Here is a 56,418-nt window from a genome sequence, read left to right as displayed (position 1 = left end):
ACATATTCATGGTTCCAAACACATTTCCAAATCGATAATACTTTTTTTTACATAACACAGTCATAATTGTAACTTTGTGAACCCCTTGGAATTATTAGGTTTTCTGCATTAGTTGGTCATGACATGTACTCAGTCACTAAACAAATACAATATGCTGAAGCTAGTAGCGCAAATGGAGTGTCCCTGGCCAAGCTATTCACATCAGACATCCTAAAAATATGGCTCAATTGAAGAAACAATGGGTTAAAATACCACATGGGCACTGTGCATATCTGATTCACAGCTATGAGGAGCACTTGGTTGAGACTACTCCTGTCAAACGAAGCTTAAACAGTAATTGATTCCAAGGGGTCACTTATTTTTGGATGTTTTCAATAAACACGAGACAGACAAGAATTTGCTTTGCACAGTTAGCATCAGCACTTTGTTTTTAGTCATACCGGTGAGTTAGATGAAGATCAGATCACATTTAGTGAAGTTATACAAAAAAACGAATGATTTCATGGGGTTCACAAACTTTCAATTTTGACTGTGCTAGATTACATTGCACCAAAAAATATATGCAAAACATGCGCAAACAAAAGGTCCAACATGGCGCCGCTCACTAAAATACGGCAGTATGTCTCAATCACTATCAGACGTTAGGGAATCCTGTCATAAATGCTGCAAAACCTATCGAGAAATATCCACTATTTAATGTAAAGACATTATTATTGTAACTAAGAAATGTCTCTGAGGTGATGTAAAAGCTATCTGTCTGCCACCTAATTTTAGAAACCATGTTATCAACTTCCCGTTCGAAGCACACCTACCAAGCAACAATCGCCAACGCCAAGTGATCAAATTGCCTTTGTTGGGAAAAACGGTCTGTCTAGTTACTGGACCAGATGAAATGAGACGGAGAGGTAATAAAGTCTATCGGCACGAGGACCTTGGATTTATTAAGTAAAGTGGCAACGGTTATACAGAGTCATAAGCGTGAGAAATCGAATATGTCTAAGTCCCTAATCAGCGCTGATGGTTCGTCCGGAGCTTCGCCTCCGTGGAAGGTCTGCTTCGGAAGAAGGTGAAGAGTCTCAGAGTGATACAGTCTTATGCTGTATCTCCTCGTGATGAGGTGTGTGCGTTTGAGATGTGTGTGGTTCTGTGTGTTTTTACTTGACCTTGGTTCCCAGGCACTAGTGTATGCATGTATATCTTCTTGTGTTCCTCCTTACGGGGGAGAGCTTCAGAGCATCACCTGTTGTGGTCCTCCCGTCCTTGAGGATGACTGGTGCATTGTCTGAGTGTCTACCATCTGCCGGGAGGAGATATGGGGCCCTGGCTCTGGCCCTGACCTGACTATATTCTCATGTATGTGTTATGTGTTAAAAGTTGACTATATTATAAGGTGACTGCCATGTGATGTGCTCATTAAGCTAGGGTAGGAGTTAGCTATATTTATAATGTACATGTGATGTGCTCAGCAGGTTATTTTGCCCCAACATATCCCCCTCAAGTCGTCGCAAGACGACTTTTACTCATTAGGGGTACGAGGGATAGGACTCCAGCGCGGGACTACCATCATAACATTATTAAACAATAACAATATAAATGCAACAATCACACAAATACACTAACGATCACAGGAAAGAAATGTAACCACGAAACGTGTCCCTAAATAATAGCGAAGATATGAGGCAGATAACGAATGGCAATCCCCCTCAACCCATCCCTAGAGGACCACACACTAAGGATGTGAGGAGGAGTTGACTGGTCGTGTTACAACAAGTAATCACACGCATGGGGCATCCAGGGTAGGCCCGGGGCACGGGAACAACTGAAACCATGGAATAGTCCTGAGCGTCATCATGGGCAGGTGGCCGCAAGGCGCCACCTGAGCATTAGACCCTTTTATTCAACTGCGCTCAGGACCTCATCTGATAAACGGGCAATCAAGGCCCCTGGAATCTCGCCCGTGTGAATCCCCGAGCTCCATCTAGTGGGACAGCGATATAAACAACAACATTTACGTTCCCGGCGTCGGTTGCGTAGACGCGGGCATAGATATGGGAGCGGCTAAAAACAGTGAAGCGTACAGAAGCGAATACAGCCAGGGGTGCCCTCAAGCCTTAAGGGAGCGGGCCGCAGCCCCTGGTACCGAAACGCAGATCCCTGGTCCGGGCGTCGTGGGTGCTTCAGGTGGGAGGGGGGTGATGCCGTTGGCGGGGACGGGAATGGGGCAGCCCACCTGGAGAGGTTACTAGCACGTCACAGGCGGGGGGGGGGAAGAGGGAAGGGGTGTTGCGGTGGGGTGTCAGCCGACGGTGATGGAAACAGGACGCCGGGGCCGTGCATCTGGAGAGGCCACTCGCACTCACGGGTAGATGTCCGGCTCGGCGGGGACACAGTCGTCGGCGGGGGCTGGGAGTGTCTCTTCGGAGGCGTAGGTTGGGAGTGTGTAGGGGAGCTCGTCCTGAGTGCATCCTCGTGCGATCCAGCAGCTCTTCTCATAAGGACCGGCGTGTTCTTGCATTTCGCCAAGGTATATCAGGAAGTCGCTCATGCTCCTCGGGTATGGCTCCCCGTCCAGGGGGTCCATCAGGGAAAGGACCAGTGGCGGTGCGTAGCCCCCCGCCTTCTTGGCGGCGGCATCGGCGGCGTTGTTACCGCGGGTGATCAGGGAGTCTCCTTTTGTGTGGCCCTGGCACTTGAGGATGGCCACAGACTCTGGTAGCTGGATGGCGAGGAGTAGGCGGACGACGAGGTCCCTGTGCTTCAGGTGCGCCCCTGTAGAGGTCAGCATACCCCGCCTTTCTGCTTGGCTAGCGTTCAGGTGGCAGAGCTCGTACACGTAGTTGCTGTCGGTGTAAAGGTCGAGGCGTAGGCCCTTCGCGGCTTCGAGGGCTACGACTATGGCTGTGAGTTCAGCCCTCTGGGCCGAGGGATACTCCGGGAGTATTCCCGAGTGTCTGGTGTGGGGGTGGTCGGGGTCGTGGACGCCTTTGCACTGGAGGCCGGGTGCGGGGAGGTTTGTCTTTTTATCTTTATTATTCACCGGGATAATTCTTCTAGCAGGGGGTGATCGAGAGTCGGGGTTGGATTGGTATTGATGTTGTCCAGTGGGGGGCGCTGTAGTTGGGGAAGGGTAGAGTTGGAGTTGTCCAGCAGGGGGCAGTCTAGTTGGGGAAGGGTAAGGTTGGAGTGGTCCAGCAGGGGGCAGTCTAGTTGGGGAAGGGTAAAGTTGGAGTGGTCCAGCAGGGGGCGCTGTAGTTGGGGAAGGGTAGAGTTGGAGTTGTCCAGTGGGGGGCGCTGTGGCTTGGGAAGGGTAAGGTTGGAGTGGTCCAGTAGGGGGGCGCTGTGGCTGGGGAAGGGTAAGGTTGGAGTTGTCCAGTGGGGGGCGCTGTAGTTGGGGAAGGGTAGAGTTGGAGTTGTCCAGTGGGGGGCACGGTGGTTGGGGAAGGGTAAAGTTGGAGTGGTCCAGCAGGGGGCGCTATGGCTGGGGAAGGGTAAGGTTGGAGTGGTCCAGTAGGGGGCAGTCTAGTTGGGGAAGGGTAAGGTTGGAGTGGTCCAGTAGGGGGCAGTCTAGTTGGGGAAGGGTAAAGTTGGAGTGGTCCAGTAGGGGGCAGTCTAGTTGGGGAAGGGTAAGGTTTGAGTGGTCCAGTAGGGGGCAGTCTAGTTGGGGAAGGGTAAGGTTGGAGTGGTCCAGTAGGGGGCAGTCTAGTTGGGGAAGGGTAAGGTTGGAGTGGCTAAACTTTTGGCGGAGGGGGAGGTGTGGCTTCGGACTGAGCGAGAGAACTCAAAAAATGGCGGCCCTGATGCTATAACTCTGTGTGGCCTGTCTAACACACAAGAGCGGATGAGAGACTAGGGGGTAACTTTTGTCACTCTTGGAGGAGGAGAACGAGAAAAAGGAGGAAAAAACAGGGGGGAGGGAAGCAAAAAACAACAACAGGGCCTATAGACGTTATTCAATACATCCAGATATTCTTTATAGCCAATAATCGTTATCTATCTTTATTGATTAATCTGCGTCAATCAGACTAAACCGTCAACCAACGCGGCAAAGAGATGTTGTTTAGTATTGTGGTTTATCTATGCGACAGGTCCGGCAGTAATTCAAAGAAACACAGTAAAAGAGATATCATTTATCCTTGTCAACTTGTCTAGGTCTAGTTTTAACGGTTCAAACAGTAAATTGAAGCGACACAGTAAAAAAGGTTATTTATCATTGTCAATTTATCTATTTCCGCTGGTTACGCCATAGAGCAACGCAATACGTCAGAGAGACATTTATTCATTATTATCAATCTATCTATTCCTACATTTACCCGTTTTAACGGACAAAGATAGAGCGGATCACGCATACACACCCACTGATTCACTCACAGATTCCCTCTTTCTCGCAGACGCACCCAGAAACATATCGACAGACTTCTCATTCTGTGTCCCGCACCCACAATCATCAGACACAGCAGAATAGCGTTAAGCATAGCAAAGCAAGCAAGCGTTGCACACATATTTCCATATTTTAGCCGGCCCAAAAATACGCTCGCTCTCTTTCTTTCTCTCTCTCTGGGCCTCTTACACACACACACACACACACACACAGCCACTCCGTCTCTCTCTCTCTTATTCTCGCGCATACACACACTGCCTCTCGTTCACTCGCGCATACACACGCTGTTTCCTTTGCAAAGGGACTTTAACCCTGATAAAGGACTCTAAACTTCTCACCACATAGAATTATTTAATACACAGATTATTCCATCTGGGTTCCGAACCCGGCCCAGGCATCCCTCTGAGTCCACTCAATGGCTCAGGCATTTATTCCATCTGGGTTCCGAACCCGGCCCAGGCATCCCTCTGAGTCCACTCAATGGCTCAGGCATTAATTCCATCTGGGTTCCGAACCCGGCCCAGGCATCCCTCTGAGTCCACTCAATGGCTCAGGCATTAATTCCATCTGGGTTCCGAACCCGGCCCAGGCATCCCTCTGAGTCCACTCAATGGCTCAGGCATGTATTATTTTGGCCATCGGTAGTCTTGTATCACTGACCGATTCTTATAGGCCCTATGGTCTCGAGGGTATTCTTTCACCATGCAACGAGCCGATATTCGATGTGTCACGCATTCGGGGTCAATCGGGTTTTACGGGGAAATGCTGGGGTGCAGTCCTATTAGTCCCCACGAGATATCCCGTAGCGAACCGTTCTCACAGTCTCATCTCCTAATGTGGTTCCTATATAACTATGCAGAGTTTGGATTTTATCAACAGGTTCTGCCTACCTTTTGTTGGGCGATCGCGAGGTGAGACTGCAGGAATCGGTCCGGTTCTCCGGGGTCCCGAGGCCGTGCCGCTCTCCGTCTCTCGTTTCCCAGTTGCGGTCCAATTCAGAAAAAATCACGTCGGGGTCACCAAATTGTTGGGAAAAACGGTCTGTCTAGTTACTGGACCAGATGAAATGAGACGGAGAGGTAATAAAGTCTATCGGCACGAGGACCTTGGATTTATTAAGTAAAGTGGCAACGGTTATACAGAGTCATAAGCGTGAGAAATCGAATATGTCTAAGTCCCTAATCAGCGCTGATGGTTCGTCCGGAGCTTCGCCTCCGTGGAAGGTCTGCTTCGGAAGAAGGTGAAGAGTCTCAGAGTGATACAGTCTTATGCTGTATCTCCTCGTGATGAGGTGTGTGCGTTTGAGATGTGTGTGGTTCTGTGTGTTTTTACTTGACCTTGGTTCCCAGGCACTAGTGTATGCATGTATATCTTCTTGTGTTCCTCCTTACGGGGGAGAGCTTCAGAGCATCACCTGTTGTGGTCCTCCCGTCCTTGAGGATGACTGGTGCATTGTCTGAGTGTCTACCATCTGCCGGGAGGAGATATGGGGCCCTGGCTCTGGCCCTGACCTGACTATATTCTCATGTATGTGTTATGTGTTAAAAGTTGACTATATTATAAGGTGACTGCCATGTGATGTGCTCATTAAGCTAGGGTAGGAGTTAGCTATATTTATAATGTACATGTGATGTGCTCAGCAGGTTATTTTGCCCCAACACCTTCTCGCCTGTACCAAGTCTGACCTAGGGGTAATGTATTTCCAATGTATAGAAATTCATTGATTTTCAATGTATATATATCAATGGGGCTGAAACAGGTAGTGCAACCCAAAATGTTCAATGTTAACATGTTAACATTCACATTCATGTTCAGCATGGTCAGACCTTTAAAAAAAATTGGTTTCGTCGGGAGGTGGTTGCATGGTAAGGCCCCGTAACACACAGCCTATTTAAGTGGTAGCTTAGTACTAAGCTACCATGTCAACATGTCACTATAGCTAGCTATAGTGACATGTTAAAATGGTGTATTAACTTACAATCTCTTCCCCTTAACCAAGACACTGACACCAATCTTAACCAGGAGTTTCCTCGATTTCTCAGACAGTATTCTATTGGCCTCGTTATCAGCCAGCATAGTGGGTCCTTTCCTCTCCAGTACTGCTTTCATAGTTTCAACTTCAACATCATTCTGTTGATGGGGTAATGTCTTTAGATGTGGGCTCAATGGCCATGCTATATCTCAGTACATTCTGACATGAACCATTTCTAATGTTATCAGTGTTAATTAAATGTATATAACAGGGTTAATACAGAAGTATTCATTGCACATACCTGCTGACTACTAGGACCATCTACATTCTGATGTTCAACCTTAAAAAAAAACGACTACCGCCACACACACACACACACACACACACACACACACACACACACACACACACACACACACACACACACACACACACACACACAATGTATATAACAGGGTTAATACAGAAGTATTCATTGCACATACCTGCTGACTACTAGGACCATCTACATTCTGATGTTCAACCTTAAAAAAAAACTACTGCCGCCACACACACACACACACACACACACACACACACACACACACACACACACACACACACACACACAGAAAGATCCACTCAACAAAAACCGAAGACACAATCACACACGTGTCTGTCTGATCAAAACATACCTCACATCCTTGGCAGGGAGCAATAGCCATTTAAATATATACTACTGTGTGTGTGTGTAGCCTACGCAAGGGTGCCCATTGGCTGCTTCTGAATAAAGCACGCCTCCCAAGTTTCATTTTTTGAAACATCACTGCGTAAGAGGACCTGAAAACGTTTACCACTTCACGTCGATTGTGTTTTCAGTCCGTAAGCAAATTAACTTGATTTTCCGTCATATTTTCACAGTTTGCTTGTTGTTACGCGTTTGTAAGTACATAGCCTACGTAGACGTCTACATTGAGGTTATACTTGTAACATGGTTATCATATTTGTATCTACAGATGGAATTGCAGACGGAACTATTCAAAATGAACCCATTGGATGAACTTGACTATTTACATCTTCTACGGTTTTTCGGGCGCAATAAGAGAAAAATGTCCTGCATGGATAGGCCGCAAACATTTTTAAACCAGCTGCGGGATCACCAGCTCATTCTTGAGGAGAAATATCAGGTGAGACTAAATGTATCTCGGATCAAATAGCCATGAGTGTCTGACGCAACATATTTGAATAATGCGCGCAAATATAATGGGCTAAGAGAACGGAAATCCTTTAGTTGCCGCCTTGTGCGGCAACTGGCTAGAGGGCTCATTTGCCTTACATTTAAGCAGCACGCACCAGGAAATGAACTTTACTTTATGAAGTTGAACTTTGTCTGCACGTTTGATTAAAAGTTAAGAAGCATTGCACTCTGCTGACACTGTTAAGTGTCTAGTTTTAGTTATGAATCTTATGATCCTCTCTAATGCGCCTCCACACGACGCGTCACGCGAGTATGTTTTTTAGTTACATCAGTGTAGGCCAGGCCACACGCTTTAGAAAAGAAATGCATGTGCGAGTGCACTGCGCGCGTTCATCATGAATGAGCGTTCATGTTTTCGTCCCTGGTGAGCTCGGCCAGGAACCGCTACTGATAAATGCAGAGGTGGGAATGTAGAAATGGACTATTCCAATAGGCATCAATGCCCTTTATTATGGTCCTCATACTATAGTTTGTGACTCGCTCCACTCTCAAACGTCCACGAAAATCTGTTACCTCATTCATACCCCTCGATGTTAATGAAAAACTTTTCTTCCTCCCATCTCCAGGAGACGATAAACAGCAGCGAAGAAATGCAGCAGAAAGTATATGAACTTCTGTGCTGGATCGAGAAAGAGCGACATCCGGACATCAAGATGTTCTGGACCTGCGTCTTCAAGGAATTCATGATGACCCAGTACCCCACTCTGAAGCAGCTACGAGACAGTCTCTTCGATGGTTCGGGGGTTGCAAGTGAAGGTGAATAGAATAATACACGGAGTCGGGCTGTGTCTCTTAGTAACATGTATTAACGAGCTGGCACATAACAGGACTGACGCGTGTTGACTGCCCGAGTCCATACACACACAAGCCCACCAGAGGGAGCTGTCGGCGTGAGAAATCCCTCCCTGATAATCCCTAATTAAATCTTACCCCCGACGTTGTAAACCGATTTCCGATTAGTTATTGCACGTTTTAATGGTAGCCTACTAGCTCCAGTAACAACATCTTTGCCTAGTGTTTATTTCTAAGCTTTATTTTACCCAGTGTGCGAAATACCCGTCAATATTCAGGGGTCCCCATCTCCTGATTGTTGCGCAATACCGATATACATTTTGCAGTAGGCCTTTAACATTACAATATTTCATTGATGCAAGCCAAGACAATCAGTATTTAGCCTACATGACAACACACATAGGCTACTAACAATTTTTGATGATCCGATATGCTATATATTTTAAAGCAACACTGACATAGGAGGCTGCATTGGCTAAAGTTGTTTGGATGCCCGTTGATTCATTACAAGGAGAGGCAAAGTTGTGCATTACAATGCAAACACGACAATAATTGGCACCACTTAGATGAGCAATCAACTGAATAAATGGCAGGTATAGCCTATTGGACACTGTGGCATCCCGCCGCTGAACCTCGGACCGGGCGGGTCCGAGGACACGCAGTAGACCTGGTTTACCGTCCCCACCCTCCAGCCGGCAAAGGAGGGCACCACGTCTCTCCCCCCAATCAGCGCAATCGGGGACACCTGGCCGGAGGAAGGGAAAGGACCAGGAGCCGGGCTTAAAAGGAGCCCCAGACCGGGCAAACGAGAGAGTGACACGGGGGGAGTAAGCACCAGACCGGGCGAACGGCAAGGGACGCGGAGGGAGTACGCACCAGGGCGAAGCGACACGGAGGGATTCCACACAGCGCCGGGCAAGTGACACGGCGGGAGTACTCGCTAGACCGGGAGAAGGGCGAAGCGACACGGAGGGATTCCGCACCACGCCGGCGATCTAGAGGCTCACTGAGACCCTAGCACGAGTATACAGACTACTTATTCTGTTGAAATAAACGCAGACTGCGACTTTAACCCCTGCTTTCCGTGTAATTCCTACCGGGTATCTGACACTTGGGGAGACGGGTTGCCACATATGGTGGAGAATGCAGGCAACTCGACCGCGCTACGGGCCGGTTTTGTGAGGGAACCCCCTTCAGCCGGCATGCAGAACCCGGATGGGACCGCGGCGACGCCCGCCCAGCAGCAGCAGCGGGAGACCACGGAGAGTCTGGCCCTGCTCTACGAGGCCGTACTACGGCTCACCGAACTAACCGCCGCCGCAGCCGCCGCCGCGACCGCCGCCCCGATGCAGCCGGAGACGACGCCGCCAGAGACGACGGGGCCCGAGATGAGGCCGCGGGAGACGAGGCCGCGGGAGACGGGGCCCCGAGGCGAGCCACGCTGGCAGCAGACGCAGCCATGCATGCTAGCGACCTGCTGGGCACAGGGGAAAACAGGAAGCCCGACCATACCGGCGCGGGTAATGAACCGGGGCACGCAGGCCCTCGTGGATACCGGCAGCGTGGTCACTCTCCTCCGCCCCGACTTGGCGGGCGGGAAGGAGGGCGCGCCCATAGAGGTGACCTGCATACACGGGGACACCCGGACGTTCGAGACCTGCCACGTCGTCATCCGGACCCCGCACGGGGTATTCACGACGCGGGCAGGGATCGTACCCCACCTCCCGGTGCCGCTGCTAATCGGGAAGGACTGCCCGATCTTCCACCGGCTACAGGACCCGGCGCGTGAACTCCGGAGCCGGAGAGAACCACCCCGCAGAGGGGTGAGGGGAGCTCAACAGGCCTACGGGGCCACCAGGCCTCCGTCGCCCCCCGGAGGGCGAACAGGGGAGGCTGAGCCCGCGGCCTCACCGGAACCAGAGGCCGTGGCGCTGCTCGAGGCCGACTCGGAGCCAGAGCTCGAGGCCGATCCAGAGACCGACATCGACACCGAGCCCACGACAGAGGCCTCAATCCAGGCCGATGAGACGTCGGTCGTGACCCAGCCTGTGGTGGAGACGGAGCCCGAGGCGGAGGCTGAGCCCGCGGCCTCACCGGAACCAGAGGCCGTGGCGCTGCTCGAGGCCGACTTGGAGTCAGAGCTCGAGGCCGAGCCAGAGGCCGACGTCGACACCGAGCCGGAGGCAGAGGCAGAGACGGAAGCGGCAGAGACGTCAGTCGAAGCAAGGGACTCCGCTAAAGAAGCTGAGGACGACCACCTGCCCGTGTCTATCCCCAATGAAGCCGCCATCACGCTGGACGTGGATGGGGACGACCTCCCGGAGACAGGTAAACCTGTGAAGCTTCCAGATCCCGACAAGAGCTCGGACGACCACCGGGTCCCCTCTGGACCCACGGGCCACGACGACGATGACGACGACGACCTGATGGAGGAGGTGACCAAGGACCCCGGCTCCAAGAAGGCGTCGACCGCCAAGCCGCTGCAGCGAATCACAGTGGACCACGAGTGTGCCTATCAAGCCCAGAGCCGGTGGAGGGCGGAGGGAGGTCATCCTGGTCACCGACCACGCCCCCCTGAAGCGGATGGCCGGAGCCAGGGACACCAACGCACGAGTGACGCGGTGGTTCCGGGCCCTCCGAAACATCAGGTATTATCTCCTAGGGAGGGAGGTCATCCTGGTCACCAACCACGCCCCCGGAAGTGGATGGCCGGAGCCAAGAACGCCGACGCCCTGTCACGCCGGGATGCCTGCCTGAGCGGGTTCACCGACGACCAGAGGCCTGAGCAAGCGGTGGAGGAGTGTGGCATCCCGCCGCTGAACCTCGGACCGGGCGGGTCCGAGGACACGCAGTAGACCTGGTTTACCGTCCCCACCCTCCAGCCGGCGACAGAGAGCACCACGTCTCTCCCCCCAATCAGCGCAATCGGGGACACCTGGCCGGAGGAAGGGAAAGGACCAGGAGCCGGGCTTAAAAGGCGCACCAGACCGGGCGAACGGGAGAGTGACACGGAGGGAGTAAGCACCAGACCGGGCGAACGGCAAGGGACGCGGAGGGAGTACGCACCAGGGCGAAGCGACACGGAGGGATTCCGCACAGCGCCGGGCAAGTGACACGGCGGGAGTACTCGCTAGACCGGGAGAAGGGCGAAGCGACACGGAGGGATTCCGCACCACGCCGGCGATCTAGAGGCTCACTGAGACCCTAGCACGAGTATACAGACTACTTATTCTGTTGAAATAAACGCCGACTGCGGCTTTAACCCCTGCTTTCCGTGTAATTCCTACCGGGTATCTGACACTTGGGGAGACGGGTTGCCACAACACGCAATCAGTGCACTTGCAAATGAGTGCTTGCAAGTATGACCGATCGTGGTGTCAGACAGCCCACAACAAGCCAAACATCACCACGGCGGGTGCGCTCTCTCTCTCTCACTCTCGCACGCCCGTACACAATCACTCCAACGTATCCAACTCCAAGGCTAGGCTGCCGCACTAAGACCACAACTAACCACAAGGCCTTCATAATCATGCAGTATGCAGAAGCCAGAAAGGACACACGCACAGTCGCACACACTCATCTTATGCAAAACAATCCGTTTTATCGTCAACATTCAGTCATTGCAAAGATTTAAAGAATAGCCTCTTACCATAAGTTAGAATGGACCCAATGTGTTTTCTCAGGATTCATGCTTGGCTGTTTGTCCTCCTTCTGCTCGTTTGTTCTCATGTCTAGGCTAAGAAATTGATGCTCCCCTGTAGCTCAAACACCGGTTTGTTGCGGTTATTCTGCTTCATTTATTTGACATTTTACTTGTAAAGGTTAGGTATTTTTACCGCATTTATCTATTAAGTGACTGAACAGGTGAGGCTGAGATCAATCAATATGACCAGAGATGATAATGAACATTTGCATGAGCTTTTTTTCTATTGTCAGTTCCAGCTATCTCTGACAGCGAAGAAGAGTTGGAGGAAGAGGAGGGGGAGGAGGAGGGGCTGCAGGCCAACCCGGATGAAGACGAGGTTAGCATTGAGGACGAAGTGGAACTGCAGGGGAATGACTGCTCTACCCAGAGCTCCGATACAGGTACATGAGACAGTGCTACATATGGACACATTAAAATGTATTACCACTATTGTAGTATTAATTTATATTAAAAGGATTATTAGCTATTACAGGCTAAAATCCAATATCTGAATTTTAAGCCTTCAAATGTGTTTTGAGGAGTTTTTGGGAAGAGGGTGGAGTGTTATCCACATGGTTACGACCCATGCCAATTTAAGTGGCCAATTCCACCGAGCGGTGTGGTTAGGCAGTGATGTGCCTGAACGCGTTCATTGAACGATAGTTCATGAACTCGTTCATATTTTGGGCAAACGTGAACTGAACGTACTGTATTACTGCCTGATGAACATTACTGTGAACTCGTTCATTCTGGTGTCTGTGAATGGCACGCTCACTCGGTTTAACTTCGTTCAATAGGGGGATTATTTTTCTATCTACACGGCGGATGCGCGCACAGAATGATCGCAAAAAGAAGATTGTTTGACCAGTTGCCATGGTTATCTCCGTGTGGTTCATTTGCAGTTGCGGTGTTGTCAGCTTACTGTTATATTAAACTGTAATCAGAAAATGTGGTTATATGCTATAGACCCTATAGTATCTGTGGTATAAAGGCTGGGGCACCATTATAAAACAACATAGACAGACCAAAAACCAAAAGTAGATGCTAAACAATACTAACATTATCGATATAAACCATCCTGACGTTTCATCCAGGCTTTAGTAACAAAAGAGGCTAACTTATAAACATTAAAGGTAAACAAACATTCCATCCTGACACCATCATTGCTCCAAAATATTTCAGGGTTTTGAGCACCCTTGAACAGTTCATTTACAAAAGGTACTCTTAGTTCATCATAGAAGGGACAGTATAAAAGAAAATGAGATTCATTCTCCACTTCTCGTAAATCACAAAGTTCACAAAGTCTCTGTTCCTCTGGGATATTTTTAAATCTGCTGACCTCAAGTGCAAGGGGAAGGATTCCCATTCTTAATTGAGCAATCAAGGATCTCTGATTTCTTGGTAAATTTGTTTTAACAAATTATTCTGTTTCATAATTATGCTTGATTTGGACGTATGTCCGTAATTTTGGTTTTAACATTATATCATTTAACTATTTTTTATTGAACCCGACAAGTAAGTTTTTTCTAATTTTGTTTATGCTGCATGATAAATTATTGCTATAGATATACTGAAATTTGGCTTCTTCAAAGACAGCATGAATCTCTGCGGCCCATGGAGAGTTCTGTACTTTACTCCAAAGGAGAACTTTCTTATTGATCCTGTCATCTGACACATTAATAAAACGATTCCACAATCTAATCATATCACACTTTCTCCTTATTGTACCAGGAATCCCACCCATGTCACACTGAGCAACCAAAGAGGGAACTGAACTTTCCCAACACTGCGGTTAGGTGCGGTATGGTTAGGTGCGGTTAGGTGCTGCTCGCGTTTCCAACGCCGACCGTACCAATATGGTAGGGCGGGGTTAGCCGGATGGCTATAGCGGCAGCTACGTAATCAACGGACGCCGTTTGTAGCTCCAACATATGCACTAGGGTTGGATTTAGTGATTTGTTTCCGCGAACCAGTTCGCGTCATTCAGTTCGCCAAGAGGAGTCGTTCGCGAATCGTTCGTTCAGTCGAGTTTCCGGTAGCGGTGAATCGAATCATACACGGTTCTCTGAGTCAGTCAGACTCAGCCCCTCGTTCGTTCGTTCGTTCGTTCGTTCGTTCGTTCGTTCGTTCAGTCGAGTTTCCGGTTCAGTCGAGTTTCCGGTAGAATCATGGAATGAACGGCTCAGACTCAGCGCCTCCCTCGTTCTCATTCTCATACGTCAACATTACAACTTTAACCAAACGCAGCGGGATGGGGGGTGAAGTTGATTATTGGATGTTTAACATATCAGCAAAATAATAGACTTGATTTAGCAATGATGGTGGGTGTCCCGGGTGTTTTAGGCTCCCATAAACAGAACCCTGTGCAGCCAAAGACTAAATCTAGCTGCAAAAATTAACACTGCCTTCAAAACGAGAGCTGGTTAATTGTGAAAAATGCAAAAAACTGTCATCAGACAACGCAGTTAAACGCTATTGTAATGACCTCGCCGGTGACAAACCAGGTCACTGAAAACCCGTAACCAATGGCAAAAAGCCACACTAACAACAACCGGTTACCCGGGCAACCCCCCAACCCGGTCCCTTCAACGTGCAAGCCCCCACCCTCCTGTTCTCCCAAGGCCCTCCCCCAGCTGACCTGATGATTTGCCCCCCACACTGATTGACAAGAAGAACATCCAATGCATGCACAGAGAACAACTGGCATAACTGACAACGAAATACAATGCAACACATAACACACAAACTCTTTAAATGTCCCAGGGTCGCTACACTATAGACTCTAGAGTTTCTGGTATAAAGGCTGGGACGAAGTTCAAATGATAAATATGTACACTTTATGTTGAAAGTATACTGTCGTGATTTCCATTGAAACGAATTGCGCGGCGACTAGTCTTCACAACGAGAGCTGGTAGGTTGTGAAAATGTGGTATAAAGGCTGGGACGAATTTCGAATTATAAATATGTACAATGCATCCTTTAAATAAGTCCATGCAACAGATGGCCAATGTGAATAATAGATAGCTCGCTCACTAAGCCCATTTGTTTTTTCCCCATTAAACCTGTTGATTTCTGTCTCTCATTGACTAAAATTCAACGAGAGCGTCCTAAACTCAGTCCTAGAACAGCATACGATTGGCTGGCTCTCGTGAGTCGTGACGTCTCTCAGTCGGTCCCTCCTCACCACTCACACAGTGAGTGAACGAACTGTCAGCGAGTCAGCAACTAGTGGGTCTGGGAGGAGTCGAGTCTGAGAACGAACGAGGCGAACGAGACGAACGAGGCGAACGAGACGAACGAGACGAACGAGGCGAACGAGATGAACGAGGCGAACGAGAGAGAGAGGAACCAGTTCAGTTTGTTCGTCTTAACGATTCGTTCATTCGAACTGATTCGTTCGCGAACGAGTCAACACTAATATGCACACACACACACACACACACACACACACTAGGGCTGGGTATTGCCAGGTACCTCACAATTCAATCAAATTCGATTCTTTAGGTCTTCATTCGATTCGATTTCCAAGTGCAGATGACAAAAATACCTAAATATTATTTAGAATTAACCATTTCATAATGAATTAACCATTTCATTGTGCTTTAACTAGCAAAAAGGGAATACACCATTGTATAGTATTGTTCCTGAGCTAAACTTGCAGCATAAAAGTAATAATCTTAACATGGACAAATGTAAAAGGGCATGTACATTTAGGCATACTCGCTTCTAGATTACAATGACTGAGTATGCTTCTTCTTTTATTTTTTATGAAATAATCGATTTCAAAAAAATTCTGAATCGAAATTGAATCGAGAACAAATAAATTGCAGTGCAATGATGACTCGATATTTTTACCCAGCCCTAACATACACACAGTAGCGTTATGCTGTATGTGTCCGGGAAGCCTTATCCTTAGATGAGGGTATTAAATACATTGCTGCTCAGATGGAGCTTCACCAGCCACACACATCATGGCATTCTACTATGAGTGTCTGAAAAGCCCAACTTTCTTGCGACACGCAGTCAACCGCTTCCCAGACAGAGCTCCACAAATCCACACACACCGCGCCGCCGGAGCCCCTTCATCGTGACATCAGACTACATTGGAAAAAGTAGTCTGACGTCGCGAGAAGAACGCAAGTGTTTTGGGGAGAATGTTTTGCTTTTGTCCAGTGATAAACAGTGATAAAATTGCATTGATTATTATGTGGATGATCATATAAGACAAACAACCACGTTTTAAAACAAAGTGGTTTCGAGTTCACTGGCTCTTTAGATATGATTATGACAGGTTTTAAAAATGTATTGGATTATGGAACCAATAACCAGTAATGCCAGTAAAACGGTTCAATCAGGTTAGAATTTATCAGAGCACATCCAGCGTCATGTGCCCCAAAACAGTGTGTTGCAGGGCCTAGTGGCGTGTCCTCTTGTCAAAAAAATGAAAACATGTTTGTGTTAACATTAATTTCATCTACTATGGCTAAGTGCAACTTCAACAAGATCTGGCCCGAGAACAGCTCTGCACCTTGTGCAAGAAAATGCTCAAATTAGGAACTTTGGGTATAACGGCTTTTAGAGTCGCATGGGAAGTCAGAAAAGCATAAAACCGCTGTTACAAGCCACCAGCAAACTCCTGCCTTCACCCATTATCGTTCAGTATTCACATCGGGAGCATCAAGGTGGTTCGGTGTTTAAATGTTTTAGTGTATACTACACGTGAACAGCCCAAAAATAAACAAGATAACACTTTTTGCCAGGATATATTTGTTTTTATTAGCAGACATTTTGCGATGAAAACTATATTGAGTTTGAGATGTCAATCATGGGATATTGCCCAATATCCTGAGATAGCGAACCAATCAAATTGTGCCATCTTAGGAGGTTCACGTGTAGCATATACTAACTATATATAATATCTATGTATTTATATGTATCTGTATAATCTGCTGAACACTCTCTTACTTGTCTCTACTCTCAAGGGACTCAATGCGGCTTTGGTCCGTGTCTCCCCAAGTGACGTCATGCAATGCATTCTGGGGGAAATGAGAATCAATAGCAAACCACTAAAATAGTACCTACTTTTTCATATTACATTCTGTTTTGTGATACCTAACAACATTAAATTCAATGGATGACTATGGTTTAAATCTTTATTATCAACAAGCAAATTGCACAAATTCGTTGGAAAATAAAGCCTGCAACACGGCCTTTAATATGTTTTTTGCTGTATTCCTGAGCCCAGGCTCTGCGGAGTTGGCTTCACACATTCCTGTTACCTGTGGTGACCAGCAGGGGGTGCTCTACCTCACCAAACTGGCAAAAGGTGAGCGGGAAACAGCCTGATTAGGGGCTGGAATGTGTGATCATTTTATTCTTGTTCCAAGGGTTGAGTTTAAATACAAAGTTGTGTACAGAAACACAGCAATGGGATTTATGTTTTTTTATTTATGTGAAGGAATTGGTCTTGAAGTTTTCAGTGTGGCGTTTGAGGTTATGAACTAATAAGACTACAAAATGAGCCATGAAGGAGTAAAAGCCTGATTTCCTCCTTGGTTTAGGGGATTCATGATTAAACTTTCTGTATTATTGTTAACATTAAAGATGAATTATTATGGTTTTCATTAGAAATGTTGAAAATCAAACCAGGTCTTGCATTTGAAAATTAATTAATATATAACAAAAAAAATGAAAAGACATTGGTTACACTGGAAACAGTGACCAACTGGAGGAAAGGGAAAAACAACAAGATGGGGTTTCTATTTGTCTCTTCAGGTTAAACAGAGTGGGCTTGACCAGAGATTTAAACGCAATTTAGAGGGGTTTGACAAACAAAGAAATGCAATGTTAAGTTCTGTTTTATTTTTTAAACCTATTTCCCACCTTCAAGCAGTTTTAACCTCACTGTCTCTGTGGTTTCAGCAGAGCCGTGCATCCTGAGGAACAATAAGTGGTACACACCCAAAAAGTTTGAGAAGCTGGGCGGCAAGCACAGGTCGAGGAACTGGAAGCAGAGTATCCGTTGCAACGACACCAAGTTAAAAGAGCTATTTAAGGTATTTAAAAGGAGAACCAAACCCTAAAACAAATGATTTGTCCCCTAATTTGGATTAGGGGACGAAGGACCCTCTAGTCATGCGCTGCGTTATTAATTGATGGCAGATTTGGTCCAGTCAAGCACACATTTACACAGATTTACGACCTTTCATCTCCCACACGCTCAAAGTAAAGTGGGCTGTGAAGGCTTTGGCCCACCACCACCCAGCCTCCACCTGCTTTGGTTCTGCTCTGTATTATATATCACCACAATGGGTTGAGATATCTGATGTACCACATGGAGGATTTGTCTAGTGCTCCCTGTTGTCAAATGATGGTATTATCTATCTGACATCTGTATGTCCTGCTTAAAATCTTACTGCAGGGAAAACCATAAAGGAGTAGAACCCTACCCCAAAACCAAAATTATTACCATATTACCAAAAAATCGTTAAATCTATCAGATGACAGAAGTGATGTTAGGAATATGGATCAATATTAAAATACTAATTTATATATGGACTCATGACTCGAGTAGAAAGTGAAGACCCCTAGGCCTGAACAGCAATAAAGCCACCACTTAATTTAAAAAAAGTGTCTGTGAGACGGCATGTTTCACAATTTTGGTTGTGGGCAGGGACAAGGTCAAACAGGGTGTTCGGGGCAAGAGAGTTGGGTGTAAGGTTTGAGAGTTCATGCCTGCATGAGCAAACTACTAGTGATCAATCACTTTGGTTCTGTTTAAAATATCTAGATTCTACATTCTAAACACACTCACAGCACAGCCTGTTTAGACATAGGGGAGTTGATATCCTATGTGAGGAACCTCTTTCCATTAGCTTAATGTGTGTGTGTGTGTGTGTGTGTCTGTGTGTGTGTGTGTGTGTGTGTGTGTGTGTGTGTGTGTGTGTGTGTGTGTGTGTGTGTGTGTGTTGTGAAACCCTATTGCAGCAGGGACACCTGAAATGCCCGGGATATAATAAGAGCAAGGTAACTTTCAATAAATCAATCCGGCGGTTACCGTAAAATCATTTGGATTGCTGGTTTGTGTTTTCTCAGGATTCATGCTTGGCTGTTTGTCCTCCTTCTGCTCGTTTGTTCTCATGTCTAGGCTAAGAAATTGATGCCCCCCTGCAGCTCAAACACCGGTTTGTTGCGGTTATTCTGCTTCATTTATTTGACATTTTACTTGTAAAGGTTAGGTATTTTTACCGCATTTATCTATTAAGTGACTGAACAGGTGAGGCTGAGATCAATCAATATGACCAGAGATGATAATGAACATTTGCATGAGCTTTTTTTCTATTGTCAGTTCCAGCTATCTCTGACAGCGAAGAAGAGTTGGAGGAAGAGGAGGGGGAGGAGGAGGGGCTGCAGGCCAACCCGGATGAAGACGAGGTTAGCATTGAGGACGAAGTGGAACTGCAGGGGAATGACTGCTCTACCCAGAGCTCCGATACAGGTACATGAGACAGTGCTACATATGGACACATTAAAATGTATTACCACTATTGTAGTATTAATTTATATTAAAAGGATTATTAGCTATTACAGGCTAAAATCCAATATCTGAATTTTAAGCCTTCAAATGTGTTTTGAGGAGTTTTTGGGAAGAGGGTGGAGTGTTATCCACATGGTTACGACCCATGCCAATTTAAGTGGCCAATTCCACCGAGCGGTGTGGTTAGGCAGTGATGTGCCTGAACGCGTTCATTGAACGATAGTTCATGAACTCGTTCATATTTTGGGCAAACGTGAACTGAACGTACTGTATTACTGCCTGATGAACATTACTGTGAACTCGTTCATTCTGGTGTCTGTGAACGGCACGCTCACTCGGTTTAACTTCGTTCAATAGGGGGATTATTTTTCTATCAACACGGCGGATGCGCGCACAGAATGATCGCAAAAAGAAGATTGTTTGACCAGTTGCCATGGTTATCTCCGTGTGGTTCATTTGCAGTTGCGGTGTTGTCAGCTTACTGTTATATTAAACTGTAATCAGAAAATGTGGTTATATGCTATAGACCCTATAGTATCTGTGGTATAAAGGCTGGGGCACCATTATAAAACAACATAGACAGACCAAAAACCAAAAGTAGATGCTAAACAATACTAACATTATCGATATAAACCATCCTGACGTTTCATCCAGGCTTTAGTAACAAAAGAGGCTAACTTATAAACATTAAAGGTAAACAAACATTCCATCCTGACACCATCATTGCTCCAAAATATTTCAGGGTTTTGAGCACCCTTGAACAGTTCATTTACAAAAGGTACTCTTAGTTCATCATAGAAGGGACAGTATAAAAGAAAATGAGATTCATTCTCCACTTCTCGTAAATCACAAAGTTCACAAAGTCTCTGTTCCTCTGGGATATTTTTAAATCTGCTGACCTCAAGTGCAAGGGGAAGGATTCCCATTCTTAATTGAGCAATCAAGGATCTCTGATTTCTTGGTAAATTTGTTTTTACAAATTATTCTGTTTCATAATTATGCTTGATTTGGACGTATGTCCGTAATTTTGGTTTTAACATTATATCATTTAACTATTTTTTATTGAACCCGACAAGTAAGTTTTTTCTAATTTTGTTTATGCTGCATGATAAATTATTGCTATAGATATACTGAAATTTGGCTTCTTCAAAGACAGCATGAATCTCTGCGGCCCATGGAGAGTTCTGTACTTTACTCCAAAGGAGAACTTTCTTATTGATCCTGTCATCTGACACATTAATAAAACGATTCCACAATCTAATCATATCACACTTTCTCCTTATTGTACCAGGAATCCCACCCATGTCACACTGAGCAACCAAAGAGGGAACTGAACTTTCCCAACACTGCGGTTAGGTGCGGTATGGTTAGGTGCGGTTAGGTGCTGCTCGCGTTTCCAACGCCGACCGTACCAATATGGTAGGGCGGGGTTAGCCGGATGGCTATAGCGGCAGCTACGTAATCAACGGACGCCGTTTGTAGCTCCAACATATGCACTAGGGTTGGATTTAGTGATTTGTTTCCGCGAACCAGTTCGCGTCATTCAGTTCGCCAAGAGGAGTCGTTCGCGAATCGTTCGTTCAGTCGAGTTTCCGGTAGCGGTGAATCGAATCATACACGGTTCTCTGAGTCAGTCAGACTCAGCCCCTCGTTCGTTCGTTCGTTCGTTCGTTCGTTCGTTCGTTCGTTCAGTCGAGTTTCCGGTTCAGTCGAGTTTCCGGTAGAATCATGGAATGAACGGCTCAGACTCAGCGCCTCCCTCGTTCTCATTCTCATACGTCAACATTACAACTTTAACCAAACGCAGCGGGATGGGGGGTGAAGTTGATTATTGGATGTTTAACATATCAGCAAAATAATAGACTTGATTTAGCAATGATGGTGGGTGTCCCGGGTGTTTTAGGCTCCCATAAACAGAACCCTGTGCAGCCAAAGACTAAATCTAGCTGCAAAAATTAACACTGCCTTCAAAACGAGAGCTGGTTAATTGTGAAAAATGCAAAAAACTGTCATCAGACAACGCAGTTAAACGCTATTGTAATGACCTCGCCGGTGACAAACCAGGTCACTGAAAACCCGTAACCAATGGCAAAAAGCCACACTAACAACAACCGGTTACCCGGGCAACCCCCCAACCCGGTCCCTTCAACGTGCAAGCCCCCACCCTCCTGTTCTCCCAAGGCCCTCCCCCAGCTGACCTGATGATTTGCCCCCCACACTGATTGACAAGAAGAACATCCAATGCATGCACAGAGAACAACTGGCATAACGGACAACGAAATACAATGCAACACATAACACACAAACTCTTTAAATGTCCCAGGGTCGCTACACTATAGACTCTAGAGTTTCTGGTATAAAGGCTGGGACGAAGTTCAAATGATAAATATGTACACTTTATGTTGAAAGTATACTGTCGTGATTTCCATTGAAACGAATTGCGCGGCGACTAGTCTTCACAACGAGAGCTGGTAGGTTGTGAAAATGTGGTATAAAGGCTGGGACGAATTTCGAATTATAAATATGTACAATGCATCCTTTAAATAAGTCCATGCAACAGATGGCCAATGTGAATAATAGATAGCTCGCTCACTAAGCCCATTTGTTTTTTCCCCATTAAACCTGTTGATTTCTGTCTCTCATTGACTAAAATTCAACGAGAGCGTCCTAAACTCAGTCCTAGAACAGCATACGATTGGCTGGCTCTCGTGAGTCGTGACGTCTCTCAGTCGGTCCCTCCTCACCACTCACACAGTGAGTGAACGAACTGTCAGCGAGTCAGCAACTAGTGGGTCTGGGAGGAGTCGAGTCTGAGAACGAACGAGGCGAACGAGACGAACGAGGCGAACGAGACGAACGAGACGAACGAGGCGAACGAGATGAACGAGGCGAACGAGAGAGAGAGGAACCAGTTCAGTTTGTTCGTCTTAACGATTCGTTCATTCAAACTGATTCGTTCGCGAACGAGTCAACACTAATATGCACACACACACACACACACACACACACTAGGGCTGGGTATTGCCAGGTACCTCACAATTCAATCAAATTCGATTCTTTAGGTCTTCATTCGATTCGATTTCCAAGTGCAGATGACAAAAATACCTAAATATTATTTAGAATTAACCATTTCATAATGAATTAACCATTTCATTGTGCTTTAACTAGCAAAAAGGGAATACACCATTGTATAGTATTGTTCCTGAGCTAAACTTGCAGCATAAAAGTAATAATCTTAACATGGACAAATGTAAAAGGGCATGTACATTTAGGCATACTCGCTTCTAGATTACAATGACTGAGTATGCTTCTTCTTTTATTTTTTATGAAATAATCGATTTCAAAAAAATTCTGAATCGAAATTGAATCGAGAACAAATAAATTGCAGTGCAATGATGACTCGATATTTTTACCCAGCCCTAACATACACACAGTAGCGTTATGCTGTATGTGTCCGGGAAGCCTTATCCTTAGATGAGGGTATTAAATACATTGCTGCTCAGATGGAGCTTCACCAGCCACACACATCATGGCATTCTACTATGAGTGTCTGAAAAGCCCAACTTTCTTGCGACACGCAGTCAACCGCTTCCCAGACAGAGCTCCACAAATCCACACACACCGCGCCGCCGGAGCCCCTTCATCGTGACATCAGACTACATTGGAAAAAGTAGTCTGACGTCGCGAGAAGAACGCAAGTGTTTTGGGGAGAATGTTTTGCTTTTGTCCAGTGATAAACAGTGATAAAATTGCATTGATTATTATGTGGATGATCATATAAGACAAACAACCACGTTTTAAAACAAAGTGGTTTCGAGTTCACTGGCTCTTTAGATATGATTATGACAGGTTTTAAAAATGTATTGGATTATGGAACCAATAACCAGTAATGCCAGTAAAACGGTTCAATCAGGTTAGAATTTATCAGAGCACATCCAGCGTCATGTGCCCCAAAACAGTGTGTTGCAGGGCCTAGTGGCGTGTCCTCTCGTCAAAAAAATGGAAACATGTTTGTGTTAACATTAATTTCATCTACTATGGCTAAGTGCAACTTCAACAAGATCTGGCCCGAGAACAGCTCTGCACCTTGTGCAAGAAAATGCTCAAATTAGGAACTTTGGGTATAACGGCTTTTAGAGTCGCATGGGAAGTCAGAAAAGCATAAAACCGCTGTTACAAGCCACCAGCAAACTCCTGCCTTCACCCATTATCGTTCAGTATTCACATCGGGAGCATCAAGGTGGTTCCAGCGCGACCCACACTGCATTAACAATGACCCTGTAACTCTGTAATGGCTCAAAAACGGTTGTATGTGGCGGACACAAGCATTTTTACCTAAATGAGGCATAGCTCACGTCAGCATATTCGGCGAAATTCCACAAACCTAACTTTTGTTTGTATCTGTCGTATCTCATAATTGTAAACAGATATGTCTTACAGAGTACTAAATTATAGGCACCTATCACACGTGATTATATGAATCACGCTCTCTGATATATTATGTGACTGTATGTGGCTAATCAGTTAGATTAACCACCAGCTGCAGACATTTTATGTCTTCTACAATGTCTCTAGTGGGATCTATGTTTTTGTTGAATGAAGCATTGCATATTATACTCGTACAACCCTTACGTACACACAGTTCTGTGTAGTCGTGTTATTTTGAATGCAAATACATTTATTTACTTTGCAAGTAATTCTGGTACTTTGATTTTCCTTCATATCCTTCATACTTTTTTGCAAGTATGTTAGTTAAATAAGTCTTAAATTGCATTCATGAAAGTCTGGTCTTAAATTTAACTTGTTGAGACCTGCAACAACCATATACTAGAATTAGCATTTTGAGCAATGGAATTATTAGCATTGTTGACATAATTATTGACATAATTATTCATTCAAATGTTGTGTGTGTGTATATATATACAGACAAAGGAGATTATCGGGAGGAAGTGACAGACGAGACGCCCAGGGTCGGCCAGAATGTGTTCAGAGTCATTTGTGGAGCTCTGAGTGGGATGCTGCACAAGAGCCGCTTCGCCTCAGGTATCAGGGTCTATCTGTCTACCTTTTCCTGACTGCCAATTGTCTTCCTGGACCAAAATATAGATAATTGAATGCACTTTGACTTATTTAAAAAAGACGTGGCAAATGCATACATATTGATTATGATCATGGCATGAAGAACGGCATTTGTTTAATGTTGTGTGGCATTATGAACGCTGTACGAAAGTGAGGTGAGTTATGGTCTGGTCAGGCGTGGTCGGATGGCTGAAGGTCCTCTTTCTCCAGGGAGGTGTGGGAAGAGTATTCGGACAGAGGACCATTGGTTGAGTCCAGTGGAGTTCGTGGAGCAGGGGTCAGCAGCGCCTCACGCCCACTGGAGGAGGGACATCCAATGGGAAGGACAACCTCTCAGCAGTCTCATTGAGGTAACACACTTTCTGTGTGTGCGTGAATGACACTAATGTGAACTCACAACTAAACCCACACCTATGCCATATTTTATATATTTTGCTGTACACACACACACACACACACTTACATAGGGCTGGGAAAAATGTATTTCGGAACAACTACATAAAAAGTTGTTTGTGCAATTAAAAAAAAGCATGCACGCACACACACACACACACACACTTCCATTGAGGCCATTGAGGTCACCGAGGTTAGGACCGCTGTATGTTTTGTTAGGTAATATAAAAGTAAAAAAAATGTACATGTTGCCACCTAGTTCGGAACTTTCACACATTGCAATAGAAGGACCACAGGCTTAATAACCATTATGTTACCTCATTTGATGATAGAAAGAGAATGAACTGATATCTTTCATTTGAAAATATCCTACAATATAACATTAAAGGTCCAATGGCATGAAAATCCCACCTTATGAGGTTTTCTAACCTAAATATGAGTTCCTCTAGCCTGCCTATGGTCCCCCAGTGGCTAAAACTTGCATTCGGTGTAAAACGAGCACTAGGTGTTCTGCTTGCCTATGAAAAAACGGAGGCTCAAGCGCGCTGATATGGAATGTGGTCCCTTATGTCGTCATAAAGGATCTAATCTCCTCCCGTTTCTCTGCCTTGCCTGCCCAGAGAATTTGGCCCGCCAATGAGACACGACCGTGTGAGTGCCACGTGTGTGTGTGTGTGTGTGTGTGTGTGATTACACACACTGTAACGCAAGTGTTTGCTGTTGGTGTTATGGCGCATAACACATTGGTTCTTTGACGTCTCTTGTATTTCCACAACGAGACTGTCGTTGGAGTTATCTCAGCCATGGTTGCAGAAGGTTTCCCGCTGCCGAGGCACCACCGCCAGGAGGCGGTGGTGCCTAAGCGCTGACCGCTGCCGAGGCGGTGGTCCCTCGGCAGCGAGGCTCCAGTGGGAGACAACCGCGGTCAACAATCCCTTTCTCCTCCACGTCATGGTTCAGTCAACTTCAGATTGATGTGGACGTGGAAGAACCAGAGACGTTGGAGAACCCGACGCGGCCGTTTGTTATTCATAATATCGTCTGGAGGCTAACACAGCTTTGGCCGTGATAATATATATTATATGATATCTATGTATAATATGATATTATTTAGATATAGAGCTCCAGTACTCCCGTGTGTTCTAGAATATTTACAGAACTAGGCTAAAGGCTGTGTGGCCTCGCCATCGCGATACATCCAATGTAAACAGAGCGCATGGTACCATGGCTGCAAGCTGCTCAGGGCCACACCCCCACCCTCCTCCTTGACCCGCCTCTCTGCTCCTCATTTGCATTAAAGCTACAGACACCGAAACGGCGCATTTGGGAAAAGCTCAATGTGCGACTGGCTCGTCGTAGCTGTAATTCTGCACCACAGCTGAATTTCGGGAAAGTCTTAAAATACTGTGTTTGGGGCCTACTAATATCTATATTAAAGCATCCATAATGTAGCATGCCATGGGACCTTTTAAGACCTCGATATGCGCTTGCATGAGTGTGTGTGTGTGTATGCATGTGTAACATTTGAATACCCATCCGATCATCTGCCTTGTGAAGGCCTCTTCTTCATTATAGAACTACAACAAGTTTTGTAATCAAACCATATTTTAGTTAGTTGCAATGCACTAACTATTGCCCTGCAGTACCCTTTACTACCCAAGTTAACGTAAAAAGATAATATTATAAAATGACGGAACAATACAAAAAATACTAACCAATTCTTAAAGCTGTTGTTCCTTAATGCAGAATACAGCACAATTGCATAAACAACTTTTTATGTAGTTGATCATATATAGATTTTTCCCAGCCCTATGTAAGTGTGTGTGTTTGTGTGTGTACAGCAAAATATATTAAATATGGAATAGGTGTGGGTTTAGGTTTGAGTTCACATTAGTATCATTCATACCCTTTACATATATCTGAGAGAGTGTGTTCTTGATCCTTCCAGAGGAAGAGGTTGACCTTACACTCTGAGCAGTGTTTCTGTCAGCTGTGCCATCCTGAGCCTAAAGCCCTGGTGAGTCCCCCTGTCTGTTGGAGATAGTTGCAACATGTTTGATTGGTGAAGAAAAGACCCCCAAATATATTATTTTAGGAGTTATCCTAAACAGCTGGAAAAGGATGTTCAGGACTACTTATCATACCATTACTTCTATTTATCATACAAAATACTAATATTATTCTATTTCCGGTCATTTCAATGCTACTTATCATACTTATACTACTACTTACACTACTTTTATCAGACAAATGCTACTACTCGTAAGTTATCATACCAATGCTACTATGTATCAGACTAGTACTAATTCTACTACTAATACTTAAACTAATAATAAGGTATCATAGCAATACTACTATGATTCATACTTGTACTACCTTTGCTTATACTACTACTTAGAAGGGATCATTCCGATACTATTATGCATTATACTCGTAGTACTTCTGTTAGGCTTACCTATCATCCTTATACTACTTATCAAACTAATGCTAATCATACTACTAGACATAGGTTCAAACTATATCACTTAAGTTTAGCCATTTGTTTACCTCTTTCACTTAGGTGTAAAACCAACAGTTTTACATCATTCAAATGGTTGGTTCGTTCAAACTGTTACGTTTACTCCAGTCCGACATTAATGTATTGAACTCTTTTAAAATCTTTTCACTTCGGTTCAGCTATTCTACATTTATGTATATTGAACCATGAAACTTTACTAAACACATATGGAAGATCATTTGTGATCAGAAGTTTCACCTAAAACTACAGTTCTCCTTGTGTGTGTGTGTGTGTGTGTGTGTGTGTGTGTGCACATGGGCGCACGTGTATGTGGGTGTGTAAATGCATGTGTGCCTGTGTGTGTGTGTGCAGGAGGAACAGAAGAATGATGATGATTGCTATGTGTGTGGGAGTGAGGGTAACCTGGTGATGTGTGACCAATGTCCACGCTCCTTCCACCCAGAGTGTCACCTGCCCCGGCTGGACCCCTCTATACTGGGGTGAGCACTCACACACACACACCCACACACACACGCACCAGTTACACGCACACTCAGGGACAACAAGCTAAGATATCACTGTTCAAACGATGGGGTGCAAGCACACACACAACATATGCATGTACACACAAACCCAAAGCCACACACACAGGGACACCTTGGTACACACATGCGTATTTGCACAAACACAAAAGCACACGAGACACGTACTGACACACATACACAGGCACACAAACACATTGCCTCCCCTAAAAAGTAAAACATCCTAACCTTGTGTGTGTGTGTATATGTGCCTGTGTGTTTTTGTGTGTGAGAAAAGGGACGACAGTGCTTGGCTGTGTACGTTCTGCATCTGGAATATGAATGAGTATCTCTCTCAAATGACGCACGAAGAGACCCTCATGCATCCTGTCTCCAACCACATGCTGGTAACCACCCTGGTCCTTTTTACCTCTCTTGCTAGCTACCATCCTAGCTCACACACTAGCTTCCATGCTAACTCCCTTCTAGCTCACATGCTAACTCATCACACTAAGTCCTTGAATATCAAGTGCTAGGTCTTCTGCTAGACCGTCCTTCTAGCGCTCCCTGCTAGTGTAGCCTATTTGTTGGTGCTAAAGACATTTGGCCACCCAGGATCAAGGTTTGGCAGGGGCCTTTTTTGGTCCCTGGTAATATGGAAAATGAAACCGATTGGCACACAGGGTCAATAACTTTGTCTCAAATCCATACATAAAGCAGTAAAGTAACAGCATATAGAATAAACGTATTTGGCTATAAGGAAAATAAAACCATTTGCTGCATCCCAAGGTTTAAAATAAAAGTTGTCTTTTTAGCTGTGACACAACTCATGGTAATATTGCATTTCCAAAATAGCAACATACAGTATTCATATCGTAATTTGTAATATAAAAGCTGTCTTTGTGCCCTAACAGCAGTGCCACTACCTGCTCCTGTCTCTGTACAATGCAGACAAGGATCACATTTTTGCAAAAGATCCATGCATCCATGTAAGTATCACTGTTTTCAACATTATTCTCTATTGTGTATGTATGTGATCTCGCTCGGTCTCTCTGTCCCTCCCTCCCTTCCTCCCTCCCTCCCTGCTTCCATCCCTCCCTCTCTCCCTCCTTAACTCTCTAGCAGACAGATATAAACAAACATACTGGCAATTGTACGACTGAACCAAATCAGAAAGATTTTCAGTTTCTCTCTTGCTCTCACTTTATCTCCCTCCCTCCCTCACTTCAGGTGAGGGGATACAGCTCTCAAATCGTGACTCCTATGTGGCTGGACAAGATCACAGAGCAGCTCCTAGACCAGCAGTACACCGTCGGACAGTTATTAACCGATATCCAACTCATTTTCTCCAACTGTGATCAATTTAACCAGGTTAGTGAGTAGGACTCCTCCCTCCCGGCTCACAAATAATGCCGCGTTCGAGATGCATCGTACACCACCCGCCCGAGTTGCTCTTTTGACGTAATTTCCTGGCTTGTAGCACTTATAGCGTTTACATTTCTCTTTGTTGGCATCGGGGAAGAACAGTCATTGGCTATTCATTGTTATTGTTAGCTACATTAGCCTCTTTAGCAAACCAGTCGTGCGGTTAACCTTGCTGAACTTGGTGGACTCTCAGGACTACGAGTGGGACAGGTTATATTACAACCAAAAGGGGGCGTGCCTCTGTGAAAAGTCGCAAGAAAGCTGGGAGATTTTCCACTTTGTAGCTCGGGCAGGTGGTGTACGATGCATCCCGAACACGGCATTACACCGGCCGTGCGAGTTAGATATGTAAGCTAGACTAGTCATTGTTTTTTTTGTTTTTTTCATTAGTTATTTTTGCCAGGCATGTTAAAGGTCTTTGGTAATGTTTAATAGATTTGTTTTGTTTTTTCAGAATAAACCAGAGTTCCGGGACATGGGAATCAGACTGAAAGAGTTCTATGAACAAGAGGAAGAAAAGGTTTTTCGCAGGCAATAGCAGAGAAATGCAACGTGCTAATGGACCTCGGACATGCTAGAATTAAATGTGTGGATTCGTCACTGTGTTGCGTTTAGCTCGTTGAGGAACAAGGCAGTTTAGCAGTAAGAACGGGTACTTGTCTGTGTGAAAGGCACAACATTCCTTACGTTAACATTAAATAACTTTTTATAATGTTCTGGCCTTTAATGTATAAAATTAGGGCGGTCAAATGTTATCAAATGGAATGACACATTATCATTCATACAAAATATACTTAATAAATAAAAACTAGACCAAGTGATCTTGAGGGAGTTTTATTGACTTACTCAGTGTGGGTTAAATATGAAACTTATGGAACACAACAAATTTGGGAATTGTAAACAGGCAGTTACTTAGTACAATTGTAAACCAACAGTTACTACAAGTGTAGTTCAATTCAAATAAGTAGCACCACAGATTTGGGAATTGTAAGCAAAAATCACAGCCCTAGTATAAATATAACTAATGGAGATTTTCAACATCTCAGGATGAAGATATTTAGTCAACATCAACTTAATAGTCTAATAATATACCAGGATAATTGTGAGGACATTCCATTGGCAGGATGGGGGTGCTAAATCTGATACCGTAGAATGAATTGGCTTCTAGAAGGAGACCCCTTACAGTTATACATTGTTTCTCACTCTCAAAAAGGATGCGTTGGAAACAACATATTCTTAACGCATCCATGTGTTTAGTTAAGGACAACACATCTTGGGCCCTATTTTAACGGTCTGAAACGCAAGTGAGAAGCACCAAGCGCAAGTAGCTTTGTGGGCGGTTCTATGGCGATGTCGCTATTTTACCTGCGCAAAAAATGACTTGCGCCCGGCGCAAATCTAAAAAGGGTTGGTTTGAAGTAGCCTAATTACCCTTAGGTATGGTTTGGGCGTAACGTGCAATAAACCAATGAGAGTGCCAGCTCCCATCCCCTTTAAGAGCCATGTGCGCATTTGAATCTGACGAGTTGATATTTTGACAGCGCGTCTGCAGTCTCCGATGAGACAGATGCACATGAATTTCAAACTTCAAATGGCTCAGTTGATGGCCAAATAATAGGCCTAATTCACACATGGAATAAGGTTTTCTTTCACAACTTCAGAAATACTGAGTCCTCAAATAAATTTCGGCAAAGAAATCTTATATGATATAACATATGATATACGGTAACTGGTTCTATTTAATGTTTCTTATCTGTTTCTTATCAGTATTGCATGCATTATCGTTATCGACTTGTGTTCCTAATATGCATGTGTCCCCCCGTTAATATACATTGCCATGGACTGTATTATGCGTTACGTGTGTGACCGGCACTAGGATTACTTGTGTATGACAACGCCACTCTCTTTAAAGGGGAGAGACCCTGGACTACACGCAGTGTGACTAATCTACAGCAACCACTCCCCACTCAGGTTAATACCTATTAGGGCAAGGACAAGCAGAGGCTCTTGAAGTTGTACAAAAATAAAGTTTATTTTAACAATATCCCCTCAACAATAAAATCAATACTTTTGTATTTGATAAGGCTGATACCTAGAGTTGGACACACACATAACCAGGTGAATACTGTTATGTATTTAAAGGTTCGAAGGCACTGCACACTTCAAAGACACTGCACACTTAAAAAACACTGCACACTTAAAAGTTCAAAGGCACTGCACACTTAAACAGCTCAAAACACTGTATACTTATAGGTTCGAAGGCACTGCACACTTCCAGAGCAAACATTAAATTCTACGACACCATGGAAAGGTGGATGGTCACAACTATCAAGGTAAGCGCAACAAAACAAAAATGGAGACACTAATTATAAGGATTTCTGGGAGGAGAGAACAGTGGCTGCCCTGCCGACGTGTGTCGCCAGTTCAGCCTACAGGACCGAATAAATACATTACAAGAAATTCAACAGTATTATTAAAACTGACCCAGATGATACCCATGCCCAGTCTCTCGTACCTGCTTTGAGCTAAGCTGTAGCGCATCCAGGTAATACAGTAGATTGACTGGGACAGCTAATGCTGCTTGTCATAAAGTGCTGATGATTAATATCTACAAATATAACAGGAAATACAAAGTTAAATAAACCACCGAATGTACAGCAGCAGACGGGTGGCAACATCATATTAGGTGGACATTATTAGTAGCTCCCACCTTAAACTGCTACGAGGTAAGGCCTACAGGTACGAGGTACCATGCAGTTTAACCCTCATGGCACCAACCGACACACTAAGAATGCAAGGAGAGGTAAATAATCTAAACTCAACATTAAACACAAGCATATAGACCCAGAAAAGTGTTTGTACCTCTTTTCTTCTCAGACCTGCGACGCCGGCAACAGGAGCATGGACGAGGGTGAGCTACGAGAACAAACGTGGACTTGCAAAGTCCCGCGAGATCCTAGTCTCATGTACTGTGAGGCTGCTGTTGCTAGGTTCCCCACCTGGTGACCTGGGTCCTAGCGTCCCATATGTTACATACACCCCCACTTTAAAAGGTCGCCGTCCCGGTGACATAACTCACTTTACTTAGCAGGAACATTAGTCTCGTGGCCTGTGTGCTAAAGGGTCTGGGGGCCGTTGGGCTAGGGGTTGGGGTAGACGGAATGGGTTTGAATGCTGCCCAGCTGTGGTTCGGTGGGAGCGTCGTATCATCTCTGGTCCCAACAAGAACTGGAGGGCTGTTTCTGGCCCTTCAGGAGAGGGTGGATTGCTCTCTGGGAGACCTTCAGGTTCTTCCATGGACACAAGGCCAGTCTCTGGGGGCTGGGGGTCTGGGGCTGGCTCCTGTTCGGCAATAGAGCTAACGTTACAGGGGGAGCTGATGAAACCTGACAGAAGGCTGCTGTTGCTGTCCTCATCCTCGCTAGCGTTTCCTAAGGGGGGGGTTTCATCCCTCTGTCTGGGGGGAGGGGGAGCCACTAGTGGTTCTGAGACCAGCACGCCTCTCTCAGTGATTGGTCTTAGTTCAGAGCGATGAACAGTTTTCTGCTGTTCTGGGTTGGATCGGGACTGGATCTTGTATACTGTACCGACATTATCCAGGCATTTCACCACTTGGTAAACTGTTGATTCCCAGACATCTTGGATTTTTCTACGTCCTAGTACATGGTTCTTCCGATAGACCAGAGTGCCAACTGGAAGGATGGCTGTGGTTGTTGGAGGTTGGCGCTGCTCTCTGGCTGTGGCAGCTGCCTCCAAATGCTTTTTAGCTGCCACATACACAGAAGCCAAGTGATCTTGATGCTTGGTGACCCAGTCATCTGGTGTGATTGAAGCTGGCTCCTCATCCGCTTGCCCCAGTAGTAGGTCAACAGGTAGCTGGGGTTTCTGACCAAACATCAGTTCGTATGGTGAATGACCTGTTGACTGGTGGACTGTTGTATTGTAAGCAAACACCAACTGGGGGAGCAATTGAGGCCATTTTCGCTTTTTCTCTCCTGGGAGGCAGCGCAGAAGATCAAAAAGGGTTCGATTAAACCTCTCGCATTGTCCATTTCCCTCTGGGTGGTAAGGGGTCGTCCTGCTTTTTGCAATCTCATACAGCTGGCAAAGGCGTTTGAGTAGTTCACCTTCAAAGTTGCGGCCTTGGTCCGAATGAATTCTTTTAGGCACTCCATAGGTGTAAAACCATTTTTCCGTGAGGATTTTAACAACAGTATGGGCCTTCTGGTCCGATGTTGGATATGCTTGAGTGAATTTGGAGAAAACGTCGGTCACGACCAAGACATGCTCTCTCCCATCACTGGCTCTTTCCAAGGTGGTAAAGTCAATGGCAACAACCTCTAAAGGTTTGGAGGCCGTCAGATGTCCCATGGATGTCCGGACTGAGGGCCGCACTGCTTTGGCAATGATGCAACGTTCACACTCTTTGCACCACTGGTCAATGTCTGAACGCATATTTGGCCAGTAGCATCTTTCTCTGACCAAGGCTGTCGTCCTTTCTGCCCCCTGGTGGCCGTGATTGTCATGTAAACTGGTCAGTACTTCTGCTTGTAGTGCTTTTGGTAATAGCAGCTGGTGAACTGTCTGTCGGCTTGGGGGCATCTGTACCTCTCTGTAAAGCACATTGCCCTTTTCCTTGATTCTCCTCCATTGTCGGACAAGCTCCAAAACCTGGTTGGGTTCTCTAGACCGTTCTGCTCTGTCTGGGGGGCGTCCTCTCCTCCAGTAGGGGAGAAATGCTTTGACCACTGGGTCTGTGGCTTGCAGGGCCTGCAGATCAGCCTTCTCCCGCACCGGAGCTGCGTCCACTGCCATGACGTTACCAGTGAGCTGTGGTTGTGTGGGAGAGTACTTTTTGGAGCCAGTCGTTTGTGATGGAATGTTAAAACCAGGCACGATGTCAGAAATGGAATGTACGGCTGGGGTGTTCGGTTGACGGGAAAGGGCATCAGCATTACGGTTGGCTGCTCCGGGGCGGTATTTAATGTCAAAGTTGAAACTGGCCAATTCGGATGCCCACCGTTGCTCTACAGCTGCTAGCTTGGCCGTCTGGAGGTAGCTCAGGGGGTCGTTCACTTGGTCTAAGCCCCCGGCTGGCAAATGCGATTGGCCGACGGGCTCCATCCTGTTCTTGAGCAAGTACTGCACCCAGGCCCTGGTGGCTGGCATCCACTTCTAGGATAAAGGGCTTCTTGAAGTCCGCGTAGCCAAGGACAGGAGTAGTGACAAGCTTGTTTTTAAGTGTCTGAAATGCTTTTTCACATGACTCACTCCACTGTCCTTCCAACTTGGCACTGACCTTTGACCTTGTTTTTTTCTTGCTTCCTTCTAGCTCTCCAACCAGTCGATGAAGCGGGGCTGCATGCTTTGCGAACCCTTCTACAAAACGCCTGTAGAAGGAGGCAAAACCCAAGAAGCCGCGTAATTCAGTGACGGTGGATGGGCGCTTCCACTCTGCCACTGCCCTGGTCTTCTCTGGGTCGGTTGCCACACCGGCAGGGGAGATGATATGACCAAGGTATCGCACCTCCCGCTGAAAAAAATGGCATTTAGACATCTTCAGTTTCAGGTTATGCTGCTGGAGCCGACTCAGGACCATCTCCAACCGCTGCAGGTGTTGACTGAAGGATGTGGAGAAAATTATGATATCGTCCAAATACAGCAGCAATGACTGAAAACTCTGATCCCCGAAGATACGTTCCATTAGGCGCTGGAAAGTTCCTGGCGCATTACAAAGTCCAAATGGCATTCTGTTGAACTCGAAGAGGCCAAACGGGGTGCAGAATGCCGTCTTCTCTTTGTCTCTCTCTGACATTGGCACCTGGTTGTATCCACTTGCCAAGTCGAGCGTTGAGAACCATTTGGCACCAGTAAGAGCATCCAAAGATTCTTCAATGCGCGGCAGCGGATATGCGTCTTTCCTCGTCTTGGCGTTGAGTTGTCGATAATCGACACACAGCCGGATGTCACCACACTTTTTCTGGACAACTACGATGGGGGAGGAGTAAGGGCTGGAGCTCACTCTCACAATCCCTCGCTGTAACAGTTCTTGTATGTGGGACTTGACCAGTGAAAATTGAGATGGGGGGAGACGGCGGTACCGCTGGCGAACAGGGACGTCATCCATCAGTGGGATCTCGTGGTAGATCAGGTCAGTACAGCCCAAATCCCCATCATCCAGGCTGAATGCGTCTCGGTACTTTGTCAGCAAACTCTTGGCTGCTTGTGCATCATTAACAGGGAGATCGGGCCAATTCAGTTCACTCAGGCCAGGGAGGGGGTGGGGGGAAGAGGCCTCTACTGCCGTAGACTGGATGAATACCACCTGTCGGCCTTCGTCCTGTGTCTGCTCCTCCACCTGTACAGCCTGGGATGAGGAATGTAGATCGGCCAAATGTAACGTCCCCAACACTGTTTTTGACCTCAGCCACTGGTCTTCCTCACCAACATTAACAACAGGGATGTTGACAGTTCCTCTGGAAACAGTGAGGAGGGCGCTAGATATGAGCAGGTTCATGGGTAACCGACCTTTTCCATAGGGCAGAGGCTCCAGCAATACAGTACCAAGGGCTGGGCCTGGGCCTTGGTTGCAGGTGGCCTGGACAAACTGTAGGGAGCCCGCTGGTATCCGGATTGCCGGTCCCGGTGGTGTCACAGCCTCCCCTACATGGCCGGTCTGCAAGAGGCGGTCCATCTGTTGGTACTCTGACAATGCACGCCCCCATTCCCTCTCAGCTTGTTTTACTAGAGGAGAAGAAAAGAGATTGTCACCATGTTCCCTGAATAATACAGAGTAACAGCCACTGATAATGTTCATTCCCAACAGACCAGGTACTACAGTTTTCCTTTGTTGGGAAGCTGGATCAGGAGGGTCTTTTACCACCAGGATGCCCATCTGTGGAAGGGTGGTGCCGAGGACTTCAACATCTAACTCCACATACCCCAAATATGGAATATCTAATCCATTAGCTGCTGTTAATTTGAGCCAGGTACAAGATTTCAGTTGCTCATTTGTTTGTGGCATCAGATACTGTTCAAAGAAAGCCTGTGTTACAGTAGTTACCATTGATCCAGTATCAAGTAAGGACGGCACCTCCACCCCCCCTACTCTGATCTTTACTACTGGGCAGCGTCCAATTAGCCGGGATGCCAGACTTGCCTGTTTAGAACCCACAAATCCCCCTTCTGGTATCGGGTTCCCAACACCAGAGGGCGCTAGTTTTCCTGCTGCTCCACTGCATTCACTCTTGCTCCCACCCATTGGCCCCGTCCCCGTGATCCCACCCCCCCAGGGAGACCACCCATTTCAACCCGACAAAATCTAGCAATATGACCTGCCTTGTGACACCGCATGCATATTGGTTTTCCATCTGGCTGGAACTGGTATTGTTTTGGCCTGCTGCTGCTGGGGGGATCCTGGGCGCTTGTATAATTAGGGGCAGTGGACGAAGAGCCTAAGTGTTTAAGAATGGCATCTAGCTGTACTTGCTGTTTACGTAAACACTCCTTCAATTCTGCCAGCTCATCACTGGGCCTAGCAGCAATAGCGTTGGTGTCGACATCACCTTGACCTAATCCTGAAGCATTTGAATCACAGGAGTATGCTCGTGCTCTTTGTCCACAAGCAGGGGGCCCTCGCTTTTCCCATTTGATAGCTGCATTACGTACATCTTTGAAGGAATAGTTAGGATGTTGCCGAACCAAGTGGGCCAATTCACGCTGTAATTTGGTGTCACGTACGTTTTCAATGAATGTGTCGCGAATCACCAAATCTGAATTTGAAACCCCCCTTGGATCTTTACTTTCAAGTAGTTCCATCAAATGCAACAAAGCATGGGAAAACTCACGTATGGACTCATTATCCTGTTGCCGGCGTTGAAAAAATTGTCTCTGTAAGCTCACATATGTTTGATCACACCCAAAATTATCAAACAGTATTGTGAAAATAGCCTCTGGTGTGGCTCTATCAGTTGGAGAGCTAAATTTGACCTCCCGCTTAGCTTCCCCATCTAGCAGATCACAAAGAAATGTTGCTTGTTCAACCTGTGTGTGCTGCACAGACAGTGACTTTTTTGCTTCTTCTACCCAGTCTTCTACAGTTAACCCATCCTGAGCTATATCTCCTGAAAACCGTGGACATTTCCTCTCTCTTGGTGCATACATGTACACCCGCCCCGTTGAATCACTACTGACATTATTAGTTACTACACGGCTAGATGGCCCAGGGGCCTCTACATTTACTGTTCCGTTTCCCCCATCTTTGAGTCTATTATTTTCTGCTTTTAGTTGCTGAACAAGTTCAGTCAAGGCTCTGATTTGTTCCTCTGATTCAGACATTTTAATTGACTTTCTCAAAAAAAACAAAAAAAAAAAAACACACCCAACAATCAATTCTTGGACATGGGTAAGCGAACCCCCCCCCAAGAATAATGTCTTTGTCCACTGTGTTTGTAAAACGCTGGTGGTTCGGCGTTGCAGCTAGAGGGCGGTGTTGCAGCTAGAGTGCGGTGGATGTCCTCTTGGGCAACCACTGTCCTCCTCCTCCACCCCCAACCTTTGCTACCTTAGTGCCTCCAAATAAATAAAAAAAACAAAAACAAAACACACACAAAAAAAAAAAAAAAGCCTCCGCTAATCCTGCCGTCAACGCCAAATGTGACCGGCACTAGGATTACTTGTGTATGACAACGCCACTCTCTTTAAAGGGGAGAGACCCTGGACTACACGCAGTGTGACTAATCTACAGCAACCACTCCCCACTCAGGTTAATACCTATTAGGGCAAGGACAAGCAGAGGCTCTTGAAGTTGTACAAAAATAAAGTTTATTTTAACAATATCCCCTCAACAATAAAATCAATACTTTTGTATTTGATAAGGCTGATACCTAGAGTTGGACACACACATAACCAGGTGAATACTGTTATGTATTTAAAGGTTCGAAGGCACTGCACACTTCAAAGACACTGCACACTTAAAAAACACTGCACACTTAAAAGTTCAAAGGCACTGCACACTTAAACAGCTCAAAACACTGTATACTTATAGGTTCGAAGGCACTGCACACTTCCAGAGCAAACATTAAATTCTACGACACCATGGAAAGGTGGATGGTCACAACTATCAAGGTAAGCGCAACAAAACAAAAATGGAGACACTAATTATAAGGATTTCTGGGAGGAGAGAACAGTGGCTGCCCTGCCGACGTGTGTCGCCAGTTCAGCCTACAGGACCGAATAAATACATTACAAGAAATTCAACAGTATTATTAAAACTGACCCAGATGATACCCATGCCCAGTCTCTCGTACCTGCTTTGAGCTAAGCTGTAGCGCATCCAGGTAATACAGTAGATTGACTGGGACAGCTAATGCTGCTTGTCATAAAGTGCTGATGATTAATATCTACAAATATAACAGGAAATACAAAGTTAAATAAACCACCGAATGTACAGCAGCAGACGGGTGGCAACATCATATTAGGTGGACATTATTAGTAGCTCCCACCTTAAACTGCTACGAGGTAAGGCCTACAGGTACGAGGTACCATGCAGTTTAACCCTCATGGCACCAACCGACACACTAAGAATGCAAGGAGAGGTAAATAATCTAAACTCAACATTAAACACAAGCATATAGACCCAGAAAAGTGTTTGTACCTCTTTTCTTCTCAGACCTGCGACGCCGGCAACAGGAGCATGGACGAGGGTGAGCTACGAGAACAAACGTGGACTTGCAAAGTCCCGCGAGATCCTAGTCTCATGTACTGTGAGGCTGCTGTTGCTAGGTTCCCCACCTGGTGACCTGGGTCCTAGCGTCCCATACGTTACACGTGTTTAGTTTGCGTGTGTTTAAACAGATGGACGCACATACGCGTGCCCGCATTCATTTATTATTTTACACATACACACACGCGCCCTGATTCATTCATTCTTTTTAACACTCACTCGCGGTAAAACAATGTTTTCTCACAATCAAATACTCATCCATCCTAAAAGTTATGGGCATGTACACGATGTCTGTGTCAAGAAAATATTTGTTTGCTGTACGGTGTTTGCAGATGCATTGATTTAAAAGTACAACTTATTACCGCTGTATCAGCTGTTCTTTCCCAAATAATTTACCAAGAATGTGTGGCTAGGTAGATGAGAGAAGCAAAGTGTATGCGCGAGGTGCACAAGCAACATTATGCATGCGCCCTTAAAATAGCATCTCAACAACGCGCCACTGACTTTAAACCAGGTATTTCCTGGTTTGTGGCGCAAGTGGTTTCTGAAACTGCAAAATAGCACCTGGGAACGTTTGCGCCAGAACACGCCTCCTTTCGCCGAAGCACCCCTTGGGGCGCAAGATCGTTCCCTTTGCCCAGGAGGGAAAATAACTATTGTTATGTTAAACGCATACAATACAGTTAATGTGTTGATGTTTGAACACTCTTGTGCAGAGGTCTTCAACTGGGGATACCACTTTTGCAAATGCCATATATACAATACATTCGGATCGCATGATAGGAATAGATCTATTCCGAGTAGAAATCGGATCAGAAGTGTCCATGTAAACGCGGCTAGTGTGTTGGATTCATGTTAATGTGCGACCCCCCTGCAGTACCTCTGCGGTCCCCCTAGGGGTCGCGAAGGTTTTGGTTGATTAGACCTTTTTTTTATATTCCCCCGCTGCAAGTTTTTTGATAAATTGAAATGTCTTTAAATACACATTAACATGAATCCAACACACTAGCCGCGTTTACATGGACACTTCTGATCCAATTTCTACTCGGAATAGATATATTCCTATCATGCGATCCGAATGTATTGTATATATGGCATTTACAAAAGTGGTATGTCTCTCGCACACACCTGACACATCTGGACCGGCGGCGCCATTTTTATGTATTTGATTTTAATGAAAGTTCAGCAGGAGAGAGCTTATCTCTGCCTGCTCCTTTAATTAAGGACAGCAAAGCGACGTAATTTTCTCGTCCCGTCTTTATATCTACCCCCTCCTCCGCCGCAAACAATACATATTTGGATGAGATTGCGCAGCCAAGACTGTTGGGAGAGAGAGAGTGCTGTTATGTAAGGGATAATGTACAGAACGCCGGTCATTATCGGAAAAATAAGCGATCAGCAGAGAAAGTCTGCCAAAGACGTTGACGTCGCTTAGCAACCGCACACGAGTGTTAAGAGTGTTAAGAAAGATGTGAATCAGGCAAAAAATGACACTAACAAGCATCACTAATTTTCGTTTCCACATTTATGTTTTAAAAATGTCAATTTGAATAGCTTTTACGCGTGATTACATGCAATTGACAGACATTGTTGATCTTGGCAGGTATCAGTTTATTATGTTATGTTTATGAATGGCAGTGGCATGGCCACCCTACTCACTGTACCCTGCACATGTTTAAAATAAAAACATGAATATATGAACCTGTGTATAATTTGAATATCTTAGTATTGAATGCAAAATAGCAAGGTACATTTATACATGGCACTATAGGACCAGTTTTCTTTAGAACACAATTTTATACAATATATAAGTAGGGGTTCCCCGCTCCATCTCTCCATCAGTTTGGGGGTCCTTGGCCTGGAAAACGTTGAAGAACCCCTGCTCTAGTTTAAAGTTAACACATTTGTGTAAATTTGTTTTTGGCTACTTATTCTAATCGTTACCTATTAGTTAATAATAATATGTATGCTTTTTTTTAACATTTATTTAACCAGGAAAGTCCCATTGAGGTTAAAAAACTTATTTTTCAAGGGAGTCCTGGCCAAGAGGCAGCAAAAAAAGGCAGCAAAAGTTACACAGTTACAACATACAGACAGCAATTAAAATGATAAACAGTTACAAGTAAAGGAGGTCGTCTCAAGTGCTCTGGATCTGAAAGCATTCAAAGAAATCAGTTCAGTTATTTTCCATACTTTTTGCAGCATGTTCCATGTAGAAGGAGCAGAGTAGATGAAAGGCCTTTTTTCAAGTTCTGTGCGGGCAAATGGAGCAGTCAGCAAGAACTGATCATTTGAACGCAAACCGTAAGAATCAACACTTCTCTACACTTCTTAGATTACAGATGTAGGAGGGTAGTAGCACAAGCATGGCCTCGTAAATAAAAGTGCACCAGTGTCCCAGTCTCCTGGGGGACAAAGAAGGCCATCCTACTCGAGAATACAATTCACAATGATGGGTCAGGGCTCCAAAGTTAGCAATAAACCTCAGAGAAGCATGATAAACAGCATCAATCTTACTAAGACATTGAGCTGAGGCGTTCATATACATCAGGTCCCCATAATCTAAAATGGTTAAAAAGGTTGCAGTGACAAGCCGCTTTTTCACCTCAAGAGAGAAACACAATTTATTTCGGAAGAAGAAACACAATTTAAGTTTGAGTTTCTTCACAAGATTGACAATATGGGGCTTGAAGGTGAGGGAGTCATCAAGCAAGACACCAAGGTGTTTGTACATATGAACCACCTGTATGACATTTACGTCAAGAGTGGACACTGTTGGGACAGTTTTAGGTACTTTCTTTGTTTTTCGAAACATTAGTTTAGTCCTGTCAGCGTTGAGGACTAGTTTTAGCTGCAAAAGTGTGTGCTGGACCACATCAAAAGCTCTCTGCAGAGATTCAACAGCTTTAGCATGAGTGGATCCAAAACAGTAAATAATTGTGTCCTCGGCATAAAAATGCATGATAGCATCTAACAATTTTTTTCCCAACTCATTAATGTACATAATAGGCAGGAGGGGTCCTAATATCGAACCCTATGGCATCCCCTTGTAGACACACAAATTCAGTGTTCACAAACACAGACCAATAATATTTAATACACTTAGTCCTGTCACTCAAATTTGGGAACCAGGAAATTACATGATTGGACAAACCAAAACAAAGAAGCCTGTGCTTTAAAACAGCATGGTCCACATTGTCAAAAGCTTTTGACGGATCAATAAAAAGTGAGGCACAGTACTGCTTTTTATCAAGAGCAACAAGTATATCATTGATCACTTTTGTAGCCGCAGTGATGGTACTGTGATTTTTCCTGAAGCCTGATTGCAGTTTTGAGAGATCATTTGAGTTTAGAAACTCTCTCACTTTAAGTTGATCACACACAAGAGATCAAGAATTTTTGACCAGACACACAAATTTGATATTGGCCTGTAGTTAGTTAAAGCTGCTGGATCACCTCCTTTAATAAGGGGGTTACAAAAGCTGATTTCCAAACGGATGGAATTTCTTTGTTTTCAATTGGGAGATTTAAAAGGATTGTTAGAGCCTGTGCTACAAAGTCAGCTGCTATTTTCAAAAAATAGGCCTCTATCAAATCAGGTCCAGGGGTTTTTCTGTGATCCAACGCTTTGAGGGTGTTATGCACTTGCTGCACAGTATAAGGTAAAAAATGAAAGGGTTCTCCAGAAAACCTTGGGGGGTCTGTGCATGGAGTCACAGGGGCAGCTCCTGTTGAGTCAAACAAAGAACCAGATGATACAAAATGCTTGTGAAAGCAATTTAGGACCTTAGTTTTATCATAGACTGGGACCGAGATTTTCGGAAGACCTGCAGACTTTTAATTACAGATAAAGACTTGATCACTTTCCAAAATTTCTGTGGATTATTGAGGTTCTCAGTAGTGACAGAAGAATAATATTCTGATTTTGCCTTTTTGACAAGAGATTTTGATTTGTTCCTTAATTGCCTGAAAATAGACCAGTCAGAGGCGAAATCACTATTTCCTGCTTTGGCCCATGCCACATTACGGTGATAGACGGTATCTGACAACTGACGAGAAAAACAAGGGTTTTTGAGGCTGTTCACGAGAAAAACAAGGGTTTTTGAGGCTGTTCACCCTGAATTTTTCCTGATAGGAGCATGTTTATTTGCAATTTTCACAACATTTTAAGAGAATGTCCAAGTTAGCTCTACTTCCGGCAACAGACCTATATGCCCCCAATTAACCAAGACAAATCATAATGATAAGGCTGTTCATTAAAAAAAATTAAATTCCTCTTGAAAATAATGCGTGGTTTACATTTGGGGATTATCATTGCAGAAGACTCCCAAAGATGAGCATTTATGAGGAACATTTGTTAGAATTAGATCAATCAAAGTGGACTTAAAATTTGACCTTGTAGGTAGGTTGACCAGCTGGCTGAGATTAATAGAGTCACAGAAAGATTTAAATTAATCAGAAACTGCATTTAGCCAGTCCCAATTCAGATCTCCAGCCATTCTAATTTAATTTGGACAAGAGATGCTTAGGGACTTGGCTATTTCCACCTTCAATGCCAAAAATTCCATTTGGTTGCAGACTCAGACAAAACAATTGACGCCTCAAATTTTGATTTAAACTAAATGGCTACACCACCACCTTTCTTCAGCCTGTCGGTACGATAAACATTCTATCCGAGTATGCTAATGCATTCATTGTAATAGATTTCGTCAGCCAAGTTTCGGAAATTATCACAATATCTGCATCTGTTGATCTTATCACCAGGGTTTGATTACACATCTTTAGACAGAAGTAAGAGTAGGAAAATCTTCAGTCCTCGTTTCACATTCAATTTTGAAGCCAGGCAATGCCTTTCCTTAAGCGAAAGAGTGAGTTTATATAGAGCAAAAAAAAGTGGTTGTTGGTCCAACCACAAGTTTAAGGCCCAAACCAAATGAGACTGGTTGCTGAAGATGCCCGGCAGCATTAGCTTTAGTGCCACTATAGTAAGTGTCCACACATTGCTAGAGGTACTCACCAAGGGCTAATTGCTTGGTCTCAGGTCCCAAACAGCCAACAAACTATACTAAAGTTAAGAAAAATGCCATTGCCTTAAACTAGTTGGCCCATGCTCCAGGAGGATGTAGCAGGACCAGGCCAGTTGGCCCAGACTCCAGGAGGATGTAGCAGGCTCGGGATAGTTGGCCCAGGCTCCAGGATGATGTAGCAGGCCCAGGCCAGTTGGCCCAGGCTCCAGGAGGATGTAGCAGGCTCGGGATAGTTGGCCCAGGCTCCAGGAGGATGTAGCAGGCCCAGGCCAGTTGGCCCAGGCTCCAGGAGGATGTAGCAGGCTCGGGATAGTTGGCCCAGGCTCCAGGAGGATGTAGCAGGCCCAGGCAAGCTAGCGCTGGCTCCAGGAGGATGAAGTAGGCACAGGCCTGATTAGCCCACCTTAGAGCAAATGTAGCAGAGTATCCTTAAACTCATTAAAAGTCCACAATTCTCTAAAAGTTTTTGAGGAGATTTCAATAAAAACAGCAAACTGCAACTTTTACAAGGATAAAAATGCAGTCCAATTCATTTAAAACAACTTAATCCAGAGCGACACTGATCAGACAAGAGACATGCTGTCACATACTGCCATCTTGGGGGGGGTATATTAACATGTGACTGCATAAAAATGTGTTCACAGACATGGTGACTAATGTATGATAGTAAGCATTATTGGCCCTTAACGCTAATATTCAGAAACAACACTGCCTCAAAAGGCTATTGGCTTAAGAAACACCAGTAGAGGCATATACTTTTCCCTGAACTTTTAAACGTTGCAAACGTGCAAAACATAATTATATTTTTATGTGGCATTCAGTCCAATGCTTAAAATATATCTGTGGCATTCAGTAGGCCAATGCTCTGGTAAAGTGTGTAAAGTATGACTGTGGGGGGACGTGCGGCGTCTGGCCTGCAGGGGGAGGGTGAGCAGGTTGGGAGCGCACCGGATCAGCTGGGGGGATCGGGCCTGATTGCGGGCACCTGCTCGCAATCAGGCCAATCAGGGAGTGTGTATTTATGTGCCTGCTTTGTTTGTAGTAGGGAGAAACCGGGAGCAGAGAGAGGGAGAGATCCAACGCGGTCCCCAGAAGAGATCACAGATCGCGGAGCGCTGAACGAGAGGACTCTCCCGCACTGTTGATTAATAGTTTCAAGCCTCTGTTCTGTTTTACTTTTGTTTGAAATAAACGAGCTACCAGTGAGGGACGACGAACTGTGGTCGCCGCGCGCTCTCTGACCTGCTACAATGACAAAGTGTTTCTTTCTGTTCAATAGATAGAACTTCATCAATCCCCTGCGGGAGGTTCCCGGGGGCTCACCGGCCTACGGGCACCAGCTGGGGATCGGAGGTGGACCTCACCGGGGCTTCCCTGACGCTGGAGTTGACTCCACCTGACGCTATCGAGGCTAGCCTGCTGGCAGGGCCTGATGAAGCCGAGGGCGGTTACTCTGAGTCGGGGGAGGAATCTATTAGCTTCGGCTCTGATGACGACGAGGACGATGATCACTTTTCCCCCCGCACCGCGTGCACCAGCTCCCTGAACCCCGCCGTCAGCGTGGACCTCCACGAGGCCTGCAAAAGGGCAGCTGCGAGGCTGAACATCGAGTGGCCTGAGCCCCCGGTGGAGACCGCCACATCTCGCTACGAGGGCAAGCGACTCCCAAAGGCGAAGGCCTCATCCAGCCTGCTACTTCTGGCCTTTCCCGAGTGCCTGGATGAAGCGACCTGGTCTTGGAGCAAGTCTCTCTCAGCCAAGATCCCTGTCCAGGGTGGATCAGGGTTGGATTGGGCCAGTATGGAGGAAAAGGGGTTCTCCCACCTGCCTCCGGTTGAACCACCGCTGGCGTCGCACCTCCACCCCACGCAAAAGTCCGCCATGACTTCGGCGAGCCCTACACTGCCATCCAGAGCCGACTCCTTCCAGTCGTCAATGACCGAGAAGGGCTACAAGCATAGGCGCCGGAACCTATGAGGCCGCGGGGCCAATGGCCACCCCACTTTTCGTGAAAAAAAAAATTATATATATTTTTTTAGCCTGTATTGATGAACTATTTCGTTTTTTAGTAATGTTTTGGCCTAATATTGTTACTATACAAATGAACAGAGCTTCCCTCCCCACGACCTTATATTGATTGAGTCTAAAACGACGCAATAGCAATCGCTCTCCATTCTCCGCGCTGAGTCACCTGGAGAAAAGGGGGAGCTACGTCAGGATGCTCTTCATTGACTTCAGCTCAGCTTTTAACACTATAATACCAGACATTCTGATCCCCAAGTTAATCAACCTGGGGCTCCCACCACCCACCTGCTCCTGGATAAAAGACTTTCTGGTCAACCGACCCCAGCAGGTGAAACTGTGTCCTCAACTCTCCTCCTCCCGCACTCTCAGCACTGGCTCTCCCCAGGGCTGTGTGCTGAGCCCACTACTCTACTCCCTCTACACATCCGACTGCAGTCCCACCCACCCAGAGAATATTATTGTCAAATTTGCTGATGACACAACGGTGGTGGGCCTTATAACAGGGGGAAATGAGGCGGCCTACAGAGATGAGGTCCTGAAACTTGGTGAGTGGTGTGCATCTAACAACCTGGCACTGAACATCACCAAGACCAATGAACTCATCCTGGACTTCTGACGGAACAGAGCTGCCCCTGCCCCCCTGTACATCAACAGTGAAGGTGTGGAGCGAGTGCAGTCCTTCAAATTCCTCGGAGTCCACATCTCTGCTGATCTCTCCTGGTCGGTCAACACCTCAGCGCTGGTCAAGAAGGCCCAGCAGCGGCTACAATTTCTGAGGGTGCTCAGGAGGGAGCATCTAAACACAAAGCTGCTGGTGACCTTCTACCGTTCCACCATCGAGAGCTTGCTGACCTACGCTGTGTCAGTGTGGCACTCCAGCTGCACGGAGGCCGACAGGAAGAGACTGCAGAGGGTGGCAAACGTCGCACAAAAAATCATTGGCTGCCCTCTGCCTTCCTTAAGCACCATCTACGGCTCCCGCTGTCTCAGCAGGGCCAGAGGGATCCTGAAGGACACCACCCACCCCGGCTACCATCTCTTCAACCTGTTGCCTTCTGGCAGGCGCTTCAGGTCCATATATGCCAGAACAAATAGACTCAGGAACAGCTTCTTTCCCAAAGCTGTCACCATACTGAACTCAGATCTGCACTGATTGTTGTCTGTTTGTGGTCTTTACTCTGTATTTAAGTTTTACTGTGTATTTAAATTTTTATTTATCTTTATTATATATTGCTTTTGTATATTATTATAGATTCGATAACTATCTATGCACTTTTAAGGAGCTGCTCATTGCACTTCGTTGTACTTTGTATAATGACAATAAAGCATTCTATTCTAAACATTCTCAACGATTCAGCCAATGAGAGTACTACAGCAGGTAGCAATCGCGATGCCATGGCCCAAGGGTAAGCAAATAATAAGGCACCGCCACACAAGTTAACTAACGATCACTGTAGGCTTCCGTATCATGCAAGCACTTTGTTTTCTTTAAAAAAAAATGTACATCACAATTGCATGCTATAATAAACTATTGTTTTAACCTACCATTACGAGTCTTGTTTGGTCTAGTAGGGAATTTGCCCATGGCGCTGCTACTGCTTGCTTATGGCTGGTTCAGACTACACGATTTCAGCCCGATTTTGCCCCGATTCGTTCGTCACAGACAAAATTGAAATAAAGAAATAAGTAGGTTAACATATTGACTAGACAAACGGCAAACTGACAAATTATATTTTTCTATAATCTCCCTGCTTCTGAAATCTCCGCCCAGTGCTCGTCCGCTGGTTTTCCATAAACATTCCACTGTGCGTTCATCCCTGCTGCATATGCCCTCACACATTGTTGAAATCATATGATGGATGCTTTACTCTTTCTATGTGGCTTTTAGTTAATGATTGGGCTATAATAAGACCACGTTGGCTATGTTCACTGACAACAGGGGACTGTCATGGGTAGATGTGTTGGAGCGACTTGAACGAAATGGAAAAACACTCAGGAGCAGACGAGGAGTGATGGATAGGATGGGATATTTTATTTATCCCAATTTAAGGCCCTTAAGGCGATAAAAAAATAGAACAAAAATTAACAAAAAAACAAAAACATAAAAAAAAATCTATATATAGCCTATACACATAAGGTTGACTCAGCATATCAAATAGGCTTGAGAGTCACCAAAAAAAACATAAGTCAAAACTTCAAGAAACCGGACCTTTAAACAGGTCAAATACAGGAGAGCAATATTCAGGCATAAGTCCTTTTTCTAACCGCTTCCTACAACCACTGTTGATTGTCGGCCTAAGTAGGCCTAACCCCCACTGCTAATTGGTGCATACCAATTTTCCCGTTGCGTCAGGGGTGTTTACCAGAGCAGTTACACAACAGCTTTAAAACAGCTTCCGTTCTATCCTCAATTAGCGAGAAACAATTAACCTTGTAAACTGTGCACCATTGCTATATTTTGGCATAGCCAAAATGTACAAAGACAGCAATAAAAATAAATATAATAAATCAGGGTCACTTCCGGTTTACCCGGAAGATTTGACGTCGATATAAACCCTGGTGACGCGGTGCTCCAACCCTCATATAAACATAAGACGAGTGGTTATTGCGACAAAACAGGTGACGTTAATGGTAAATGGAATCAAACAGAAAGTTGTAATGATGGTACATGCAAGATTGTATTAAACTGTCGTAGTGCGTATGATAAATGACATGGTAGATGAATGATTTTAAAACAGTATGAAGATAACGGAATACATAAACAAACAAGACAAACCCACAGGCAATATTCACACTCAGTCTCCTGTGTGTAGCGTATCGCTACCGTGACGGTAGCTATGCGCCCCGTCACAGGGACATTTCATAGTGGTTGGACATTTTGGACGTGCCTGTGGACCCAAAGGACCTGTTTGGCCCAGCGTACGGCGTCATGCTAAAACGCTGGGAGGAGAAAAAGAGGGAGGGTGAGGCGCTGCGACTGTGTCTTCCCAGAAGAGCGCCTTTCCCCGCCAACGCACCCGGCCAGGTGTTCACCCAGCCCCGCGCTCCTCCGCCGGCTTACCGCATCCAGAAGCGTCAGCCCCACCCAACCCACGGGGCCGGCCGGGGCCAGAACAAACCGCCGGAGCACAGTGGCGCGTGTGGGAAGGAAACCACCCGCGCCCGGGGCGGCGCCAGGTGACCGTGCGGCCCCTTCGGCTACTCAGGGAGCCATGAAGAAACGGCGCGCTACCTGAGGCGCTGCGAACAGGGGGGTACGGCAGGCCCGGCCAGACGCCGTCGCCGTGATGTTCTGTTCCACACCCGGTTCCAAAAAAGGTTAGAGGGCGTGTTCCAAGCCCTGCAAAAGGCGTGCGGTAGGCCGTTCGGTCTTCACAGTTCACGACGCGAAGGAGAGAAGGGTCGGACCTGCAGAGAGCTCAGTGGAGCCGCAGCGGTGTCTCGCAGACACATGCATGTGTATGAGCACACGCCAGTGCCCAACATCACACATGTGTCCCCCTTCCCAAAATCATTGTTCATTAAATATGTTTGCCAGCGCGCATCCAGGCTCCGAGCCGACGGCGCAGTTGTTTGTGAAAACAGAAAAAAAATAAAAAATAAAAAAGGAACAGAATGTCATAAAACGGTGCCTGGTGGGCATGAGCTCCGGTGCGCAGCACACCATGCCCGTTCGGCCCGGCACGACAGCGGAACCAGCCAGGCTGGGGCCGCTGTCTGGCCGGGCTCAACAGTGGCGTGCATGTGGTGCGTCAGATTGGGTTATAAAAACTGTAACCGCCGGCTACCGGCTCCAATTTGCGTCCACTCCTCCCCGTTTCAAGGGGATACTGCAGTCGCAGGCCCGTGGAGAGAAAGCTCATGTTTTACGGGAGGTAATCACCTCTCTAAAAACCAAAAGGGCAATTCAGATATTGCCACCGGAGAAAAACCAAAGCGGTTTTTACTCGAGGTACTTTCTAGTCCCAAAGAAGGGAGGGGGCCTCCGGCCGATATTAGGTTTACGCGCTCTGAACAGATGAGACAGTACAGTTTCAGGATGCTGACACACGCCGCTCTCATACGCTTCGTGCGAGGCTGATTCACAAGCATAGCTCTGACGGGCGCTTATTTCCATATCCCCATTTATCCCCCTCACAGGAAATATCTCAGGTTCGCCTCCCAGGGCGTAACGTACGAGTATTTGGTTCTCCCGTTGGGCTTTTCGTTAAGTCCACGGGTGTTTGTGTAATGCACGGAGGCTGCTATCGCGCCCCTCAGGTTGAAGGGAATGCGTTAAGCAACGTACATAGACGACTGGCTTCTAGCCACACAGTCACCCCAGGAGGCTCAGGCGCAAACCAGCTTGCTCATATCGCACCAAATGTCCCTGGGTTTCACGTGAAAAATAGTGTTTTGGTCCCTACTCAAAGCATAACGTTCATAGGCTTGTGTCTCGATTCAGTGACGTTCAAAGCACGTCTATCCGCGGAGAGAGTGGAAGCCTTTCAGGCTTGTCTGGCACTTTTTCGCAGGGGGACGATGTTGAAGTTCAGAACGTGCCTCAGACTATTGGGTCTGATGGCGTCGGAGCTGGTAGTAGTCCCACTTGGCCGCCTCCATATGAGGCCGGTTCAGCGATGGGTTGCATCACTGAACCCTGACTGAACCCGACGTGCCATGGCCATCGCCGAGTTTTGATCTCCATGGCGTGCGTCTTGGCGCTGCGCCCTTGGGGACGCGCGTCCTTTTTAACTACAGGCGTTACCATGGGCACTATCCTGGCAAGGAAGGTCCTTTCGACGGATGCCTCTCGGGCGGCCTGGGGAGCCGTATACGAGGGCAGAACAATAAATGGCACGTGGAGTTCACATCTGCAGTTTGTTCACATAAACTGCCTGGACCTTCAGGCGGTGTAACTGGCGCTGAAACATTTTCTTCCCTTTCTGAGAGGGCAACATGTTCTAGTCAGGACGGACAACACCACGTTGGTGGCGTATATAAACCGTCAGGGGGGGCTACGCTCCCTCAAATGCACACGTTGGCACACAGACTGACCATGTGGGGCAACGCCCACCTGTTGTCGCTGGGAGCAACACACGTGCCGGGCGCGCGGAACTGGGGAGCAGATTTAATGTCCAGGGACGACCCTCGCTACAAGGACTGGAAGTTCCACATCGTGGTCGTGAACCAGATATGGGAGAGATACGGTCGAGCGGAGGTCGATTTCTTTGCATCAGAGGAGAACACTCAGTGCTCAGTGTCCTATTCCCTAACCGGTCGGAGCGCCCCGATGGGGCTGGATGCTTTGGCATCCGAGTGGCTGCGCGTCCTCCTGTACGCTTTTCTCCCATTAGAACTGATCATTCCTACTCTCGCCAGAGTGCGAGAGAAGGGTCATGCGCTGATCCTTATAGCCCCCCGTTGGCCGGGGAAATATTGGTTTGCGGAAATAGTCCAGTTGCTGTGCAGCCAGCCTTGGCCTCTGCCTTTACGCAGGGATCTCCTGACGCAAGCGCATGGGGAAATCTTCCATCCTCATCCGGAGCGCATGGCTTTGTGGGCCTGGCCCGTGAAAGGATGAACCTAACGACGGCTGGACTCCCATGGAATGTCATTACGACCATCCAGGGCGCCAGGGCTTCCTCTTCGCGTAACGCATATGACAGGAAATGGCGTGTGTTCGAGGAGTGGTGCACGAAAGCTGGGGAAATAGCTTTCCAGAGTCCCGTGCCTGTTATTCTGACGTTTCTAAAGGACTTGCTGGATAAAGGCCGGGCTTTCTCCACTGTCAAAGTGTACTTGGCCGCTATATCGGCTTGTCACATAGGTTTTGGGGACAAAACGGCAGGCCTATCGTTTGCCGGTTTATGAAAGGTGCACGCCGTCTTCGGCCGGTGTCGCGGAGCTTGGCTGCTCCGTGGGATTTATCTACGGTGCTTGATGCACTGTCACGCCCACCGTTTGAGCCCTTACAACAGGTAGAGCTTAAGAAGCTCTCGTTTAAGACGGCTTTGTTGCTCGCGTTGGCCTCGGCTAAACGCGCGAGTAACATCCATGCGCTGTCGGTTAGCCCGGCATGTATGCAGTTTTTGCGGGGGAACTCAAAGGTTTTATTAAAGCCGAATCCTGCGTTTGTTCCCAAGGTATTCGACTCTGCGTTGTCATACCGCCCTATTGAGCTGTTGGCTTTCCATTCTCCTCCTTTCTCCTCCCAGGAGCAGGAGCGGCTGAATGCGCTCTGCCCGGTGCGGGCTTTACGCGTCTATGTTGATAGGACGGCTGGATTCAGGAAATCGGAGCAGCTGTTTGGATCATGTGCTACGTCACACCTGGGGAAGCCTCTCTCGAAGCAGCGTTTATCACATTGGACCGTGGAGGCTATAGCCATGGCTTATAATAGCGTGGGTTTGGAACCCCCTATCGGCCTGCGCGCACATTCGACTCGCGGCATGTCCGCATCCTGGGCACTGTTTCAGGGGGTCTCAGTGGAAGAGATATGTGCGGCTGCCAGCTGGGCGACGCCTCACACTTTCACTAGATTCTACAGGTTGGATGTTACTGCGCCTAATCTGTCTCACACAGTCTTGAGCGTTGGATCAGTGAACATGCCTGTTTGATGGGTTTGCACTGGTACTTCTTTGGCAACACGGGAGTTACTATATCCCATAGTGAGATACCGAGCGAATATTGAAAGAAAACTTAAGGTTAAGAAATAAACCAAGGTTTTCTGATAGATGAGTGAGGTATCTCACCAGACCACCCTCCTTGCCCGGAGCGAGGAAGAGGTGTTTGCCTTTAGACTGAAGAGATGACGTGACGACGGGACTTATGTAGTAGGAGGGAGTCCCTCCTCTGCAAGCAGACGTCACGTCTGTTGGCCAGTCACGACAGGCGTAGTGTAAAATTGCTTCTGGGGGACAGCACGAGGGGCGTGTCCCATAGTGAGATACCTCACTCATATATCAGAAAACCTTGGTTAATTTCTTAACCTTAAGTTATTACTATAAACGTCAACCCAGTCAAACCTGGCACAATGCTAGGCATAGGAAAGAAAGTGCCTAGTGCTAGGTCGTGGATGATCAGCTGGTCTGACGAGGAAGTGACGGAGTTCCCGCCCAGAAATAGAATAACAGAATAACATATTCAATTGCATTCGCTGATTTTGCAAAATCTTATGCAAAGCGTTTTGCGGATTGAAATATAATTTTAATTTCGCAACATACGGAGCGTGGCGAAGTGCATTGCAATCACGGGGACGCTATAGCTTTTCAATTTGAATAAAGGAACTCCAAAAATTTGTTTTCTATTTCTATTCTATTTCTATTGTTATAACTTTTGCAAATTTAATTGAGGATTTCATTGTCACTTTGCATATTAAAATACACTTTGAATAACGTATTTACATTATTAAATTGCATAATGAATTGTCATTGCATAATGTAATGACTTGCAAATTGCATTGCCATTTGAATTTTGCTACATATATGCTTCCATAGTTTGTTGACAATTGTTTTGATTAAAAAAGATTGTGTAATCTTGTTCATCAGACAAGTATCAATCAGTTTTCTTACATGCTGCAAGTTGATTTTACACCTGGGACAAATATACATTTTATTTTCAAGCGGGATGGCGACTTTGTCTTTTTCGGCTATGACGATGTATTGAGCAGAGATGTTGGGATGTCCAATACACAGCAGGTGGGACTGGTGATGTTCAAGGAGGCTTGCAGGATCGTACAGCACACTGGAAATGCTGGTTCCAATCATTTATTTCATTTTATTATCAAACAAGAACAAAAACTAGTCAACATTACACATATTCATGGTTCCAAACACATTTCCAAATCGATAATACTTTTTTTTACATAACACAGTCATAATTGTAACTTTGTGAACCCCTTGGAATTATTAGGTTTTCTGCATTAGTTGGTCATGACATGTACTCAGTCACTAAACAAATACAATATGCTGAAGCTAGTAGCGCAAATGGAGTGTCCCTGGCCAAGCTATTCACATCAGACATCCTAAAAATATGGCTCAATTGAAGAAACAATGGGTTAAAATACCACATGGGCACTGTGCATATCTGATTCACAGCTATGAGGAGCACTTGGTTGAGACTACTCCTGTCAAACGAAGCTTAAACAGTAATTGATTCCAAGGGGTCACTTATTTTTGGATGTTTTCAATAAACACGAGACAGACAAGAATTTGCTTTGCACAGTTAGCATCAGCACTTTGTTTTTAGTCATACCGGTGAGTTAGATGAAGATCAGATCACATTTAGTGAAGTTATACAAAAAAACGAATGATTTCATGGGGTTCACAAACTTTCAATTTTGACTGTGCTAGATTACATTGCACCAAAAAATATATGCAAAACATGCGCAAACAAAAGGTCCAACATGGCGCCGCTCACTAAAATACGGCAGTATGTCTCAATCACTATCAGACGTTAGGGAATCCTGTCATAAATGCTGCAAAACCTATCGAGAAATATCCACTATTTAATGTAAAGACATTATTATTGTAACTAAGAAATGTCTCTGAGGTGATGTAAAAGCTATCTGTCTGCCACCTAATTTTAGAAACCATGTTATCAACTTCCCGTTCGAAGCACACCTACCAAGCAACAATCGCCAACGCCAAGTGATCAAATTGCCTTTGTTGGGAAAAACGGTCTGTCTAGTTACTGGACCAGATGAAATGAGACGGAGAGGTAATAAAGTCTATCGGCACGAGGACCTTGGATTTATTAAGTAAAGTGGCAACGGTTATACAGAGTCATAAGCGTGAGAAATCGAATATGTCTAAGTCCCTAATCAGCGCTGATGGTTCGTCCGGAGCTTCGCCTCCGTGGAAGGTCTGCTTCGGAAGAAGGTGAAGAGTCTCAGAGTGATACAGTCTTATGCTGTATCTCCTCGTGATGAGGTGTGTGCGTTTGAGATGTGTGTGGTTCTGTGTGTTTTTACTTGACCTTGGTTCCCAGGCACTAGTGTATGCATGTATATCTTCTTGTGTTCCTCCTTACGGGGGAGAGCTTCAGAGCATCACCTGTTGTGGTCCTCCCGTCCTTGAGGATGACTGGTGCATTGTCTGAGTGTCTACCATCTGCCGGGAGGAGATATGGGGCCCTGGCTCTGGCCCTGACCTGACTATATTCTCATGTATGTGTTATGTGTTAAAAGTTGACTATATTATAAGGTGACTGCCATGTGATGTGCTCATTAAGCTAGGGTAGGAGTTAGCTATATTTATAATGTACATGTGATGTGCTCAGCAGGTTATTTTGCCCCAACATATCCCCCTCAAGTCGTCGCAAGACGACTTTTACTCATTAGGGGTACGAGGGATAGGACTCCAGCGCGGGACTACCATCATAACATTATTAAACAATAACAATATAAATGCAACAATCACACAAATACACTAACGATCACAGGAAAGAAATGTAACCACGAAACGTGTCCCTAAATAATAGCGAAGATATGAGGCAGATAACGAATGGCAATCCCCCTCAACCCATCCCTAGAGGACCACACACTAAGGATGTGAGGAGGAGTTGACTGGTCGTGTTACAACAAGTAATCACACGCATGGGGCATCCAGGGTAGGCCCGGGGCACGGGAACAACTGAAACCATGGAATAGTCCTGAGCGTCATCATGGGCAGGTGGCCGCAAGGCGCCACCTGAGCATTAGACCCTTTTATTCAACTGCGCTCAGGACCTCATCTGATAAACGGGCAATCAAGGCCCCTGGAATCTCGCCCGTGTGAATCCCCGAGCTCCATCTAGTGGGACAGCGATATAAACAACAACATTTACGTTCCCGGCGTCGGTTGCGTAGACGCGGGCATAGATATGGGAGCGGCTAAAAACAGTGAAGCGTACAGAAGCGAATACAGCCAGGGGTGCCCTCAAGCCTTAAGGGAGCGGGCCGCAGCCCCTGGTACCGAAACGCAGATCCCTGGTCCGGGCGTCGTGGGTGCTTCAGGTGGGAGGGGGGTGATGCCGTTGGCGGGGACGGGAATGGGGCAGCCCACCTGGAGAGGTTACTAGCACGTCACAGGCGGGGGGGGGGAAGAGGGAAGGGGTGTTGCGGTGGGGTGTCAGCCGACGGTGATGGAAACAGGACGCCGGGGCC

At 46.1% G+C, this 56,418-nt stretch overlaps 1 protein-coding gene and 2 long non-coding RNA genes across 8 annotated transcripts; 1 reads left to right on the top strand and 2 right to left on the bottom strand.

Moving 5' to 3' along the window:
- Positions 1-7,156: 7,156 nt before the first annotated feature.
- On the top strand, positions 7,157-31,549 carry LOC307082496 (uncharacterized protein). Of its 6 annotated transcripts, none has more exons than XM_079746099.1 (17): positions 7,157-7,211; positions 7,346-7,516; positions 8,154-8,343; positions 12,316-12,465; positions 17,310-17,390; positions 17,990-18,120; positions 19,052-19,090; positions 19,212-19,248; positions 19,413-19,562; positions 24,528-24,644; positions 24,891-25,030; positions 27,022-27,090; positions 27,943-28,070; positions 28,390-28,498; positions 29,006-29,080; positions 29,322-29,462; positions 29,971-31,549. In XM_079746099.1, the coding sequence occupies exons 2-17, from the start codon at positions 7,346-7,348 to the stop codon at positions 30,052-30,054; spliced, it is 1,812 nt and encodes a 603-aa protein (XP_079602225.1). In that variant the 5' UTR covers positions 7,157-7,211; the 3' UTR covers positions 30,055-31,549. The 6 variants fall into 6 exon arrangements, with proteins under 6 accessions (XP_079602225.1, XP_079602224.1, XP_079602229.1 ...); XM_079746098.1 differs by having other exon boundaries at positions 17,987-18,120; XM_079746103.1 differs by lacking the exon at positions 12,316-12,465 and having other exon boundaries at positions 8,154-8,322; positions 17,987-18,120.
- LOC307082497 lies at positions 31,542-32,399 on the bottom strand. Its single transcript, XR_013812225.1, has 3 exons — positions 32,379-32,399; positions 32,227-32,301; positions 31,542-32,124 (listed from the first exon to the last, which is right to left on the bottom strand). It is a non-coding gene; the product is annotated as an uncharacterized lncRNA (long non-coding RNA).
- A 6,054-nt stretch (positions 32,400-38,453) lies between these two features.
- Positions 38,454-39,192, bottom strand: LOC307083137. The gene is made up of 3 exons (XR_013812270.1): positions 39,172-39,192; positions 39,020-39,094; positions 38,454-38,917 (listed from the first exon to the last, which is right to left on the bottom strand). It is a non-coding gene; the product is annotated as an uncharacterized lncRNA (long non-coding RNA).
- Between the last annotated feature and the right edge of the window lie 17,226 nt (positions 39,193-56,418).

The sequence above is a fragment of the Pollachius pollachius genome (assembly GCF_949987615.1).
Source record: "Pollachius pollachius genome assembly, chromosome: 11".
In the NCBI taxonomy this organism is placed as follows: domain Eukaryota; kingdom Metazoa; phylum Chordata; class Actinopteri; order Gadiformes; family Gadidae; genus Pollachius; species Pollachius pollachius.
This window is presented reverse-complemented; position numbering and strand designations above follow the sequence as displayed.

Coding starts and splice junctions, on each gene's coding strand:
- LOC307082496 (XM_079746098.1), top strand. CDS start 7,346: ATGGAATTGCAGACGGAACTATTCAAAATGAACCCATTGGATGAACTT. Junction 8,344..12,315: donor TTCGGGGGTTGCAAGTGAAG/GTGAATAGAATA, acceptor TTCTATTGTCAG/TTCCAGCTATCTCTGACAGC. Junction 28,071..28,389: donor CTGGACCCCTCTATACTGGG/GTGAGCACTCAC, acceptor GTGTGAGAAAAG/GGACGACAGTGCTTGGCTGT.